The sequence below is a fragment of the Chenopodium quinoa genome, unplaced genomic scaffold (genome assembly GCF_001683475.1).
Source record: "Chenopodium quinoa cultivar QQ74 unplaced genomic scaffold, ASM168347v1, whole genome shotgun sequence".
NCBI lineage: Eukaryota > Viridiplantae > Streptophyta > Magnoliopsida > Caryophyllales > Amaranthaceae > Chenopodium > Chenopodium quinoa.
The window spans coordinates 2,916,479-2,988,567 of record NW_018743252.1 but is presented as its reverse complement, the minus strand read 5'-3'; the positions used below and the strand labels follow the sequence as shown (position 1 = coordinate 2,988,567).

General features: G+C 39.7%; 2 protein-coding genes and 1 long non-coding RNA gene across 3 annotated transcripts; all 3 read right to left on the bottom strand.

Annotated features, from left to right (window-relative positions):
* Positions 1–23,142: 23,142 nt before the first annotated feature.
* LOC110735021 lies at positions 23,143–27,145 on the bottom strand. Its single transcript, XR_002513973.1, has 3 exons — positions 26,713–27,145; positions 25,494–26,290; positions 23,143–23,604 (listed from the first exon to the last, which is right to left on the bottom strand). It is a non-coding gene; the product is annotated as an uncharacterized LOC110735021 (long non-coding RNA).
* A 584-nt stretch (positions 27,146–27,729) lies between these two features.
* On the bottom strand, positions 27,730–38,951 carry LOC110735020 (peroxisomal fatty acid beta-oxidation multifunctional protein MFP2-like). Its single transcript, XM_021915142.1, has 18 exons — positions 38,683–38,951; positions 34,995–35,066; positions 34,839–34,904; positions 34,687–34,743; positions 34,520–34,587; positions 34,331–34,412; positions 33,435–33,490; positions 33,014–33,316; positions 32,837–32,923; positions 31,390–31,564; positions 31,179–31,300; positions 30,926–31,089; positions 30,522–30,776; positions 30,295–30,416; positions 30,084–30,205; positions 29,046–29,194; positions 28,723–28,861; positions 27,730–28,168 (listed from the first exon to the last, which is right to left on the bottom strand). Exons 1-18 carry the CDS (start codon positions 38,774–38,776, stop codon positions 28,130–28,132), a joined length of 2,172 nt encoding a protein of 723 aa, XP_021770834.1. The 5' UTR covers positions 38,777–38,951; the 3' UTR covers positions 27,730–28,129.
* Positions 38,952–57,535: 18,584 nt separating this feature from the next.
* LOC110734868 (protein FAR-RED ELONGATED HYPOCOTYL 3-like) lies at positions 57,536–58,129 on the bottom strand. Its single transcript, XM_021915000.1, has one exon. The coding sequence runs from the start codon at positions 58,127–58,129 to the stop codon at positions 57,536–57,538; it is 594 nt and encodes a 197-aa protein (XP_021770692.1).
* Between the last annotated feature and the right edge of the window lie 13,960 nt (positions 58,130–72,089).

Sequence of the window (72,089 nt, the reverse complement as noted above, 5' to 3'; positions counted from 1 at the left end):
TTTTTAATATTTTTGTCTTCCTGTTTTCAGTTCGTGCACAATCAGACTCTCACTGTAGAGCTGATAGATACCCTACAAGATAGGGTAGACGCTGCTGTGCACGAGAAGAAGGTAGCTGAAGAGGAATTAAAGCTTGCTAAGCTGAAGCAAGCAGCAGCTGAAGAGAAGCAGCAGAAGGGTGAGGAGTATGAGAAAAGAGCTGCTGAAGCCCTCAAAACCTTCTGCGACGCTATGGAGAAGGAAGTTTTTCCCCCACTGATGGAAGGGGAAAAATTCCTCCAGGAGCATATGGGAGTGGACGTCTCCAAATTCAAGGCTGCTGTTGAGAGCCGTATTCAGGAAGGAGCTGTTGCACAAGCTGAAGTGCAGCAACGTCTAGAGGCTCTTGAAGCCAGCCGAATGGCTGCTGAAGAGCTGCTCCAGGCCAAAGATGTCCAACTCTCAGAGGCTGCTGCTGCTGCCGAAGCTCAGAGAGTTAAACTCCATGAGGCTGAGGATCAACTGATGACCCAAAAAGTTGAAGTGGCCCAAGCTCAGACAAAGGCTTCCCAAATTCAGCAGGAGCTGAATGAGCTGAAAGGTTCCTCCTCCAAGCTCGCTGATGAGCTGATGAAATCCAAGGAAGACTTGGAGGAGACCCAGAAGAAGCTGGTTGATGCTGAGGCTCTACTCAAAGTCCGTGTCTATACCCAAGAGGAATATGAGATGGTTTTCAGAAACGGGTTCCGAGTATGCCGAAGAGTCTGCCTTCATGCTGAACCGAAGCTGGACTGGTCTAAATGTGCTGAATGGGTCCAGAATCCCGAAGACCCTCATATGAAGTATGCAACTCCAGCCGAAGCTGAAATCCTTAAGGCTGAGGAAGCCGAAGAGGAAGCTGAGAGAATGGAGTTGGAAGCTGAACAGAGGGAAAGGGAGGCTCGGCAGAGTGCAAAGCCCGCTTCTTCTGCTGCTGGGGCTGAGGCCACCATGGGGCTCAACGCTGATCAGTCTGATCCTCAGGCTGAAGCATAGGAACTCGGCCAGTCGTCTTCAGAATCTTGCGGTTCATCATGTGCTTAACTTTAGACTTGCCGCTTTCTGAATTTTTTGCCTTGTTTTTTGCTTCAGCTTGCCTTGTCGTACAGCAGTTTATTTTTTTTTTGCTTATGTACGTATTTCGGCAGCTGTTATTTTCCGCTTGTGGGCGGCTGCCGATACAGTTTAATTGAACTTGTAGCTCAATTTCTGAGCATGAATTATATATCTGATGCTCTTTTCTTCAGTTGCTTTGTTTTTTAATGCTTTACTGTTTCTGCTTTCTGTTTCTTCAATTCTGTCGTACATACTTGCACTGAGAGTGCTTCTTGCCCCCCAGAAGTTGAAGTATGACTTCAGCGGAATAAGCAATTTCTTCACTTCTTCAAAATGGGTATCCGAAGCACAGGGCCAACTGAAGGCAATGCTTCTGGGATACAAGTCTTACTGAAGATTGACTTCATTTGAAAGTTGGATATCCGAAACACAGGGCCAACTGAAGGCAATGCTTTGGATAATGGCTCTCTGGGATACAAGGCTCAGTTAAGGCAATATCCCAGAATTGTCCATGGACTAATGTCTTTGGAGAACAAGTCTTACTGAAGTTTGACTTCTGCTGAAAGACCAGTGTTCTTTAAAAAGACGCATATCCGAAACACAGGGCCAACTTAAGGCAATGTTTCGGATAATGGCTCTCTGGGATACAAGGCTCAGTTAAGGCAATATCCCAGAATTGTCCATGGACTAATGTCTTTGGAGAACAAGTCTTACTGAAGTTTGACTTCAGCTGAAAGACCAATGTTCTTTAAAAAGACGAGTTTTGTCAGCAATCTGAAACCCAATTACCCGAAGGCGAAGGTTTCAGACGAGGCTGATATAAAAATTTTCAACTGTTGCTGTTATCCTTGATTTTCTGTCTATCTTTGAAAAATGGATACCCGAAACACAGGGCCAACTTAAGCAATGTTTCGGATAATGGCTCTCTGGGATACAAGGCTCAGTTAAGGCAATATCCCAGAATTGTCCATGGACTCATGTCTTTGGAGAACAAGTCTTACTGAAGTTTGACTTCAGCTGAAAGACCAGTGTTCTTTAAAAAGACGAGTTTTGTCAGCAATCTGAAACCCAGTTACCCGAAGGCGAAGGTTTCAGACGAGGCTGAATAAAAAACCCTTAAAGAGTAGATAGAACAAAGAAAATTTTGAAAGGATAAAAAGTTGCAAACATTTATATAAATGGCGGCTCCAAGGCCTTTCACTAGTTCAAAATGTACTTACAAAGATTGTTCTGCCCCGAAGGGTTTACACATGGTATTTTTTCAGTACATCAGCGTTCCAGTGATTTTTCAACTCAGTTCCATCCAACTGCCGAAGTCGGTATGTCCCTGGCTGAAGCTCATCATAAATTTCATAAGGTCCTTCCCATGCAGCTGAGAGTTTCCCATGGATTCGGCCTTTCTGAACTGCAGCAGCATTCCGAAGGACAAGGTCTCCAATTTTGAGAGGCCTTGCATGGACCCTCCGGTTATAAAATTTGTTGATTCTCTGCTTATAGGCGGCCATTCTATCTCGGGCTGAGTCTCTTACTTCGTCGAGGAAATCGAGAGATTCCCTCATCAGTCGCTCATTCTCAACCGAGAAGTGATGCACTCGAAGGCTCTCAGAGCCAATTTCCACTGGAAGGACGGCTTCGGCACCATACACCAGTTCAAAAGGTGAGTGGCCCGTTGCCTCTTTTTCAGTTGTCCGAAGGGACCAAAGGGTTCCAGGGAGCTCCTCTAGCCATTTGGACTTTTGATCTTCCACCCTCTTCTTGAGGGCATTTAAGATCTGTTTATTTGCAGCTTCGGCTTGTTCGTTACTTTGCGGGTGGCATACCGCTGAATATGCCAGTCTGATGCCGAACTGATCTGTATACCGCTTCAGCGGTAAGTTATCAAATTGCCTCCCATGATCGAAGACAAATACTCTCGGGATGCCAAAGCGAGTGATGATATTCTGCCAGATAAATTTTCTGACAGTTTGCTCTGTAATGTTCGAGGCTGCTTCGGCCTCGATCCATTTACTGAAGTAGTCGACACCAACTATCAGCCATTTTTTCTGGTACACAGCCTCTGGAAATGGTCCCAGTATATCCAGTCCCCATTGGGCAAACGGGAGTGGATTAAGGATCGGCTGAAGATCCCTTGCTGGCTGATGGATAACTGGAGCGTATTTTTGACATTTTTCGCATTTCCGAACCAGCTCCTTAGCATCTGCGATCATGGTGGGCCAGTAATATCCAGCCCTCAATGCCTTGTGGGCTAAGGTTCTTCCCCCAATGTGGTTCCCACAGATGCCGAGGTGAATCTCCCGTAGGATATAATCTGCATCTGTTGGTCCCACGCATTTCAGCAATGGGGCTGAGAAGGACTTTTTCAGAAGTTCCCCCCTGAAGACAATGAACCTAGAGCTGGTTCTCTTCATCTTGGAGGCCAAAGCTTTATCCTCAGGAGTTTCTCCCCGAAGCTTGAAAGCTAGGATGGGGTCCATCCAGCTAGGCTCTGGGTCAGCGCAGCACACTTCAGGTGCTTCGTCGACACTTCTCTCTCGACGCACTTCTACATATACAGATCTGTTCAGCTCGGTAAAAGATGAACTAGCAAGTTTGGAGAGTGCATCGGCTTGAGTATTCTGACCCCTTGGGATCAGCTGAACCTCAAAAGTTTTCAGCTCTGCAATGACTGATTTGATCTTGGCAAGATAAGCTATCATGGAGGGCTCTTTGGCCTCGTAGCTGCCACTGATCTGATATGCAACTAGCTGAGAGTCTGTTTTTAAGCAGACATGATCGGCTTCCAAGGAGATGCACAATTTTAGGCCGGCGATTGCTGCCTCATACTCGGCTTCATTGTTCGAGGCCTTAAAAGAAAACTTTAGTGCATACTCAAAGGATTTGCCTTCGGGAGAAGTTATCACTACTCCTGCCCCCGAACCGTTCTCGGTGGAAGACCCATCCGTAAACACGGTCCAGACTTTCTTTTCACTGTCTAGCGCTTCTTGGTATGAGCATTCGGCCAAGAAATCCGCTAGAGCTTGAGCCTTAATGGAAGCCCTCGGACGGTAGCTGATGCTGAATTCGGTGAGCTCAAAAGCCCACTTGGCTAGCCTACCAGATTTTTCAACCTTGCCGAGAACTTTTTCCAACGGCTGATCAGTTAAGACCACTATCTGATGGCAATCAAAATAGGGCCTCAGCTTCCGAGCAGCTACTACTACCGCGAAAGCAACTTTCTCGAGTAGAGGATAGCGAGTCTCGGCATCCGTCAGTGTATGACTGACGAAGTAGATCGGTTGCTGACCCTTACTCTCTTCCTTCAGCAATACTGCGCTGATGGTGGCTGGGCTAACGGCCACATATAGGTATAAAGTTTCTCCTTCAGCTGGGCTAGCCAACGTTGGGAGTTGAGCCAGATGCTCCCGAAGCTGTTTAAAGGCGTCTTTTTGCTCTTCCTCCCAGACGAGCTCTTTTGTTTTCGGGAGTTTCAGGGCTTTGAAGAATGGTAACCCCTTATCCGAAGCTCTGGAAATGAACCTCGAGAGGGCTGCCATTCTTCCGGTGAGCCGCTGAACATCCCGCTTCGTTTTCGGCTCAGGAAGGTCGAGCGCCGCTTTGACTTTAGAGGGATTGGCACAATCCCCCTTTTGCTGACCATGAACCCCAGGAATTTCCCTGACTTCACGCCGAAGACACACTTCTTCGGATTCAGCTTCATTTGATGCTTTCTCAAGGTGGCGAAAGTTTCAGCCAGGTCCTTTACATGGTCCTCTAGTTTTTTGCTTTTGACGATCGAATCGTCAACATAGACTTCCATGTTTCGGCCCTTTTGATCGGTGAAAACTTGATCCACCAGCCTTTGATAGGTTGCCCCCGCATTTTTCAATCCGAAGGGCATCATTTTGTAATTGTACACCCCAGCGTTCGTGACGAATGCTGTCTTTGCTCGATCGTCGGGGTGCATAAAGATCTGATGATACCCCGAGAATGCGTCCATGAAACTAAGCAAGGCATGGCCGCTCGTCGAATCGACTAGCTGATCGATCCTCGGCAAGGGATAGAAATCCTTTGGACAAGCCTTATTTAGGTCCGTGAAGTCAACGCACATCCTCCAGGTACCATTGGGCTTCTGAACCATCACCACATTTGCCAGCCATTCTGGATATTGGCAAGGTTCGATGAATCCTGCCTCCAATAATTTTTTGACCTCGGCTGCGATGTCTCGGTTCTTATTGGCGGAGTAATTCCGCTTCTTTTGCTTAACTGGTCGACACGTCGGGTCAACATTAAGCTTATGGGAGATGAGGTCTGAACTTATCCCGGGCATATCAGCTGCCGAGAAAGCAAACACATCTCTGTTGTCCCGAAGGAGCTGAATAAGTTCACAACGGGTGTTCGGATCAAGGTCCATCCCAATTGCTACACATTTCTCACCGTCTCCTTCGGCCAACTCAACTGTTTCAGTCTGTTGGTCCATGTCCATTGCCGATGGACTGGACTCTTCAGAATCTGGCCTGCTGCCAATGTCAGCAGGTGTCCCAGTCTTTTTGTTCTTCGGCTGGCTCTCTGAGTCTTGTGGCTCAGCTGAAGAGCTAGCCTTTTCCCTTTCGGGCCCTTTTTCTCTGGGCACAGATCCTTGGGCCGAAGCACTTAGGCCTTTCGGCTTTTTTGTGCTTGGCTCTCTTTCTTTCTCCTCCTCATCCTTGTCGTCATCTGGGCGACTACTGGATGGCTTGAGGTAGTTGCACCTTCGGGCGTCCTTTTGGTTGCCCTGTATCCTTTCGGGGAAGCCGGCGTCTGAGACGTAAATCATCAGCTGATGATAAGTTGAGACGACCCCTTGGATCTCGTGAATTATGGGTCTCCCCAAAATCACGTTGTACACTGAAGGAGCGTCGATGACCAAAAATTCAATCATGACGTTCTGGGCTGCCTCATCGCAACCGATGGTGACAGGAAGTGTCACCTTCCCATCTGGATAGGTTGAAGCCCCATTGAACCCAGATACCGGGTAGGGTACCGGCGTAAGGTGCTTGGGCTTCAGCTTAATTTGATTGTAGGCCTTTCGGAACAGAATGTTTGCTCCACTGCCACCGTCAACAAGGACCTTACTGACGTCGTGGTTGGCCACCGTGGCGATGATCACCAACGGATCCTCATGAGGGAATGTAATCCCCCGGCAGTCGGCGGCTGTGAACGTCATGTTCGGCACCGGCGACTGGGGAGATTGAATGTCAGCGTTGTTCACCTGGTGAGTCAAAGCTCTAAGGTGGCGCTTGTGCTCCCTCCGAGAGTATATTCCTCCCGAGATAACATTGATCGGAGGGAATTTCCCCTCCGTCTTTTTACTGTTTTTCCGGGGGAAATCGAGGTCCTGCCGAGGGTCCTTTGCTGACCTCTCGGATTCTTTTTTCTCGCGGTGATCCGCGATGTATTTTTTCAAGTATCCCTTCCGGACCATGTCCTCTATCTGGTCCTTCAGTTGGATACACTCCTCAGTGTTGTGGCCCGAAGACTCGTGGAACTCACACCACTGATTTTTATTTTTTCGCTGATACCACTCTGGGAGTGGTCTCGGCTTTCGGTAACTCTGCTCCTCCTTCGTCACACTGTAAATTTTGGCGCGTGGAAGAGAGAGCGGAGTGTAGGACTCGTATCTGCCTGTGTATGAGGCAAATCTTTCCTTCTTTGGGTCGTTGGCCAAAGATTGCTCCGGGGCCTTTGACTTTCCCTTTGCCTTATGGCCTTGGCCTTCAGACAAGGGTATTTGCCTCTGTTTCCCTCCCCCGGATTGAGGTTGGGTTTTCGCTTTGTTCCATTCTTCGGCTCGGATGAACTTATCCGAAGCACTAAGAGCTTCCTCCAAGGTCTGCGGGGTATGCATGACCATGAAGTCTAGGAACTTTCCTGGCTGAAGGCCATTCTGCATTGCGAAAACGGCTAGCCCCTGGTCCAGCTGGGAGACGCTTGATGACTCGTTACTGAAACGGGTCAAGTAGTCTCGGAGGCTTTCGGTTTCCCCCTGTTGCAGACTCATGAGCTCTGCGGTAGTCTTCTCTCGGCGGTTTGCCGTGGAAAACTTGCTCCTGAACTTGGAGGACAGATCATCCCACCCTGTTACGGAGCCTTGCCTTACTCCCTTGGAGATCCACGCTTGCGCGACCCCCTTGAGAGTGGTTGGGAAATATTTGCACCAAGTCGCCTCAGATCTGGGGCAAAGATGCATATGAGTCTCATACGAGGCCACGTGATCCTTCGGATCCGTGGTCCCGTCATATGTGATGTGCGACGGTATTTTAACCGTGGGTACGCGCTCTTCCAGTATCCATTGCTCGAATGGTGAACTAGCGGGTAGCATAACGGCCTTGCCCTTATTCCTGGCCGAAGGGACCGCGCTCCGCCCTCTTAGAGAGGTAGGAGTGGTTTTCGTCCCTGGCTGGGAAGTCTGGGCCTCGGCTGCAGGGAACGAGAGGCGACTACGCACGCTCGGTTCCTGGCCGCCGAGTCGGTCAAGGACGCTTCTGCGAACAGTCTCAGGTTCTCGGTGAGTAGATTCTGGCCGAGAAGCTGAGCTGCTGCTCTTATGCGCTTCTGGTCTTGAGGATGAGGATCCTTTTAAAAATTGAGGGTTCTTTTTCCTCTGTTTTCATTTTTCCAAGAATCCTCCTCCCACTCTTCCAGTTCCCGGAAGGAAGGAAGCTTCCCACCATCATGGTCTAACTTCCTCCGCTGATGCCGGGTATGCGGAGGAGTTCGATCACGAGGTGGTGGCATATTTTGTGCCCTCATCGCCTCCATGAGTACTGCCAGCGCTCTTGCCACCTCTTCCGAGCTGGGCCCCGTCAAAGGGGTCCTCGGCCGAGTGTGGGAATGAGGGCGCGCAGCCGATGGTTGGCTTTGGGACACTGAATATGTCCTATGATCGGACTCACCCCTGCTAGACCGAGAGTGGCCCGGCCTATATTGAGAGTCATGAATTACGGGAGATAGGGAATCCTCCTTGTATGATCCTCCCCCCGAGCCGGCACCCTTGGGAGAGTTCCGGTCCGGCGAGGGCGATGGTGTAGGGGTTTTAGGCTTTTCGCCCGCTCCTTGACGGAGGCTTTTGCTCTTGCGGTTCTTAGCCATTGCTGCTAAGATAATTGCAAGATGATCTTGGTTAGGAATTTGGCTTAAAGATTTTTGAAAGTCGTCCCCACAGACGGCGCCAAATTGTTTCGGGTGAAAACAATGGGACCTTGCCGAAGGTCCGCTGAAATGGAGAAGGCTGGATTCGGTCCAAGTTATGTTGGGCCGAAGGTTTCCTGCACAGTAAACACACGTAAACTAGCCTCGGGGGTGTTGCCGAGGAAGGCCCCTCCGATGCTAAAGTCAGTACAATGTGTAAGAAGAAGACACTATGCAAGAGAGTTTGTTGCTTGAGGCTTTTATGGAATATATCAGAATATATGAATGAACATATGAATCTATGAATGAATCAGAATGAATCTCTCCTTGAATGTATCAATATGATGGCTTTTATACCTCATCATACATGGAGAGGTTGGGCCTTAGCCCAATTGGCTTGCTTTGTGGGCTGACCTTTGACTTTAGCACAATTGGAGAGTTGAACCTTGACCTTGGGCTTTTAATTGGATCATTTAGTGCTTAGGCCCAATTGGACTAAATTGGACCCAAACAAACGCTATATGCTGGTCCTCACGCAAGCAACGCACTAGGGCTCGGTCCTCTACCGAGGTAGAATACAGAGCCGTAGCAAGTGCCACCGCTGAATTATTATGGGTTCAAAATCTGTTCAAGGAAATTGGTATCACTACTTCAGCTACACCGGTTATTTATTGTGACAATGTTGGAGCAACGTATGTTAGTGCGAATCCGGTATTTCACTCTCATCATGGCCGTCCGTTTTGCGGGGGCGTATTACGGAATAGCATCTTTGTCAATACCTATGAATGTGCCTATGATCATGGTATTATAATCAATCATATCAATTCCTATAAGCATGCCCATGATCATGAACAGTACAATAATTCTTTCCCTAATTTCAGCTTGTATTTATTTACTTTTCCTTTCTTACGTTACACAGCTTGTATATAAATAGCATTGTAATCTTCTGTACAAATCAACACAATCAATATACAACTTTATACACTCTATACTACCTTCATGAGTTTAACACTTATCAGCGGTAATATTTTCTTTTAAGAGTTACATTTTACTTTTGGCAAAAAACAACATTTTACTACATCTGTTTTGAAATAACCGCAACACTTTTCTTTTTTGTCTGTTTTATAATAATTGCAACACTTTCTTATTTGATAAAAACCCCCGATTATTTTATTAATTTTCTTTTCTACTAACCATACTTTCACAAATATTTTATTATTTCTCTCTGTTATTGAGTCTTATAACCCCACTTATACTAATTTTGTTATTATAAAATTACTTTTGTTTCATATACTAACTATACTTTACATTGTAAAAAAATTACCTACTTGCATTATTTATCAAAGCCTACAAGCTTACTCTATCTTGTTCTTAAACTATATGCTCTCCCTACCGTTGCAATTATTACGATACGGAGGGAGTAATATTATATCTCTTTCCTCTCATGTTCCACCTAAACTCATTTTTTTTTTTATTTCTTTCCTCTCACATTGATTATCTTTCAATAAATATTAACTCAATTATCTTTCTTTTACAATTTTTTACTGCTCCAATTACCCCACTTACCTCTTCTTATATTTTATTAATTAAGTTGCCTAAAATTAGGTGACGGTTAAAACGTAACAATCAAACAAGGAGGAAGCATAATAATCACTGTTTTTTAATAACATGAACCAAAACTTATATATGAAGTATACAAAATATTCTATAATAATGAATACTAAAATAACAACCTCTGACGTCATCCTTCTTTTTAAAATGTACACGTGTCAGCTTCTCCTTCAATTTATTCCCGCTTAATTTTTTTTTTCTCTTCCAATTTTCTTTACTTTTTTAGTTTTTTATTGAAAAAAACACTTTAATAATCCTAACTATTGCCGATTTACATCTAATAATTCCAATTAAGGTTTATTATTTAATAATCCTAACTATGCCCAGACTTTGCCTCTAATGATCCCAACCAGTTAACACCAAGTCAATAACTTGTAGTAACAGGCAAACAATACACGTGTCAGCACGTGATTGGTCAAAAATTAAAAAAAAAAAAGATAAAAAGAAAACAAACTAAAAACCCTAACAGCAACCACTCCCTCCCTTTATGCCACCACAACACGCCAAGGTTAACCTCCAACTCGTCGAAAAACAATCGGTCGTCTCCCCTAACCTCCGAAAACGGTTGGCCGGCCCTTCCCAACCCCAAAAACAACCCTAGCCGGCCAACTCCCACCCCCCAAACCACAACCCACAAAACAGAGCAATCCTCGCAACTCCACCTCTCAGCCCTCACACTCCACGCTGCCGCACCAACCACCATTGCCGCACAACAATTAGCATCACATTGCAGCAACCGTATACCACCATCGCCACCAATTCGTGCAACAACTCCAATCGCCTCCATTCGGCCCCTAAAAAGCCCCATTGCACCTTGATACCGTCGCGGGCTCGATGAGCTTATGTGTGTTTTAGGAGGTTGGGAGGGTCGCCCACGAACCAACTCTTACTGCTGCTCCTTCTCCACTAATCAACAACAACAACTGCCACGAACCAACAATGACAACAATTGCCTCAATTTTGCAGTAATGTCGCACTAACTCGCACAACAACCACCATAAATTGAAACCCAGATTTGGTTCGACCTTTTTCGGGGGGTTACAGAGGTGGTCAGTCGGTTTTCGGTTGGCTGGGATTTCACGGTGGGGGTTGGTAGAGATTGGTTTCTTTTTTTTTTTAATTATTTTTATTATTTTTAATATTAGGTCATTTATGTGCTAACAATAGGGCTGTTCAAAAATACCCGACCCGATTGACCCGACCCGTTGACGCGCCGACTCAGTAAAATGATGTGTGTCGGGTCTGGTCATGGGCCGCCCTGTGTGCTAGTAGGGTACCCGCTGACCATAGATCGTTTTTTTTTGTTAATTATTTTGTTTAAATTGATTCTAATTAGTATGTATAATGACTTTTTATTAAGCAATAAAACTATGTACTGTAAAACTCACATGAAATTGATGAAACTATAAAAACAGTAAGTTTTTGTAGAAAGAAAAGTTAGGGAGTTAATAAATCCGGGTACCCTATGACCCGACTCGGGAATTTCGGGTACCCCATTTTCTCGGGTCAGGTCATGGGCCGACTTACAAACTACCCGAAGATTCGGGTACCCGCTTTTTCGGGTACTCGAAAACCCGAGTACCTGGATTTGAACACCCTTAGCTAACATGTGGCGATTAAAAAACAAAAAAAAAAAAATAAATAAATATATTACCCTTTCAGGAGGTAACCGATTTTTGAGACCATTGTCGGCAAAGTCAGGGCAAAGTTAGGATTATTAAAAAATAAACCTTTGTTAGGATTATTAAAAGTAAATCGGTAATAGTTGGGATTATTAAAGTGTTTTTTTCCTTTTTTATTTTGGAAAAGCTAAATATTAACTACAAATACTTTTATACAGTGCATACATTATCTTAAGTTACATTCCCTAAAAAAAAAAGTTATATATAGCTAATCTTAAGGAAAGAAAATATTAACCTTGTATATATTTGGTTACTCTGTCTAATTACAAAGTCCACTAAATTTTTGTTCAAGACATAAATTTTCTTTTGATTATAATGTTTAAATTTTTGTAGTTTTGTTTAGGTTATTACAAAGATTTTACATATTTCCAGTGATAATATAACTTGAAAATATACACAATTATAAATTCTTTTTACGGCTATTTCACCAAATGCCACTGAGTAATTTCGAAATTCACCAAATGCCATCGAACTTTTCCAAATTCACCAAATGCCATCGAACTTTTCCAAATTCACCAAATGCCACCGAGTTTTAACAAAATTCACAAAATGCCATTTCCGTTAGTTGACCGTCAATGTCCGTTAGTTGACCGTTAGTTATACCCCACCACTTGCCACGTGTCACCTTCTGATTGGTCCGTTTTAAAAAATATATATATATATATTTATAATAAAATTAAAAAAAATAACAAAAATAAAAATTAAATACTTTTAAAAATAGTAAAAAAAAATTAAAATAAATAAAAATTACAAAAAAAAAAAAAAAAAAATTAAGAGGTGGCAGCCACCACCTCCTCCGTGACTGCCCACCCCAAAACCCTAGCCACCACCACCTCCTCCATGACTACCCACCCCAAAACCCTAGCCACCACCACCCCTGCCGCCAGGGCTAGCACCGGAAGGCGCGCTGGCCTCCGGCGACCCCTCCCCTACCCCGTTGCAACCCCTTAACCCGCAAAACCTGACAAGCGCACTTTAGGGCGCACTTTAGAGCATATTTTAGGATGATTTTGGATGTATTTGGGGCCGCTTTGGCCGATTATTACCTTGTTATGCTTACGTTCCCCATATTACGTGCTTCACGGGTTTTCGGTTTGTTTTTGATGTGTTTTCAGGTAATATCAACCGAGTTTAATCGGATCCCGAGCCCTTGATGCGTAACCGAGCTAGCCTTGGCCGAAGTCCGAGGAGTTAAGGAAGTTCAAGTGTCGTGCATTGATTACATAGCACAGGCAGCACGGTCGTGTTACCATAGGCACACCCGTGCTGGCCTATAAGCAAGCAACCCCAGGCAAGGCAGCACGGTCGTGCAAGCCAATAGCACGGCCGTGTCAGTATCCACGCACCCGCACGGCCGTGCAGGCCATTAGCACGGCCGTGCCAGATGTTGCCCGTGCCCGTGTCAGCTTCAATATGAGCCCCGTGCTAGAGCATATTCAGCACGGCCGTGTCATATTTAGCACGGCCGTGCCAGGAAGCTGCACGACCGTGCCATATATAGCACGGTCGTGCCAATTTGAAGAAGAAATCCGGTTTACTTACTGACAAGCTAGCACGGCCGTGCCAAATACAGCACGGCCGTGCTGATCCAGGGTTAACTGCGCGCTTGACTTCTCCGCATTAGAAGACGTATATAAGGCCCAACTTTAAGAGGATTCCTCAGACAGTTTTTTAGATATAGTTTTGAGAGCCTTTGTAGAGAGTTATTGGAGAACGTTCTTAGTATTAGAGATTCATTAGTTTTCTTAGAGATATTTCTAGAGATTTTAGTTTTCTTGGATTGATTTGAAGCAAGATTTGCGAAGATTCTTTGTATTATTCATTGACGACGGATATCAAAGTTCTGAACTTTTCCATTGATTCGCATCAATACAATTGGTATTATTCATTCTTGTTTATTAATCAAGCTTTATTATTCCTTAATCAGAATTCATGTTTATATCTATTATGCTTTTGGAATTCATTATTGCTTTGATTATGAATATGTGTGAGTAGTCTCCTAGCTAGGGTTTCGGGATGAAACCCGGCCTAGGTAATCTATGTAATTGAGGATTGATTTTGATAAACGGATTGTGATTAAATTGATTATATGCGATTGCATGTTAATTCATTATAATAGGAGTAGCTAACCTAGAATCTTGAATTTGATTGCATGATATTGTTGATTTGAACAAGAGATTGTGAATTGAGTATTTCATTATTGAATGTGGTTTGATTATGTATCGAGTAATGTTAAGTGCATGAGAAATCCAAGCTTAGTATTGCCCGTTGTCTTCCTATCACATGATATTGATTAGACTTATAGTCTTTGCATATCCCGTTTGTCTCTGTGATTCCTTGTTGCTTAGTTACCAATGGTTAGGCGGATACCCGTTCTCCCTAGTGTCTTAGTTTATTGATTTATTCCATCTTATTAGTAGTATTTTAGAACACCATTTTCCATTGATTTCGAACTAGCTTAGGTTTAAGATTGATTTGCAATTACTCTCGTTCCTCGTGGACCGAACCTTTATTTTCCATTGTACTTGGTTATAGGGTGTTCGTATAAGTATTGTTTGATTGAGAGTTAGATTGTAGCGACCGATTTAACCCTCGTCAAAATGGCGCCGTTGCCGGGGAACGGTGTTTGTTAATTGCTTTTTGATTTCTTGAGTCTAGTTCATCATAAAAAAGCACAAAAAGATTTTTCCCTTTTGGCTACACTTGTAGCCCTGCTATTTAATTGGTTTGGTTAGTGTGTATGCGCAGGTCTAAACAGAGAGAATTAATACCCTTCGATCCAGAAATCGAAAGAACTTTGAAGAGCAATCGTAAATCTCAATTGACGTCATCAAACTCTCAAGGAAAGGAACACAACACACAACAGGTTCCAATGGAAGACATACCGCGCCAACCCAATCGGCCAGCATCACAACCCCTTAAGGAGTTGGGAACTCCTGGGGCGTATAGAGCTTCAAGTGGGATTGCTCCACCCACTACTGAGGCCAATGATTTCGAGATCCGGCCGGCTATGATCACCCTCATCGAGAGAAGGCAGTTTAGTGGTGCCAAGCATGAGAGTCCTTTGGCTCATTTGAACGAATTTGAGAAGTACTGCAATACCATCAAGGTTAATGGGGTGAATCAAGAGTTCGTGAGATTGAAGCTTTTCCCCTTTTCACTTATTGGGAGAGCTCTCGAATGGTTAGAGAAGGAGGTGAAGCCGAACTCTCTACACACTTGGGATGATGTCACGACAACATTCTTGGGAAGATTTTATTCCCAAAAGAAGACGGTCGATGCTAGAGCTTTGATCCAGGGATTTCGGCAAAGGAGTGGGGAGTCAATCTACGAAGCATGGGAAAGGTACAAGGAGTATCAAAGAGAGTGCCCACACCACGGAATCCCAACATATCAAGTTTTACAGATTTTCTATGGAGGATTGAGTCCTCAAGGGAAGACCAGTTTGGATGCGGGAGCAGGTGGCCCCATTATGAACAAAATCAAAGAAGAAGTCATTGATATCATAGAAGATGTGGTACGACACCACATGGATTGGCAAGATGGAGAGCGAGAGGCCACGAGCAAGAGTGGAGGAGCGGTCTATTCGGTAGACCATCTTAATGCAATCGGGAATTTTACATCGCAAATTGTAAATCTAGGCAAGGAAATGTCAATTATCAAAGAGAAGATCAACGCTCCACCGCATCAAAATCTTCCATCCTATTCTAAGGGAGCAGGTATGCACTCTAACTCTAATAATATGCCTGCTGGATGTATATTCTGTGAAAACTGTGGGTCTTATGACCATGATACCTCTGCCTGTAACGTAGATTCCCAATTTCAATCCAACTATAATGATGGTAATGAGTGTGATAATGAACAAGTCAATGCCTTGTCTTATGATAATAGACCTAGGAATGACAATAACAGATATTTACCACCTAATCAAAGAGGGAACAATTATAATCAACAGGGTAATAATTCTGACTACCAACAGCAAAACCAGTGGGGAAACAGGAACCAAAGGGACCAAAATCCCCAAGGGTCTTATAATCAACATGGTAATTTTGGTAATCAGAATAACTACCAACAAAATGCAGGTAATCAAGGGCAATACAATCAGAACATGAATGCCAATAACAGGGGAAATTGGAATAACAATGGTAACAGGAACAACTTCCAAAATCAAAATCCCCAACAGTCTAATGCGCGTGGCTCCCGAGCCTCTAATGACAACTACAATGCCCAAGGACCATCGCAAAGGACTAGTTTGGAGGAGATGATGGAAGCACAGACCAAAATGTTCAACACTTTCATGGCCACCAGTGACAAAAAGTTTAATGAAGTGATGACACATAATAAAATGCTTGAAACCCAGATTTCTCAGTTGGCTAGTGCTATAAAGGATGGGGTTGGAGTGTCAAAACTCCCACCTCAAGGTATTGACCCTAAAAACTTTGTAAATGCTATCACCACTAGGAGTGGAAAGAAATTGAGGGGGAGCGATGAAGTAGTACCCCCTAGGATTCAATCTGTGACTACACCTACCACTGATACTGTTATAGAGAGTGAAGAGGAGAGGACCGGAGAGAATGATAAAACTGTAGAGGTCCTAAATGAAAAGGAAGTAACACAAGTCAAAGAACCCAATCTATTGCAAAAACTTCCTTACCCCCATAAGTTTGTGAGACATAAGTTGGATGTTCAATTCGGTAAGTTTTTAGATACTTTGAAGCAAATTCACCTTTCCATACCATTCACCGACGCTATAAAACAAATGCCTAACTATGCTAGGTTTTTGAAAGATATTTTGAGTGGCAGGAGGAATTGTGATGGGGTGGAAACTGTTAACCTCACCGCGAATTGTAGTGCAATCATCATGAACAAGATGCCTCCCAAATTGGGAGACCCAGGTAATTTCTCAATCCCTTGTGCTATTAATAAAATGAAAATTGATAATGCATTATGTGATCTTGGGGCTAGTGTTAGTCTTATGCCATATTCTGTATATCGAAGATTAGGGGTAGGAGAACTTCTTCCTACCAACATTACCCTACAGTTAGCTGATCGTTCGATCAAATTTCCTAAGGGTAAGGTAGAAGATGTTCCCCTACGAGTTGGGAAATTTGTGATACCTGTGGATTTTGTAGTTTTGGAAATGGATGAAGATAATCATATACCTATTATTCTTGGGCGACCTTTCCTAGCTACCTCTGGTGCTCTCATTGATGTGAAGAGTGCCAAGATTTCTTTAAAGGTAGGAGAGGAGGTCCTTGAATTTGATCTGAACAAAAGCATGCAATATCCTTTGTCTACTTCCGAAAACTGCATGATGATTGACACTATTGATTCGATTGTCTCTAGTATGCATACATTATTGCTTTCTACTAACCATGATCTTGAGCCAAGTGATATCGATGAGAGCAGGTACATAGAGGAGCAAATGCTAGAGGAAGATGATGGTGATAACGGTTTCAAGGAAATTACACCCATGTATGCACTTGCTAAGGCCACCACAAAAGAGGTAAACGAGGCCCCTAAGGTAGAATTGAAACCTCTACCATCACATCTAAGGTACGAATTTCTTGGCCCTGATTCAACTTATCCTGTCATTGTGAATTCTTTTTTAGATGCGGATCAAACTCGGAAGTTGTGTGATGTATTGAGAGAGCATCAAAGTGCCATAGGCTATACCATTGATAACCTCAAGGGTATTAGCCCCGCTATATGTATGCATCACATAACTCTCGAGGATGGTGCGAGGCCTTCTATTGAGAGGCAGAGGAAACTCAATCCTCAAATGGGGGAGGTGGTGAAAAAGAGATCACCAAACTTCTTGATGCAGGTATCATCTTCCCCATTTCAAGCTCTAGATGGGTTTCCCCTGTGCATGTTGTCCCTAAGAAGGGGGGAATGACTGTAGTTGAGAATGAGAATGGTGAGCTCATCTCAACTAGAACGGTGACCGGTTGGCGGATGTGCATAGACTATAGACGTCTAAACGCATCTACCAAAAAGGACCATTTTCCCCTCCCTTTTATTGATCAAATGCTCGAAAGACTAACTAGGCACAAGTATTATTGCTTTCTTGACGGTTATTCGGGGTTTTCCAAATACCTATAAACCCGGATGACCAAGAGAAGACGACTTTTACTTGTCCATATGGTACTTTTGCCTACAGGAGAATGCCTTTTGGACTTTGCAATGCACCAGGCACCTTTCAACGGTGTATGATGAGCATTTTTGGGGACATGTTGGAGGCCGAGATGGAGGTTTTCATGGACGATTTTTCTGTTGGAGAAGCCTCCTTTGATGATTGCCTAGTGAACTTGGGGAAGTGCCTACAACGGTGTGAGAGAGTGAATTTAGTCCTGAACTGGGAGAAGTGTCACTTCATGGTTGAAGAAGGTATTGTCCTCGGTCACAAGATCTCAAATGCAGGAATAGAGGTGGACAAAGCAAAGGTTGAAGTTATAGCAAAGCTACCACCACCGGTCAATGCAAAAGGGGTAAGACAATTCCTAGGGCATGCGGGGTTCTACCGGCGATTCATAAAAGATTTCTCTCTTATAGCCAAGCCTTTGACTGCCTTATTGCAAAAGGAAGTCGACTTCAAGTTCGACAAAGAGTGCCTACAAGCTTTTAACACACTTAAGAAAGCTTTGATTTCGGCACCGATTGTGCAAGGACCACGGTGGGATCTACCTTTTGAGTTGATGTGCGATGCTAGTGATACGGCTATTGGAGGTGTTCTTGGGCAACGAGTTGAGAAGAGGGTTCATGTGATCTATTACATGTCCAAGACCTTAAATGAAGCACAAAGGAACTACACCACTACAGAGAAAGAGTTCCTAGCCATTGTTCATGCATTTGAGAAATTTTGGGACTACCTCATTGGTTCCAAAACGATTGTTTATACCAACCATGCTGCCAATCAAGTACCTAATTTCGAAGAAGGAATCCAAACCACGCCTCCTCCGATGGGTCCTCTCTTTACAACAATTTCATGTGGAGATCCGGGACAAGAAGGGAGCCGAGAATGTGGTTGCGGATCACCTTTCGTGCATGGAGAGGGAGCAACAAGAAGATGATGGGCTGCCCATTTGTGATGAGTTGAAGGATGATGTTTTATACCTCCGCAAGGAGAAGATTCTACCATGGTTTGCGGATTTGGTAAACTACTTGGCTTGTGAGGAGTTTCCCCCCGATTACTCCAAGAACCAACGGAAGAAGATTAGGAGAGATGCAAGGCATTACATATGGGATGATCCAATTTTGTTCAAGAGAGGTGTAGATGGTCTCCTAAGAAGGTGCGTTCAGGAGGAAGAAGTTCATAGTGTGCTGAAAATGTGCCACTCCGACCCTTGCGGAGGTCACATGGGGGCTAATAAGACAGCCCAAAAGGTTTTGCAATGTGGGCTATGGTGGCCCCATATCTTTAGGGACGCGTGGGCATTTGTGAAGACTTGCGATGCTTGCCAACGGAGTGGAAACATTTCCAAGAAGAATGAAATGCCTCAATAAACCCATACTTGAACTTGAGATCTTTGATGTGTGGGGCATTGACTTCATGGGACCCTTCCCTTCCTCCCGTGGGAACCAATACATACTTGTGGTTGTGGATTACGTGTCTAAGTGGGTGGAAGCAATTGCCTCCCCTACAAATGATCACAAGGTGGTGGTGAAACTCTTCAAGAAGATTATATTTCCAAGGTTCGGGGTTCCTAGGGCGGTTATAAGTGACAACGGGTCACACGTTGTGCATGGGGCCTTTCAAAGGATGCTTCGAAAGAATGGAGTACATCAAAGGTTCGGGACAACCTATCACCCTCAATCTAGTGGGCAAGTGGAAGTCTCCAATCGACAGATAAAGTCCATCCTTGAGAAGGCAGTGGCGAAGAATAGGAAAGATTGGTCCGATAAGCTTGATGATGCACTTTGGGCATACCGAACTGCTTTCAAGACCCCAATAGGCACCACCCCATACCGCTTGGTCTACGGGAAAGCATGTCACCTCCCGGTCGAACTAGAGCACCGCGCTCAATGGGCTATCAAGAAGATAAATTTTGATCTAGCAAGCGCGGGAGAGCAACGGATGTTGGACCTTCATGAATTGGAGGAGCTTCGGATGGACGCATATGACAATGCGAACCTATACAAGTCCCGTTCTAAGGAGTTCCATGACCGGAAGATAGAGCGGAAGGTGTTCAATGTTGGTGACAAAGCCCTCTTATATAACTCTAGGATGAAGCTCTTCCCCGGTAAGTTGATGTCAAGATGGAGGGGTCCATTCACTGTCAAAGATGTTTTCCCTTCCGGTGCGGTTGAGCTTTATGATTCTAGTGGGTTGCAATCCTTCGTGGTTAATGGGCAAAGGTTGAAGACATACTATGAGGGAGCCCATGTTGGTGTGATAGATGTGTTCGAATGCGGTCACAAGAGTTGAATGTGACCACGTCAAGCTATCGACGTTAAACTTAGCGCTTCCGGGAGACAACCCGATTTTCTTGCTTTTACTAGAGTAGTTTCTTTTGTTTTGTAGTTGGTTTAGCTCCTAATTTGTGTGAGTTTTGTGTGCTCTTGTGTGTTTTTGTGCAGGTAGAAGATTGGTTAGAAGTCGGAATGAAGAGAGTGATGCGTGCCTTGAAGGAAAAGAAAACCTGCAGACTGCAGCAGACAGCATGGCCGTGCCATCAGACAGCACGGCCGTGCCAGAATCTAGCACGGCTGTGCCAAAATCTGCACGGCCGTGCCAAACCTCAAAAGCCCACTGCCATTCTAGCACGGCCGTGCCATTTTCAGCACGGCCGTGTCAAGTAATAGCACGGCCGTGCTAATTCTAGCACGGCCGTGCCATCTGAAATTCAATTTCGCAAAAAGCCTGCCAAGCCAACACGGCCGTGCCAAATTTGGCACGGCCGTGCCAAACCTAAGCACGACCGTGCCAGTTATAGCACGGCCGTGCAGCGCGGGTTCCGGATAGTTTTTCGTGTTTTTTTAAACACGATTTCACTCAAACTCTCTCATTATTCCCCAACTCTCTAACACTCTTTCCTACCCTTTTTCTCTCTAAACTAACCCAAACCCCCAACCTCCTCCCTCAATTCCTCAAATCAAACCCTAATTCCCCATATTCTTCTTTCAAGATCTCGGCACCCTCCTTGCATTGGAGCATTTTTCAAGTGATTGGACGCAAAATTCGGCCCTCTTTGAGCTCGCCACAACTCCACTTCGTGGAGTCCTCGGTGAATTCGTTCTTAAACTCATTGAATTTCGCAATTTTTGTCCAATTTCATTAGTTTTATTGAATATTTGTTGTTGAATTGTGCTTTATTGTTGCAAGTTTGGGTGAACTAGTAGTGTTAGGGCAGTACATTGCATGCTAGGATAGTTTCTTGCTTGTTAATTGGTATATTGTGCTTAATTTCTTGAATCAAACATGCCTAGAACAAAGACATCGACTAGGAGACCGGGTCGGGACGATGCATCCTCATCCATGGTTCCACCCACGGTGGACACCATGGGTATTGTTTTTAATAACCCGTCCTTTTTGGACAAATTTGTAGGATTATCCCACCGACCGATCCGGCCTACCAAGTTCTACGACCCTTTAGCCGCTAGGGCTCTAGGGATCGAAAGCGACATGGTTCAACTATTTTCATTTACCAACTTTGATTCTTTCCTTACCATGCATGCTCTCACTTACAAGAGGCTTACCCTCGAATTTTTGTCTTCTTTGTACGTGCATCGGGATGAGAATAACTCCCTTCGTATTATTATTATTATTATTATTATTATTATTATTATTATTATTATTATTATTATTAAAGCTTACCGTTCTGTTCTTTGCTACTGATTGGGTTTTCAATTGTTCTCGGTTTCGGCATCGTGTTCCGCTTACTCAAGGGTTTTCGATGGGGATATATTTGGAGATCATGTAATGTCTTGTGCTAGGATGGTGGGTATTAAACACCGGCATAATGTCGTTCGCAACACCCTTGTAGATATTTGTTTTCGGTCTGGGATTTCTGCAAGAAAAGAGGTTAACGTTGGTTTGACTGGAGGAAACGATGGGGCTCTTTGACCTGCAGATGTATAACTTTATTCTTGGGATAGAGGCCTTAATGTGTGTGTTGATTTGACGGGGTCTTCTCCTTTAACACAATCAGGGTTGTCTGACTTTGTTCCTGGTCGTGTTGTGTGGGTTGCTGCTCAGCGGAAACGGGACAAGTATGGGGCGCGTTGTAGGGCTATTGACTATGGTTTTCTTCCCTTCTCCTTTTCTTCATTTGGGGAATTAGAGAAGGATGTTGTTGTGTTGCTGAAGCGGGTTCAGGCGTCCGCAAGGACTCAGGATATAGGTGTTCATGCAGCTGCTCGCATCTTCAGCAGTATTGGATTCGCTATAGCTAGAGAAGTGGGGGCCCACATTGTGGCTCAGCTTCCCACTAATTTCTTGTAAATTGATTGACTTTGTTTTGTTAACAATAATAATAATAATAATAATAATAATAATTCTTTTGTTTTTTAATAACAACAACAACAACAACGACAACAACACCACATTAGTAGGTTAGAGTGCAGACCATTACAAGAGAGATAATTATTCTGTAATATTTAATTGGAGTAGGTTGCTAAAAAAGGAAGTGTAACAATTTAAAAAACTAGTCGTAAAAGAATAGTGTAAGGCCGACTCATTTTATCTTATATTTGTTGAATAGAATTTATTTTTACTAAACTGAGATTATTTTTGCCGAACATAAAATTTTTTACTGATAAGAAACTAATTTTATTGAATTGGCATTATTTTTACTAAACTAAAATCATGTTTACTAATCCTCTATTATTTGTTCTTCTTTAGAGTTAATGATTTTTACGAAACTAAACTAATTTTTACTAAGAGCAAGATTAGCGCAATCTTATCTTAAGACTTTAATCCATTGCCAGATCAGTCATTATTAAATTTAATTTTTTTAAAAAATTTATAATTATGTTAAGACTCCTTAAGACTCAACTAGATTTATCTCTTCATCCATCGGACTCAGTTTTTTTCATATAAATCGAATTATTAATATTTTTTTAAATTGAAAAAAAAAAGAAGTTAATTAAGTGTTTAGTTGAGTCTTGAATTTTCAAGACTCCACTTCAAATTTTGTTAAGACCAAACTTCATAAATCCATAAAATAAATAAAGTCTTATCTTAAGACCACAAAATTAAAAATTGATGATGTTACCTTTAGTCTTAAGACCTAGTGCTAATTAAACTTATTTTTATTAAGGTGAAATTAAATTTAATAAACTTAAATTATCTTTACTAAACAATTTTATAAAAGTAAAGTGAATAGGGCCTAGCACTTAAAAATTAGAAGGAATAGTAATGAATGTATAAATTTCTTTCATTCATATATACGATCATAAAATTTATATGTTTTTAATCAGCATGACGAAATTAAACATTTTCCTTCTTTTAGTTTACTAACACAAAATCAAAGCTTATCTATAAGAGTACTGATAGTCTGTCTGATACATCATACGTTCATACACAAAATCAAAGCTTATCCTTCCAATATGGAGTACATTGATTGGCATATCAACTCTTTAATATTATATACAATTATTATTAGTTAAACAATTTGTTGTAATTGGCTAGCAATAAAATAATGTACCATTGATTTCCATGGAAACATCGTGAAAAGAGATTCATGTACAACTAAAGATTTCCAAGTCAAAAAGTCTAGTTTAATTTTCAAAAAATGATGTTCAATTATATCGATCAGTATAAATAATGGCCTTCTTCTAGTTAACTTGTATACTATAAATACCAACAGTCCAACAATGCATGGTTTCATTTAGTACCCATACATTTCAAGTATCTCACATATAACTTCACTCTATATATATACAAAATGAAAATAATTCCACTCATTTCTTCTTCTTGGCCTTTTCCCTTGATCTTAATTGTATGGCTATGCACTTGCTGCTGTACACCTTTTATTTCTTGCCAATGTCTAGATGATCAAAAGTCTTTACTTCTTGAGTTGAAGCACAATCTTACATTTGCTCCCGATGCTTTAGACAAGCTAGTGGCTTGGAATCAAAGCACAGATTGCTGCCAGTGGAATGGTGTCACATGCAACATTTCAAATAAAGCTTGCAAACCAACTTAAATATAAAATAACACGAGAAACAACAATTTGTTGGATATAATTTATACATTCTTATTTAAGTACTACCTCCGTTTCTTCTTATAAATAATACCCTCTTATTGCAAATAATAAAAAACGGAGGTGGTAAGAAAATATAAAGTACATGTTCACAAAGAAAGAATTGAACTTTCTTATAACTAACAAACTTGAAGTGTCAACTTATCTTAACATGACTTTTATAAATGACACCCCTCCTAGACATGCAAGTTAAGGAAATACAAGTTATCATCTTGATTAACAAAATATGTTAATCAAGTGGTAAACCTGTAATTATATTAACAACTTATTATTATAAATGGGTTTCACAAGTATTGTTATAATTACGAGAATGTCATACTAAATGAGCAAATAAGTTTATTAATGTGATAAAGTGGGGCTTCCTCGGACAAGTTAAGCCCCATGGTAAAATTGTCTGAAATAGTTTATTTGCACAAGTAGACAAGTTGGCAATCATTTTTCTTTATTAAGCAAGTTGATGCATGCTTTAAATTCTTACATCCATTTTTCTATGATATTGATGTGTCAACTTGACTCTAACCCTAAAAACGTACAAGAAGAACAACGTAAGTGGCTAAGGGGTAAAAAGATGGAGACCTATCTAATCTAATCCCATTCATATTCCAGTCACTACATCTTGTCATTATTAGTAAGTTGCAAGCAATTTGCCAATAATCGATTGATTACATTGATATCCCCCATTCAATAATTGCAACCTTATTAATCTAACCTCAATTATTGGTGTTTTATGTCGTCAATATCATTTCATAATCATGATTCGACGTAGAATAGATATTGACGTAGAGCGGTAGAGCCCAGACTTCCCACACAACGTACGTATCAGGAGGTATATATTGGACCATTTGGCCATGCATAATTCCATTTAAACCCAAATCCAAGTTTAAACTTTAAAGCACTACTCTATTATCTAACACTACGTAAATTGGTAAAATTAAGCAATGATTAATGTGGGAACAAAAAAGTGGGAAAAATATATATATGCTCGTGGATTTTATATCTTTTTTTTTTTGTTTTGTTTTTTTTTTTGGACAACTAGGTGTAGTTAGTGTTTTACCAAATTAGATATTGAACATGCATGTTAATTAGGTTGTTAGCTATTTAGCTTGCCTTTACAGTTAAAAAAAAAATTAAAAAAAAAACGAATTTGTCCTTTATTCATTGAGTACGAAATTTAAAGTTGAGACTATTTAGAAACTGATAAGTCTAATCTCAACAAGTTGAAGGACAGTTTGGACCATTTACCACCCAAAAAAAGGTTTGGTCCTTAGTAATGAATAATTAACGACTTTGGCTTCAAACTTTGTAAGTATAATTATTATAAGTCTCCATCACCAATATTAAACAACTCACATATGTGATTATATAATAACATAAGGTTTAATGTGTCAATCACAAATTTATTTTTATTACTACGTATTAGCTATTTAGTGTCAATGATAGAAAAAATTTAAATATAACGTTAGTATGGAGTATAAAAATTATTTCACCAAATAACCAATTGATCAATAAATTAGAGGGTATATACTATTACTCATGATTTAAAACATGATGTGCCTATTAGTTGGTGGGAGTTGAAATTTTTTGCAAATTAGTTGCGCATGGCATAGTAATATGCATCAATTAAGGTCCATGAAATTCGGACCAACTAATGATAGCAGCTAGGAATAGAATGGCCTACATATGATCAAGTGGAGGATAAAATTATCGAGAGAGTGAAAGATGGAAAATGAATGTGCTAAAAAGAGTCAACATATATGTTTTGTCATAAACTCACCAAAACAGCAAGAAGAGAAGCATACATAGCAACCATTGGGGTTAAACACAACATCTCTACTACTTGTGCACGAAATCGGTCGTTCACTCCTTAATATGTTGCCAGCACCGCCCCACCGAATATGCCTACGTTTAGTATGATAGCAATAATGGCTGTTCTTGCCTGCAACAGTCGACGTTATAAGTTCAATGCTGTTTGGAATTTGTAACGTAGGGAGATATATAATGCTCTATTTTACGTACACATACACTTCGTAGGGGAACAAAAAATGGAAACATCTTCATATATATATGACGTACGAAATATGATCAAAGTGAGTAATATAAATAACATAAATGCGATGGAGGAAGTAATGATAGAAAACAATTCACCATGCATAAAGGCGATAAGCCTAGCTAGCTAACTCCCAAGACTATCTAACCAACTTCTAAAAAAAATGAGCTCATTTAATTTATTTCAAAAATGTAAATAAGAAAAGGAAATTACATATTCCTAGAAACACTCATGACTTATGTGAAAATTGTAACGATAAGAAAATCAATTTTCTTTTTAAACCAAAAAAAAAAAATTATTCGCAAAGATTTAAGAAATTAAAATAGTACATAACTTCTTTTTAGGTGGTGCATAATGGATGAAAAGGAGCACATAAATAGCTTCGAGGGCAGCTCCAAATCCATTGGCAATGTGAACAAACGAATCCGGCTTAATGATGCCGTAGTAAGTCCATAAGCACGAGTTTAAGACTGCATATGTATGGTAGGCTTTCAAATTCTTCTGTCGATTTGTTCTTCACTATTCTATAAAACGTTGGTTTGCACAAATTAAATACACAAAACATTGTTAATGAAATCTACCAATGATTAAATCTACTATGTATTAAACATATATATATATATATATATATATAAGAATTAATGCATTATTAAGAGCTTACACAGGAGAGACGTACTGCAACACTGACAAAATAGATGCTAAAACAAAACAAAATTAAGAGAATAATCATGTTGAATGATTCATCGCTCTACACAAGTTTTTTGCAAATAAGAGAAAATGTTGCTTAGAGACATATCAATGTACAACCCCCAACCATTCGTTTGATTCGAATGAGTTATTACATGCACTGATAGAAATTAAAGATGGCGTAATTTAAACTGGTAATGTGGCAAATAAATTAAGAGCGAGGAGGTAATAGAGTTTGTAGATCGAGTTATGTTCTTACCTAGGCTCCCAAAGAGTGAAACTACCCAGAATCCATTATTTGGGAGGAAATTTATTTGGGTTTAAGTTGAATGCTTGAAGGAGAAAAAAACACACTTAAAAAAGTTGGTTGTTTTAAAGGAGAAATTTGGATGAGGAAAAAGATGGTAGCCGCAAAATTAAAAAAAAAAAAAAAAAAAAAAAAAAAAAAAAAAAAGAACTTGAATATAGGATTAGTATGATAAAAAATAAATTTCAAGTAAAAAGTGAGGTTTTAAGATATTTAACAGAAATGAATATTGCTGGAAATTTACAGAAATTTACGGATCACCTTTTGTCTTGCTATTATAATTGCTTGTTTCAAGTAGACGGATGTCTTTTTTTAGTTTTTGTAATTTTTATCTAATGGCAAACATATTCAAGTTTATTTGTTATTTTTTTTTTTTAATATACGACTCCGTATTGTAAATTATATGGATAAGTTAAAAATTAAGCCCTATTCACTTCACCTTAAAAAAAATCTTTATTAAAAATAATTTCAGTTCAGTTTGGCAAAAAAACCTTTCAATTCAGTTAAAATAATTTCTGTTTTATAAAAATCAGTAACTTTAATGTAAAAATATATTGGAGAATCGGTTAAATAATTTCAATTCAGTAAAAACAATTGCAATTAATTGAAATTAGTTTCAATTCAATAAAAATAATTTAAGCTCAGCAATAATAAGTTTAATTTAGTAAAAATAATTTCAGTTTAGCAAAAATGAGGTAAAGTGAACTAAACCTAATAGTGACCAAATTAATAATGAAATATGATAGAATTAAACATGAATTTTGAAATAGAAGGAGTAGCATTTAATATTACATGATTCCGTAATTGAAATCTAGTTTTGCTTAACAATTTCATTAGTGTACTTAAATATGCAAATCTAGTTTCTAGGCATTTATCTTTTCCATTTTCTAATTTGATTTGTAATTCAAAATTAAGTGGATATCGCTTCAAAAAAAAAAAAAAAAAAAAATTAAGTGGATATGTTTATCATATTTACAACCACTTATTATAATTTTCATCTTAAGCATACCGACACAAGAATTGAGCACAAAGAGTCCAACTTCATGACTTCTATCTGAAACTACAATCTTTGAAATGCATTGTTAACCAAGTCACATATGCTTCTTACAAAGTTACAATATAATGACTTAATTAGCTATCGAATATATTATGTTTTATAAGGCATATAATAACAGCTTTGTATCATAAAGGACTCTTTAGCCTCACAAATCTTGATTAATATGCATCTCTACCTAATTCTTATTCCAGAGAACCTCCCAAGAGATTATTTTCTTGTTGCATATGGTCCAAACAACCTTATGTATGGATGCTGAAGTGTGGTATGATAAACAGAGAGAATCCAATCAGCCACGTCCAAATCTGTTCTGCTTTACATCCGCGATTTAGCTTGTTCCATTGGTCCAGAACTCTACAAAAAACCAACAAGAGCAGAATATGTTATTACCATTAATCACAAACTAGTGCCTTAAAAAAGATAAAGCTCCATAAATTATTCACAGCAGCAGGACTGCATCAGTATATAGCACTATAGCAGTATAACGAATTAAAAGATATAACCAAAAATGGAAAGTGTGTAATGTCTCAGCTCAATTGAAAAAGAACAATACATGTCACAACTAAAATCAAAAGAAAGGTAGTAAAAATATTACTTCCTCTTTTTTTTTAGATGCATTACTCTCTATAAATGGAAGTTTGAATTTAGATGCATCACTTTCCTTTTTAGTTAATCAATTATCTCTATCTTTCTTATACCACATGGGCCCTTTATATTTTTTTCTCTCTCTCTCTTCTTAAAAATGCCTAGGAGACCCTAAGTTTAAAAGTGATGCATCTAAAAAAACAGAGGAAGAAGTACTTCGAACAATTGATACATGCAAACCACCATCAAACTGTTACAAAACAGCACATCACCAATTTGCAGTTAAAGGAGGAATTCCTTGGTACAGATGAGAAATTTCTTACCAGTGGAGCCCCCTTGGCAGCCTTCTCAGCCATGTATGTACAAGGCTTGAAGAACCCTCCGTATTGTTTAGACCATTCCTCCAGCCTAGAATAAATGTACTTAGATCCCAGCATGTCGGCCCAGAACAAGATTCCGCCTCTGAAGTCAGATTGAACATGATATTAGTTTCCATTTTCCCAAGTCTCTCAAAACTTTGTACAGAATCAAACTTCAACACTTAAAAACATTTCATTTTAGTATTTTATAGATAAACTCAAAATGCATACAGAATCAAACTTAGAACTTAAAAACATTTCATTTTCATGAAACCAAAAGACAAGACCTGTATGGGGGAAACCCCATGCCCATGACACCAGCAATATCCAAATCTGATGCTTTCACTGCAATTCCTTCTGCCAGGACTCGGCAAGCTTCATTGACAACAGGGAAAAATATCATCTCTGTTATGTCCTTCTCAGGTAAGTTTGCTATCTGTAAACAGAGTTCAATGAGAGAGGGTATATAAATTGGCTTAATAATTTGTAACTCAGCGAGGGACAGAAATAAACAGCATTCAATATTAACAGGGATAGCATCAAATAGTCAACAGCAAAAAGTAAGTAGCTATTTTTTTTAACAAAACATGCCAATGACGAAAGATATCCAAAAGCCCAGGAGCCTGCTCAGATCTCCAGGTTGTGGCATCAAGAATATCAAACAATGTGCCATCTCTTGGCACATTCCTGGCCCAGTATAGCAGCTAAATGAATTTACTCTGTCAACAAAGTTGTTTGTTTACATAACAATCAATGATTCTTGCTCTTCTGAATAGGTTGCCAGTGTCGCTTAATAAATCAATCAATCAAAGCCCTAATCCCATAAATGGGGTCAGCTACATGAACCAAAAGTAATACACTTGTGAAATTCAAAGTTGACACCGATAAATATTGGCTTAAATTGTCAGTCAATCAAACAAAGCCTTAATCCCATAAATTGTCAATCATCAAAGCCTTAAATTGGCTTAAATTGTCAATCACTTAAAGCCTTCATACCATAAGTGTCAGTCAATAAATATAAGCTTTAAATTTCATACACTTGTGAAATTGAAAGTTGATACTGATTGACTGACAGTAGCTACCTATTCGGACGAGCATGCAGTCATGCATAGAGAAGATTCACAGAAAATAATGGAAAGCATAACATACAAGTCACTTACATTACATGCATTACTTTTTTGTAATTCAATATACATCTAAGTACAAGTTTACTTTAATATTCCTACGAAAAAAGTGGATCTGCAAAAATAGGGAACCACACTAGAAATATACCAAACATTCATAGTTAGTAATCCAGATGGTAATAAAAATCACAAAATTCAAACCTTAGGATCAACACTAATCCCAGAAATTTCCCTTGCTTTCTCAATATATTTCTTTAATTCAGGATCTGGGCTAGCCTTGCGCTTATCATCGTACAGATAGAACCCTTTACGAGTTGATTCACCTGAGAGAGAGGTAACAAAAGAATCCAAGCCATTCAGCACATGAGATCAATATCCAATAATGAAAATTTTCTATATTGAAGACTGCTACCTGCTCTTTTATCTTCTTGCATAAGAGGGATAATCATAGATTTGTAGGTTCTGTCAGGGAAATGCTCAATGTATTGCATGGCAGTTGCAATGCCTACTCCAAACCCAACAAGGTCAACCAATCTGTAATAAAGTGTAAAAGATCAATTTTTTGAAATGACATAAATCATATAATGATGGCCAGTTGAGAAAACAGAAAAGAGTGCAAAAGGTTTCACGATGTTTTACCTAAATGGACCCATTGGCATTCCAAACTTTGTAATTGCTCTGTCAATCTTATATAAATCTGTGCCATGCTCAACAAGTAGCATAGCTGCTTGTGTATAAGGGAAGAACATTCTATTGACAGCAAACCCCGTACAGTTTCCAACAATGACCGGTGTCTTCTTTATCTTTTTTCCAAGATCTAGCACATCAACTATTACTTGGGGAGAAGTCTTTTGAGTACGGACAATCTCCAATAGGGGCATGATATGAGCAGGACTGCAATTCAAGCAATTATCAAAATAATCATGTATTTAAATTAAAAATGAAGGTACAGATGAGGGGTAAAAGGCACATCAAGAGTGTCCACCAAGTACAGCCAAGGATGGTCTTATAAGAGATAGAGGGCAAGAATGCATAATAATCACCTAAAGAAATGAGCTCCAACAATTCGATCTTGAGACCGAGTCTTTTCACCAATAAGGTTAAGATCAATAGTAGAGGTATTACTTGCAAGTATGCAATGCGGAGGACAAAACTTCTCTAGATCAGCAAAAATTTGTTGCTTCAAGGAAACATTCTCAATGACAGCCTGCAAGAAGATGAATTTGGTTCCAAACATTTAAATAATATTTAATTCAACCAAGAATTATCAGCAGAACAGCGAAAAGCACACGCAACCTCTATGACAATATCCACATCTCTAAAGTTGTCATAGTCCAGAGATCCTTGAATAAGCGACATGGTCTTTCCAAACTTCTCCTCGGTCATTTTCCCTTTCTTGACCCGGCTTTGCAAGTTAGCTAAATAAAAAAGTTTGTGTTATTCCAAGAAAAAATCAAGCCTCAGAACAAATCAAACTCAATATGTAATTCCAGGATCCATGGTATACCTTTCACTCTGCCAATACCCGCTTCTAAAAGCTTATTGTTCACTTCTTTTAATACAACAGGATAGCTACTAAGAATCAATGCTGTAGCTATTCCAGAACCCATCAGACCACCACCAATAACAGCAACCTTTTTTATCCGTCTTGGTGAAAGACCCAAGTCAGTCACACCAGGGACCTGGGATTCAGAGATACTTGGTAAACTCAATCACAGGCAAGGAAGATGCATAATCAGATAGGGAACTAAGGGAAACACCAGCACAGCATTTCTTAAGCAGATATTACAACTCACTTATAGTACCCGAAAATCCGAAACCTTCCCCCCTCTCCCGGGATTTTGCATGCACAAACATAAAGACGTAGATTATTTATTTCCAACTTAGATTTCAAGTGAATCACGCCATAGTGAGATTTGAGAAGATAAATACTCCAACATAAGAATTGGAACCAGTTACATGAATATATTGTGTAGCTAGCTAGCTGTTTAAAAATGATTTTCTAACTGTCAGTCTCACTCTCCAGCAACTTAAGTAACACACTACTCTACGCATTATATATGATTGATGACAAATAATTCAAACCTTTATTGGTGGATGAACATGATATTCTTATAAATTATAATTGTTGTTTTCTATGTCAGTTTACTAAATGTGTGAGAAACTTCACTCAACCAAAACTACCTGACTGATGACAAATAATTCAAACCATTATTGGTGGATGAGCATGATATTCTTATTAATTATAATTGTTGTTTTCTATGAAAGTTTACTAAATGTGTGAGAAACTTCACTCAACCAAAACTACCTACATTCTACTCTTGACACCTAGTTAGGCTAATTTTTTACACTTACTAAATGTGTGAGAAACTTCACTCAATCAAAACTACCTACATTCTACTCTTGACACCCTAGTCAGGCTAACTTTTTATACCCCATAAAATAAGTAAAGTTACCACAAGCCAACATAATAACTTCCATTTGAAGGCTAAGGTCTCCTCCTAATGTTTGTCTTTAGTCCCAAAAAGGTAGAAATTATGAGTAGTTACTCATCAACTCCAATCACAGTTCACATAAATACATGAAACTCAAATGCTTTGTATATCTCGTAAGTGTAGGTCTGTAGGGTGGGCCATATGGCCCTTATGACATTCAACCTGACGGTTTTGTTACTTATGGCCATGCTGGATGATATGAAAGATTATATAAAATTCTGTTTGTTTAATGTGTGTTTAGCTGGAGTTGAAGACCTTGATTTAAATTCAGGGATGGTTTTGACTGAAGCATCAGACTGGAATGCATACAGATATTTGGAAAATAAAAAAATATCACATCTTCCATGTTTGTGAGGCCAATTTATCCTCCCCGTAATATTTTTTGTTATAAAGTCTCAAGTTTTAAAAGGAACAAAAGCAAACTCTTGGTCAGCAGTGAGAAAAAAAGAAAAGATGAACCTTTGATGTTCCTCGTTGAGCAAAAAAAATGTGGACCAAACTCTTGCAAGTGTCGGAACGGAGAAGTTCTTCAAAAGCATCAGCCTCCTGCCAGAGATTAAAGTTAAAAATATTGTCTCAGTACAACAAATGTGCATAGAAAACCTGGAGGAATGATCAAAATGAGGAAATACAAACCTTCCACAAGCCAGCACGAGGTCCAGAAGCTATGCCTTCTTCAATAACATCTATACAAACCTGAGGGTGCCTGAGATTTGGAGCTTGCTTTCGGGCCTGTGCCCTAGCAAATTTTAAAATCTCTCTTGCCTCTCCAAGTGGCTCTAACTTGTCTGTCTTATAAAGACTTGAAACCCAAGGCTTTCTACGCTCTACAATTTCAAGGGCCCAGCGACGAGCAGTACTAAGCAATTCGTTGGCTGGGACTACTGCATCGACAAGTCCTAAATCATGGGCTTCTGAACCTCTGACTGCCTTAGAAGTCTGCAGAGGATACAATGAATTTTGACTTAAGAAGTTGAATGTCTGGTATATTACAAGTAAAACACATACCAAAATCTTTTTGACAAAATTAAATAATATAATAAAATAAATAAATTACCAGCATCATTTCAAGAGCTTTAGAGAGTCCGACTAGCCGAGGAAGACGCTGGGTTCCTGAGATCATTGAGATAATATAAAGTAGCACAAATCATCACAATCTAAAGCATAAATTTTTGGACCAATTTTCCCATCATTCAGTAATACTAGAGCCAGATATATTGTTACATTGAACTAATATCACATGCAGCATGCACAAACAGATAGCAGTAATAAAACAAGAATTTGCATTTGCAAGTTTAAATGACGTAAATATAAACATGCCATCATATTGTTTTTGACATAGTTACTTTAAAGACCATTTCAATATTTCATTTTAATTCCAATTATTGTTTTGGGCACACTCATTAATTGAAAAAAAAATCAGAAATTCCCCAAATATTGTACAAAGTTTGAGAAAAAATAGAGAAAGACAAAACCAACAGGTGGCTCCATATTGCACCAAATATGTTGCCCAAATCCCTATCAGCCTCCACCCTGCATTCCCCTGTTGCCACCACTGACAATTCACAGGTTGTCAGTAGACCCCAAGTTAAACTCATCAGGGTCCACTTGCTAGTGAAGAGCACCTATGTTACATTGACTCTTCCCCCCTGCATCACAGGCCCATACATTTGCTGGTGCGTTCAAATATGGAGAATATTAAATGCTTTATCTAGTTGTATCTATATCTGTAGATATGTATGTACAGTGCAATCTTTTTCGAGATGCTAAAAGTTAAATGCACAAAATAATTAGTCATGAACATTTAATTATTTCAGCAACGGATAGATATGAGGACATTGTGGCATTCTATTGTTTACAAAATGGAAGGGGCAGTGATTTCAGCTTGGTCTTCAAGTACAAGTATCTAGAACAAAACATACCATTTCGCAAGCAATAATGAAGATAATTTACCTCCAAATCCAGGAATTATTCCAAGCTGAAGTTCAGGCAAACCCAGTTGTGCATTAGAGGTGGATATCCGAGCATGGCAAGCCTGTTAAAGAAGTAAAACTAGTGAGCTCTCGCAAGGCAACATAACAAACATGTGCACAATAGTATTTCTAATAATCATCTTAGAAGAGGTAAAATTGTGTCTCATACCATAGCAACCTCTAGACCTCCACCTAAGGCTAAGCCGTCAATAGCAGCAACTGAAGGTTTTCTTGCAGCTGTTCACCACCAAAAATTATTCAATACATAAATTAAAATTTACCCCAGATTGTTTCAAACTGAATTTGCTCCTAAAAAATTAAAAACTATGAGTGCACCTTCGACTATGTCAGTGAGAACCTCCACTGCCACATAACCACGCTTAGGTGATTCAGCTGCCAACGTTTACAAATTAAGTTAAAAAGGCTAATTATTAATGTAGGAAACAAATCTCAAATCCTTCAATATGAGCATGAAAAATATGACATACTCTTTCCCTTTTGGATTCCACCAAAAGCAGTGATATCAAAACCACCAGAAAATTTTCCCTTAGCACCTGCCACAGAAAAGAAATTAATTTTTTTGTACATTGTGTCAGAGCTCCAACAACTAATTCGTGAAACGAAGAGTGACACTATGACTCTACCTGTAACTACAATTGCCTTGACATCATTTCTTCTTAATGCCTCATCAAAGCTCGCTCTCAAGCTTTGTAACACTGTCAAAATAGTGATGATATATCACAATAAGAAGAAAATATGTAAGTTCTTAAATCAAACAATTGATAAGTTCTTTAGAGAGCTCAACCACAAAATTACTACCTCAGAAACAGCAATTCAACAAGACCAATCTGGATGCCAGAATAACAAATAGTTGAGTCTTAAGCATATTACTACAGATAAACATGTAGGAAAAATTTATCAAAATGCACCCTCTATGTGGAACAGTCTGTTCTGGAAACCACTCCAATTTTAAAAAAACAATTATATCACCCCCTACTTTTACTTTGTTTTCACACAACCACCCAAGACTTCAACCTTAAATAACGCTTTCTTTAATCAAACAACCCTTGAACAGAATTTTCTCTCAAACAACCACCCCTAAGGTATCATCGTAGGTTGATTAACAAATTGTTAATGTTGGTTGTTAAATAATAAATTTCTCCCTGTCCTTTTTTGTTCTTACCATTTGAAATCTTTTGTATTATTCAAAAAATGAGAGAATCTTCTAAACAACTCCCAATATATAAAACATAACGTAGTCATGTTGGGTTATATTTGATTCGTCTCGATGAATAATTTATTGTTATATTCTAAACTAATGAGTAACTAAAGATATTAATGATCAGCAACTAGCAAACCATCTCGCGTCTAATCTCAAAGAAGAGTTTATAATCAATACATTTTATGTGTGAAACCAAAGAATATATGTATGTTGCAGAAGTCACAATCATTGTCAATAACCTAACTAACGGAAATGAGATCAACATATTTACTCACTTTGTAATTTATTAGTTATTCTAATTTAACTTTGACACTATTCACAACACTATCATATAATTTTTTTATTTGTCTCAATGTAAATTTCACAATAGTATATATACATTAAAAATTGATTAATTATATTAATATTCAAAGTTGTGTGTTAGCAAACGTACAAGTCAATGTAAATAACTTTATAAAAAATAAATTAATAACTAAAAAGTGCAGAGAGAGAGAGAGAGATTACCTATTAAGTAATACGTATTAATAAATCAAGTTCCCTTAATATTTCCTAATATTTTTTAACCAAAATTAATTTCTTCTTCTCAATATATTGAGCTCTATACAATTATATGCTTCGCTATTGTTGAAATCAAACTAATATTGAGCTTGATTCTAACAGAAAACACTTAGTCTCGAAATATTGTGACTCGTGCATGCTAAACAACAACATACCAATGCAAAGCTGTTAGACTCATTTTTATATTTGGGACTTACGGGCACAACTAGAGGTTAATACCCTTAAATCTAAAGGAAAGGCCCACCAACCAGAATGGTCCAAAGGTAGCATACTCATAGTTATAAGAGTAAAGAGTCAAGATGATGATTGATAATAACCTTTCTCCAACACTAACACCATATGAAGTGGTTGAAAGAGGTTTAAAAACTTGATCGAAGCAGTTAGACAATGGAAGTTGTCAGAACCAGGGAAAATCAAACACAGGTTGTGATAATGATAAACAAAAGCCTCTTCATATTCTTTATTAAGTACATAAAGATTAGGCAAAAGAGTAAAGACTACAAACTCCACTCTCATCTCTGTCTTCTACAGGAGTGGAGGGAAGGGAATCAAACTAATTGGTGCTAATTTGGCTCTCTATATTTCCTTCAAGGTGAAGATACTCTATCGAATATTTATCCTTAGCGTTGTGGAGGACATTTTAACTAAAGACCATGTTAATCAAATTCTGCACAATGCTTTATTGAAGTGAGGTCATCAAAGATATTTGGTTGGTGAAAACAAAGCTATAGGAACAGGACCATGTTATCCATTCTCACAGCATTTCAAGTAGCGCTATGGACATCCACATAATCCCTATCTACTTAATGCCTTGAGTTGAAGTTCATGCATATCATTACTTTGTCGTACTAACCAACATCAATGTCCATATTATGCATTGCTTCAGTGTTAATGGCATATTACAATTAACATCAATATAGCATGTCGAAATCTTGTGTCAATGCTATCATATAACATTACAAACCTAGCATTAAAAGTTGGAAATAAGCCAGTCACCCAAATCATTCCATATTCAATAGCAATAAGCCAGTCACCCACATCATCCCAAGCTAACTTCACCAAATAAAAAACCATTAGCTCAGCCCTCCAGCTGTTTTCTAAGCTGCTACAGTACAAACCTAATAACACATCAACAAGTCACAGAGTAAACGATAACAGCAAGTGTTAGAACACATGCACATATAACAATTTCTTTCATTCTCAATGGATAATACTAAGTTGCTTATTCTTTGATCATTGTCCTAAGCCCACAGAATCCTAACCGATCTTCAGTTTATTTATGTCGCCCCCAAATATGCACGAGAAATTTTTCATTAAAGCTTCGTTTGTTTTGATACAAAACATTTTCAAGGAAAACAATTTTCTCATTTTGCATTGTTTGGTTAGTAAAGGGTAAAACAAATTTCCCAAAGAAGGAAACTAGTTCTCCCAAGAATCGAAAACATTTATCACTTAAAATGAAGCTATGCCACATTTTCCTCCATACTATTTACATCCATTTCCTCTCCTCTGATACATCTTCTTTATACACTCATTTTCCTCTTCCTTTATAAGTATTATTGTAAGGAAACAAATAACAGAGAACCATTTTCAAATTGGTGTTTTCCCTTGAAAAATTATTTTCAATGGAGAATCATTTCCCTATCAAAACAAACAAAACCTAAAGATCTTTATTTGGTACCCAGCAAAAACATGACAATGTTGAAAACAGTTCAAGGTCTCAGACTCTCAGCCATGTTTTCCACCATTATATAGTAGGAACAATCATTTTAGTCAGCTGGCCAGTATAATACTTGGCCTCATACTTCTCTAAAATTTCCAAATTTTCCAACCGCTAAATGCCGTACCAAAAATTACAATGGGAAACTTAGGAATTAAATCTGATCAACGGATATACTCGGTTATGACAACAATTAGCTAACCTACTTAGCCTTATAATGGCCAAGTTTGAAATTAAAAATAATTTAGATTCACTACGAATTGAATGCCTATAATTTTCAACAAATGTATACACTCTTTATGCTACTTCTTCTATTCTTTTCCGCTTTGCAATATTCACTTGACACATTTGTCTAACGCATCTCTATAATTGAACCAATAACTTTCGCTACGTATATTCATAGAATTTTTAAATAATTGATATCTAGAAAATTTATAATAAAACAAATCTAACAAGATTCCATACGCCTATATTATTTCATGTTTATAATTAATCAAGCTAAACGGATTATGTAAATAGTACGGAGTACCAAAAATCAATACAATACTATTTTAAAAAACGAAGAAAAATCATATAAGACCACTTCATTAATTCCCTTTAAAACACACTCCAATTCAATCACTTAAACCCTAACAATCACAAAAAATTAATTTTTAAAAAAAAAATAAATAAAAATAAAAATAAAAAAATAAAAAATACATATATGAACATAAAATAAATCAGGCGATCAAAAGCGAAGCAAAATCAATCAAATTTCACAACATCGACACACCCCAAAAGCTTAAAAAATCAAATTACAACGAAGATCCGAGGAGAAAGAAAGAAAGAATACCATCAAGAGAAAGAGAATTAACAGGAGGATTGATAATGGTGATTACAGCAACACCATCAGCTCCGACTTCCATTGTTGTTCTACCCTTCATCATTTTCGTTCACACAATTTTCTCTCTCCTCAAAAAGCTTAATTGAAGAGTGTAATGAGATTAATGGAGTTAGTTGAGAATTCAGATGTGTGTTTTAATGGAGGTGTCGTGTGCGGAAATGCAAAAATAACGCTGCGCTTTGTATGATAAAATATCTTTATTTGGTAAAATTATTACGGGAAATTGATTTTAAATTAAAAAAAAATTTAAAATTAGTATTATCTGATTTGATTTGATGGTGAATTCGGTTGTAATATATTGGTGATAATTTATTAGCAAGCCACGTAAGTTAGGAAATAGTAGTACATGTATATCTGATGATTTCATTATTACGCTTTTCAAAGCAGTTTGGTGATAAGCTTGATCCAAGGCAGTAGCCAGCGATGTTAATTTACACAATTTCTACAGGACTCCTAGCATGGTACTCCAGGGGTCAAAACGCTAGCGTTTTAATTAAAAAAAAAAAAAAAAAAAAAAACCTTCCACTATTTTTGTTCTCTTGCTCTTCCTTTGTCTTACTTTATTTTTCAAAATTGTTCAAATAATCTCATAATTCATCTGCAACATTCAAGATCTATTTTCTTCAATCAGTCTATTATTAAGAAATTTTGTTGAATTGAAGAGCTAATTGTTCAAATTACCAAAATTAGAAAAATTAAAACCCTAAAAATCTAATTGAGTGTTTTATATTTGTGAGAATTTGATGAAATTTGAACGGCAATTTAAATGAAGATGATTTTATTTTAAGAAGAGAAAAAGAATTGAACAAATTTATGAGAATTTTCAGACAAAATTTGACGTAGAAATTGATTTACTGAAAATTAATTGAGCTCTTTTTTTCGAAGAGGGATATTAACATATTGTTGTGTTAAAATAACATACCTTTGAAAAAAAAAAACACAAAAAGTTGAAGCAAAATAACACAAAGTTAATGTAAAGGTAACATAATAATCTTTTAGCAAAATAACAAATGATTTCAGCAAAATAGTACAAGAGAACGTTATTTTAGTGCCCTTGCTCCCGAACTCATTTCTGGTACAAGTAGACCAATTTGGGCATGGGTAAACTTATAATTCATGCTAAATATCCCTTGAACTCTACTTGGGAGAAAGGCATGAACGAGGTTTATGAGTTTTCCTAAAACTCATTGACGACTCCCTATTAGTTTTTTACAAAAAAGCGTAATAATAGAATCAATTCTAATTTAAGGTCCCCTAAACAGTTAGGAATTCGAATCCTAACACACTTTCAAAAGTGTAAAATCCTAGGCTTTTAAAGGGCTATGGGCATAGAGGAAGTGGGATCCCCAACGACGGGCTACCCTCCTCACACATAGGAGGGTTGGTTTTAAACTTTGTTGAAGTACCTCCCTCTCATAATGGAATTGTTGTTTCGGATACCCTTTATAAATGATAAGAGGATAGGGGTTTAGAATAAAAATAAGCAAGTGTTACAGTGGATAATGCTACTTAAAATGATGTAGTGGTAAAGATAATAAAAAGAATCTTTCATACTTGGGAAAATTGCCTTCTGATGGTAAATTATTTCATGTTCATTATTGTGCATTTATTTTGAATATATTAATCCAAGATGGGTTGTATGAAATTGAGAATTTAATTCATTATGTGGCAGAATCCACATAGAATCCAAATGTTTAGTGAGAAGGCTAAACAAATGTTCCTTCCTTGTAAAAATTTAGTATTGGATTATGGTAAGAGATGAAACTCTACTTATGAGATGACGTGCTGTGGTTTGGAGCATAAAGATGCTTTTCCTTGTTAACAAGAGAAAGATTCATCTTACAAGAATCATCCTTCTAGTAATTATTGGAAGATGGTTTAAAAGGCGTTCGCTTATCTTGAGATATTCAATGAGATCGCTCATATAAAATCAAGTATGTTCATATTATCCTTTTGTATTTTTAGCTTTCGTTGCTCCTTTTGTATGTTTTCTATTAATTTAATTTTCTTGCATTGTTAACTATAATTTATTCTATTATTTATAAATGACACTTCTATTCTAATTTAGGTAGTGAGTATCCTACGTCTAATTTATTTATTCCCGAGCTCACAATGATCAAGAAGACATTGGATGAAAAATACTAATTTTGATGATGTTGATATGAAGAGAATGGCACTCAAAATAATAAAGAAATTTGACAAGTATTGAGGTGACCTTAATTTGTTGATAGATCTGGTTGCGGTAATGGATCCTAGGAACAAAATAAAGTTGATTGAGTTCACTTTTCATGCTCTTTATAAGGGAGCAGCTAGTGGATGAAAGAAATTTCAATTTTCGATGTTTTTCCCGATTTTTCGTACCTTCTTTTCGATTCTAGTTGTGAAAAATATTTCCGGCCTTTTCTACATGTATGTCCTATGTTTTGAAGCATTACGGATTGTCTTTCCAATGCGAACCTTTTTATACTTATGCCACAATGTTAATAAAAATTACGCACATGAATATCTATAATCTTTCAAGTCTCATCCACTCATTCTAAATCAATTGCTAAAACAAATTTAGAAATCAATTTAGAAATCCTCCCTAGTGGAGTTGCCAAAAACTGTAGGGAATTTTTTAACTCATCATTGAGCACTACTGTGGTTCATGCTTTTAGGCATGATGGCGTCCAAAGGGAAGGAAGCTAGAGATAAAAGAGTCGCCAACAAGTTATAGGAACTTGTAAACCGTTCACGGGTGTGAAGGTTACACCCCATTCACGATCACAGAGATCGCTAACTCCATAGTGGTCCGGAACCATGACTGGATATTCGGGGATGATGGTACGGATCCAACCTAAAAGAGAATAAACCCGCATTAAATAGGCCTCTACTTAATTTTTATGATATTCATGTGCGCTTTTTGATCAACATACATACATCTAGTTAATCCTAAACCTGTTTAATCTATGTTGGGTGATTAATAATGCACAATCAAATCTATTATTGGTGATCACTTGAATTAAAATCATATTATCTTAAATCAAATTATTAATTATCTTATTAGGCGTGATTTCAAGTACAAATTCCCTTTAAACCTGCAGAGAGGGGCATGATCAAGCAATAACAATAAATCATGAATAATCAAGAAACATATGATTAATACAATAATTATCATCATAAAAACATCAAAAGTAAGATCCTAGGCATGATACTAAAAAGATTAATAACAAACCCTAGCATGTCACTAATAATCACATCAAAGAATTATCCTAAACATGATATTAGAAATCATAAAAACATCTTAACATGATACTAGGAATTAAAACAATATTTTAAGCATGATTTCTACTCCAAAATCAAAGAATAATTAAAGAGATAATTGAATTACTCACTATTTCGGGGTTTTTTTGATGTCCTTCGGGAGATTTACAATTCCAAGACTGACTTCTGGACGCCTATACCTGCAAAACAACGGAGACTTCGGTGGGTGGGAGCTTCGCCTCCGACGATCAAGTTAGAACGTGTATGAGGAGTAAAGTGCGAAAAGTAAAGTCTCTCTCGGATTCCAAGAGAGTATCTGCAATTTGTAAGTTCGAGGTGTCAGGTGTCTGACTTTCTCTGATGGAGAGTTAATGTGAATTAAATATTTCTGAATAGATGTTCCTCAGAGGGAAACATCTCCCTTGTATAGGGTGTTGGAAAAACGTGCCCAGTACTAGGTTTTAGTAAACCTAGGTCTGACTAGGCCTTGCCTAGGAATTTGGGCCATAGAAGGCCACTTTCCTAGTTGGCAATTCTGCCTGCCACGTGTCGTGACCTGATTGGTCCACCTTGGACCTCTCACGAGGTGACACGTGGCGGGGAAAAATTCCCTAATCATTTACCTCTCACAGGGGTGACGTGGCATGCCACGTGGCGCCTGTGACAGGTGTCACGCCATGACTGGCTAACGATTTTTATCTTTTTTTTTTATTTTTTTTTACTGTCTCTTGGAATTCACCCTCCTATAAATAGGGGATGTGTCCAAATCATTTGTTTGGACATTTCAAAAAATTTCCAGGGAACTTTGTCTTTTTCTGAGAGAGAACTACCGACTGCACCAGACCGCCTGCTTTACAGACCACCTGCTCCTACAGCCGTTGTTGACTTTCGAGTACCTTCATCTTCATCAAGTAAAGGTAACCGTCTATTCCTTTTTATTTTTTCATACTTTGTTTTTCTTTTTGAAAATGGTTTCCCAAAAGCACACGGCACGGAATAGGTTAGTGATCAGCCGGTCACCGGGGACGGCTGAATCTAGAACTAGGAGTGCCGAATGCCCCTTGCTGGATCACCCTTTGCGAACTGCATGCCCCAAGTTCGACTGTTTATGTGCCTGTGCAGGATACCATGGCCAGAACTAAAAGAATAACAAGGGTGACCAATTCAGACGGCTCTTATTTCCATGCGCCTGTCAGCGAGTTGTCTGACGTGCCGCCTGCCCCAAGTACCCCTAGTGATTCCATTTTAAACGAATCAAGGGAAGAGGTTGAAAATGCTATGCCAGTGCTTGTTGATCTTGCCAGACAGGCAAACCCTTCATCTGAGAGCTCAGATAGCGATTCTGAGCCAAGTACTTCAAACAGAGTTTCGAATGAATCTGAAGAGAGGCACTCTCGGCTAGAGACTGCGCGAGAGTCCCTTTCAGTAGACTTGGGACCAAGCTGGGTGGAGCCATCTGCTTCTAACCGAGAGCAATACACCGCCTACTATCATCATGTTCCAAAGGGCAAGCGGAAGGTGATGGCTGAAAAAATGGAGAGCTTCAGAATTGAACATGTCATGGGACATGGGTATGTAATCTGCACGCCGGATGCCGAGGACACGGTAGTCTGCTTTGGCTGCTATGGGGACGCCTGTTTTGGCTGCTATGAGGCGGCAATTAAGGCTGGCCTGAGATTTCCTCTACATCCGACTGTAGAGAGGATTTTGGATGGATACCAGCTAGGTGTCTGGCAACTAGCTCCTAACTCTTGGTTCAACATCTTGTGCTATGTTGCCGGCTGTGAGATGCATGAGGTAGAACCAAGCTTTGAGGCATTCGCCCATATGAACTACCTCAGCCGGACCCCAAAGACAAGCGGGACCGGCTGGTATCAGCTGTCTAGCCACAAAGGCTATCTAATGACTGTGGGGAAGGAGAATAAATGGAAAGATTGGAGTAACACTTTCTACATCATCTCCAGCCCTAACACAGTTAAGAACAAAAAATTTAACAGGTGGAATAGGAACCCACCTTTCCTAACAGGCAGCTCTGAGCTGCCGCCTGTTTCCCGTAAAGCTAAAGAAGAGATCCTTGACAGAGGACTCTTCAAAGTAGTCATACAGGCGAACCCCGAGACTAGGGCGAGGGAATTCATTCCTCAAAACTATGTTCCCAAGTATAAGTGGTTATACGATGGGACATACCTTGCCACCTGTGGCCTAAGCAATGAGATGCCGAGAAGTAGCTGACCGCCTGTTTAAATGTCTTGTGAAACTTGTTTTGTTTTGTATCAAACTAACTCCTTGATTCATCTTTTGCAGACAAAGCCATGGAGAAACTCTCGGCCTCCAAAAAAGTCGCTGCTTAGTATTGCTCGGCCATCCTTGGCAAGCGGCCCGCTAAAGAGTCGCCTGTTGTACAGGCGTCAAAGGTGAACTTTGAACTTTGAACTGAACAGCTTCATTTAGTTTTTCTACCGCCTGTTTTTTTACTTATTGTTATTTTGCAGGGAACTCCAGCAAAGCCTTCCTCCTCCACCTAGCCGGATCCTAAGGTTAGGAAACAGACGGCAGGTGACGTGACGACTCCTGGGAGAACCAGGAAGCACGTGGCCTCAGGCCAGGAGGCCATGTACCCCCAAAATCTCTAGCCGTCCCAGGTGGCAGTCGGCAAGGGAAGGAGAAGGAGAAAGAGGCGACCACTGAAGGTATCAAGGACTTGTGTCCTTTCCCTTACCCTTTGAGGGTAAAATTCAATCGGCAGTCGCCTAGCACCTTTAAGAGCAGTCGGTCTATTGGCCGCATTTACACCAAGTACTTACAGGGTATTGATTGTGCAGATGTCCCTCAAAGGCCAGACCTGGCTCAGATGGCTAGGTCCATGCTGAAGGCCATCCCTGTCGAGGACAGGAAGTCTGTTAAGGGAGTCGGCACCCTTAACCTTGAGGCCATCCTGGTCAAGGTATACTTAGTAATTTTTCCTGTTTTTTTTACTGACGACTGTTTTTTGGTCGAGTGCAGTCAATGCTTCGAGTGTATGGTCTCCCCAAGCCCTTGAACGAAAAGAACAAAGAGGTGAAGGCTGCGAAGGCCCGGGCCGCCTCTGATTATGACAAAGCTATGTTCCAGATTGCTTAAAACAAAATTCTGACCACTGACATACTGTATTATCAGGCGTCTGCCAATTTACAGGTCAAGAGGGACTTGGAGACGGCCCAAAAGAGGATCTCTGAGCAAGAGAAGTCCGTATTGGACCTCAAGGCTGAGCTCAGGCCTCTAAGGGAGGCGGACCATGAAGCAGCTGGCCTCCGCTGCCGGGTAGACAAGCTGAAGCAGAAGCTGGCCAACCAGGAGACCCAACTTGCCCAAAAATACACTTCCCAGGCCGACGAGGAGAAACAAGCGCTGGTCAAGGACATGATGGAGGACAACAACTTTATCATGGAGATGACCTGGGTGGCTCCCTTCTTAGGGACCAGCTATGACAGCTGGAGGAATAAATTCGCCACCAGTACCCGAGAGTACAATAACAACATCATGGGGCACGACCATGATGAAGAAAAGGAGGGTGGCTAGTCGTCTGATTCCACCTCTGGGGAGTCGGACCAGGAGGAGGAGGAGGCGGATGGCGAGAACAAGGAGGAGCCGGCCGCTGATCAGAAGGATGCGGCTCCTGAATCTGAGAAGCCTCCTCTAGAAGCTTAAAGTCTTTGGCCTGCGTGCCACTTTGTATCATTACCCAACCAAGGGGTCGGGGTTTATATACAATTTTAAATTTCAACATTTCCAGTCGGTCATCTGGCCGACTGTTTATATTAATTATCTGGCTGTTTTTGCCGGTATTCTTAAAATTTTGAAGTTTTTGAATTTTTGCTTTTCATGAATTTTGCTAAGTGTATGTAACTTGCTCATTGTTTTCATGAATGCTTTTTATACCGACTGATCTTGCCCCGGGCGACTGGCACCTGGTTTTCAAAGGTGAGTTGATTGACTTGGAATTTTTGATACTTTTGAGTATTACTAATTTTAGGTCAATCAATCACTATGGTGATTTCCCCAAACCAGGCGATCAGTCGACCATTGCCCAGGCGAACACTTAGCATAACTCGGCTCTTGGCCTTAATATAGTTCTTGATGAACCTTAGTTTTGTCAATAAGTTTCGTACTTAGGTTATTTAATTGATTGTAAATAGTCCGTCTGCTTGGTGCTGGTGTAGAACAGGCGCCAATCTGGACGTTTTTAATCAAGGTAGCTTTCACGGTGTGCTAACAATATTAGGAACAATGGCCGTAGGCCGCCTGTTTGCCAAAAAACAGGCGGTTTTATTCTTACCTTTTATATCCCAAATGTAGATTGTTGAGTGACTATGAACTTTTTAGGTTGATCAATATCCGTCACTTGTACTTGAGTGATCAAAAGAAATAGTCGGTTGTGGCCGTCTGTTGTGTTTGCAACTTAGAGGAATAGTGGCCGAATACCGTCTATTTGTCAGAAATCAGGCGGCTTGGTTCGCACTGTTTAGGTTCCATCTCAAGTTTGCTAGAGTGACTATGAGAACCCTTGGGGTTAATCAATCTCTGTCACTGATTTGAGTGAGTAGAAGAATCAGGCGGCTTTGGCCGCATGGTACCCCTTTATTCGCCAAGTTTTGCTTAGCTATTTACTTAAATTACGCCGACTGTATTGTCCCAAGCAATAACAGGCGGTTTTTGACTTAGATTTTAATTGTCTACCGCGTGTTTACAGTATAGCGGTACGTTTATCTTTGTCTCAGGTCAAACGACTGCGAGGTTTTGTTATGAAACACTCGGCAGGGCCGTTTGTTTTTGGTTTATAGAGCAATGTGCCACCCAAATGGGAGATGCTCTCTGCGACGAAGTCACCCGGATGGATGTCACCGGACGCCTGCTCAAGTTTTGGGACAGACTTATTAGTTTTAATTTTAAAAAGATCATCCGGCCATGGGCCTTAGGTTGATCATCCGGCCCGTGGCCTCATTAGATTGTTCAGAAAAGAACAGATTGCTAAGTTGTCTAGACTTTACGTTTTTACTCAAGTACTTAAAAGAAATAAGGCCAACTGTGTTCTGCACAGGCGGCTTGCCCCACTGAGGAAACTTGCACAATAATTGAAATAAATTGTAAACTTTATTGATATGTTTACAAATAATTTACAAATCTCAGAAGTAGTACTTTTTTATGTTGTCTACATTCCAAGTTCTGGCTAGCTGCCTGCCGTCTGGTGTTTCTAGGCGGTAGGTGCCGCCTCTAACTTCTTCATGGATTCGGTAGGGGCCATCCCAGTTAGGAGTCGGCTTTCCCTGCTCGTTGGCCCTATCGACTGCTTCCATATTTCGTAACACAAAGTCCCCTACTTTTAGGGGCCGCTTGTGCACTCTTTTATTGTAAGCTCTCGTCATTCTCAGACGATAGATCTCATGGCGCAGGGCTGCATTGCCCCTACGTTCTGGAAGTGAATCTAATGCTAGCCGCATAGCTTCCCAGTTGACCTCTTTATCATAAAGCATGACTCGAAGAGTCGGCTCATAGTGCTCAATAGGCAGAACAGCCTCTGCCCCATAAACCATGAGAAATGGAGTTTTACCAGTCGCCCCTTTTTCAGTCGTCCTGATGGCCCACAGAACATGCAGTAGCTCGTCAACCCATAGGCCGCCGGCTCTTTCAATTTTCTTTTTGATGCCATCAGAGATTAACTTGTTGAATGCTTCAACCTGGCCATTTGCTTGGGGGCGGCCGACTGATGCAAAACAATGAGAGATCCCTTGGTCTCCCAACCAGTTCTGAAGAGCAGGCGTCTCGAATTGAGGTCCATTGTTAAAAACCATAGACATGGATACCCCATACCGAGTGATGACATTTCTCCAAATGAAGGAGATGACATCTTTGGTTTTGATGCCTTTGACTGCCTCCGCTTCTACCCACTTGGTGAAGTAGTCGATTGCTACCAAAATATATCTCCGTCTGCTTGTAGCAGGCGTATAGGGACCCAGAATTTCCATGCCCCATTTGGCGAATGGTACTGGGCTATGGATAGCCGTCAGGTCAGTGGTCGGGCGATGGATGAGCTTGCCAAACCTTTGACACTTGTCACATTTTTTAACCATCTCCATGGCGTTTGCTTTTAGGGTAGGCTAGATGCCGCCAGGCTCTCTTTGCTAGTGTCCTGCTGTTTATATGGGAGGCACAGAACCCTGAATGCAAATCTTCGAGGACCTCTCAGCCCTTCTCTAGGGTAACACACTTCAAAAGCGGTTGTAGATAACCTTTCTTGAAAAGTTCCTCTTTGTGAATCTCAAAGTTAGACGCACGCTTTTTCATTACAATCATCACTGGGTAAGTATCCGGCAGGGTGCCGTCTGTTAAGTATGCCCGGATGCCATCATCTCCAATAGGTTCCTCCTCAATGCTCCTTTTTTCCATCATCTCCCAGAAAACAGACCTTGGTGTGTCACAGGAGGCGGATGACGCCAATTTGGAGAGGCATCCGCCTGGTAATTCTCGGACCTGGGCACTTGACTTGGTGGAATTCTTTAAGTGTTCCGGCCTCTTCTTTTACTGCCTGTAAATACTTGATCATAGCCGGATGTGTGGCTTCATAGTCACCATGGTCTTGGCTAACAATCAGTTCTGAATCAAAACAGGCGTCCACTTTCTTTGCCCCGGCCGCCTTGCACATGCGGATGCCGGCTAGTAGGGCTTCATATTCTGCCTCATTGTTTGAGGCTTGGAACTTGAAACATAGTGCATACTTATACTTGTCTCCCTCAGGAGACTGACATATGACGCCTGCTCCACAGCCATTCATTGTGGAGCTCCCGTTCACATATACCTTCAAGACTTGGTCAATATTTTCTGGATCAGCTGGCCTAGTCATTTCAACAATGAAGTTGGTAAGTGTCTGCCCCTTCACTGCTTACCTTGGCTCAAAAGTAATTTCCAGGCTTTGCATTTCAATTGCCCATTTAATCATTCGGCTAGATGATTCCATGGTTGTCAGTGGCCGCTTGATTGGTTGGTCAGTGTAGACCACGACCGGATGTGCCAAGAAGTAAGGCTTCAGCTTCTTAACTTCCATGAAGAGGGCCAAGCCAAAATTTTCAACCATGGGGTACCGTAACTCAACATTCTTCAGAGGTCCTACGGTAGGTAACAGCAGGCACAAGCAACTTGACCGAAGGGGACCAGTATTTTTGAACTCCTACGAAAAGAAGGGTGGTAATTGACATGGTTGATGAAATAGACGGGGAGCTGGCAGCCGTCTCTTTCAGCAAGGAGAACGGCACTGAGAGCATGATCAGAGACGGCCAAGTACATGTATAACACTTCCTTTGACAGAGGGCTGACGAGCCTTAGCAAAGAGTGCAAGTGTTCCTTCAACTTTTGGAAGGCCGCCTCTGCATCCGTCCCCCATTCAAATAGTCTTCTTCTTGATTGCTTGGAAGAAATAGAGGCACATGTCGCCTGACCGACTGAGGAATCTCCCTAATGCCACCAAACAACCTGTTAATTTTTGAACTTCCTTTACAATGCGGGGCGACTGCATGTCTATGACCGCCTGTATTTTCTCTGGATTGGCCTCTATCCCCCTTTGATCAATCAGAAATCCGAGGACCTTCCGAGACTCAACACCAATAACACATTTCTTGGGATTTAGCATGACCTGTTGCCGCCTGAGTGTGGCGAAAGTTTCTCTGAGATCTGTAAGATGATCCGTCTGGAGTTTGGATTTAACAATCATATCATCAATATATGCCTCCACATTCCTTCCTATTTGATTAATGAAGACTGTATTTATCATTCTCTGAAAGGTAGTAGGCGCGTTTTTCAAACAAAACGACATCACAGTGTAGCAGAATAACCCCTGATCAGTGACAAAAACCGTATTTTCTTGATCTTTCTTCCACAAGGGTATTTGGTGAAAGCCTGAACAGGCGTCCATGAAGCTCATCAAGGCATGGCCGGCTGTAGAGTCGACCAGATTATCGATCTTTGGGAGAGGATAGCTATCCTTCGGATATGCCTTGTTCAAGTCTGTGTAGTCTACACACATGCGCCAGGTTCCATTCGGCTTTTTAACTAATACAACATTGGCAACCCAGCCAGGGAAGTAGCATAGCCGAATGAAACCAGCATCTAACATTTTGTTCTCCTCGACGGCTGCCGCCTGGCTTCTTTCTTCACCATGGTTCCTTTTCTTTTGCCTTACCGGCTTCTTTTTAGGATCCACAACAATTTTGTGGACAACTAGATCCGGGCTGATGCTTGGCATCTCGTCCACTTCAAAGGCAAAGGTGTCTTTGAATTCTTTCAACAAGTGGTGCAAGTCTGCACCGAGTTCAGCAAAAGCAATCGTCCCAACCTTAACAGTCCGGTCAGGACGAGAGTTTTCTAGAACAATGTCTATGTGTTCACCAGCCAGCTGGGGACGGAGTTCATCCGGCCTTTGACCGGTCAGTGATTGCTATTGCCTGTCTTTTTTCTCGGCCATCATTTGGTTGGCCTTTCTCTTCTTGCCGGCTGCTGTTGTAGCAGGCGCGACTTCCTTGACTTGGTCAAGGTCAGTAGTTTCTCCACTAGGGCCGGCTGCGACCACAGTGGGCTTGACTTCAGAGAGGTAGAACTCCCTGGCCATCTTCTGGTCTCCCCGTAGGGAGCCGACTGTTCCATCATCCCTCTCAAACTTGAGAAGCATAAGAGAAGGGATGATAACAGCTTTGGATTCATTCAGGGTGGGGCGCCCTAAAATCATGTTGTAGGCTGTTAGTTCTTCAACAACTAAGAACCGGACCACCATGTGGCGTCCCTCCCCTTTTTCGCCCAGATGAATGGGTAAGTTTATTCGACCAACCGGATGTACCACACCACCCCCAAATCCCACTAAGGGATGAGAGACCTGGTGCATACTTTCGGGCTTGTACCTGAGCTTGGTCAGGCACTTGTGACTGATGAGATCAGATGAGCTCCCAGTGTCAATGAGGATCCGACCAACTCTTTGGTTGGCCAATTTGCATTAGATGACAATAGGGTCATCATGCGGCCTCCTAATTTTGCCCTTGTCATCCTCAGTAATAACGACTTCGGGAAAGTAGTCCTTGGACGCCTGTCCCTCGTCGACTAAGTTAACATCGAGGCGCCTTACATAGTCTTTATTGCCCCGGATGGTAGGGCCGCCTCCAGCATAGCCGCCTGCTATTGTATAGATCGGAGTTTCATCATTATCCGAACTATTAGCAGAGTGGGGCTTCTTTTTGGACGACTGTCCAGGGTTAGTCTGCAAGGTAACCTTGGACCTTAAGATATAAGACTTGAAGACTCCTTTGTCAGCCAGACGGTCCAACATCCGCTTGAGGCTATAACATTCGTTGGTGTCATGGTCAATATCCTCATTGTAGTGGCAGTATTTGTTTTTGTTCCGATTCTTAGTGGAACCTTTCATGGGAGCCGGCTTATCAATAGAGACCCGGTCCTTGATCTCCATGAGGATGGAGTAACAGTCCTTATTGAATTCGCACTTTGGGGAGTACGTCTTCGCTTCTCTCTTTATCTTCTAAGACGGTTGTTCAGAGGATTCAGTCACCTAGACTTGTTTTCTTTTCTTTTCTTCTTTCTTAGCCAACTGTGATGGCCGACTCTCTTTTTTGTCAGACCTCTTTGAGTCCGACTGCTTACTGATGTTGTAGAGCTCGGTCGCCTGTATATAGGCGTCCGCCTCCATCAGTGCCTCTTGGAGGATAACCACCCTCTTTCTTACGAGGTCGAACTTGAAGGCCGACCCGTCCTTCAGACCTTTTAAAAAGTCTGTGTAGGCTACCTCATCAAACAACCCTTGAATCTGAATTTTCATCAGATTGAAGCGCCTGATATATGAGCGCACCCCCTCTTTCTCTCCCTGCTGTATGGCTCCCAAGTCAAGACTTCTCTTCTTCGCAGGGATATTCATTGAGAAGTTTGACGCGAACAAGTATGCAAGCGTCTTAAAGTTACTGATGCATCCGGCTGGCAGGTTGCCGAACCATTGCTGGGAGACGCCCTTCAACGTGGCCGGGAAACATCTACACCAAGTAGCATCATCCAATCCTTGTAGATACATAAGGTTGGTGTATGCCATCAGGTGGTCTTCTAGGTTGGAGGTACCATCATAAGTGTCTACCAACACATTCTTCACCTTGGCCGGCTGTGCGACCTCAGTTATTTCCTTGGATAAAACTAAGGGCTGCTCCCCAAGTCTTAGCAGTCGGAGCTGCCAGTCCAAGGGCTGGACATTAGGTGTCGCCTGCCCTCCAAAGAGAGCAGGCTGCATATAGGGTTGTCCATACGGCAGGTATGGCTGTTGAGGCGCATACGGGGCCGCCTGAAACATCTGAGGACTGGAGTGAGCGGACATGCCGCCTGTTTGTTCCTCTTGGTTTGATTGAGAATACCTCATTGAGGTATTCTGGAAGCTGTCATTGAAGTTCGATGTTGAGGTCGACTCTGACAGTTGCATATTCTTCTTTTGCTGGATTATCATCCGAGCATCGGAATATGTTTTCTAGGAACCATCCGGTTGTATATGCCGGATGGCCTTCCTCTGCCCTGGCTCAGGGAACCGAAGTCCAGCCAAGTTTATCAAAGGCTTCCGTCCCTCCCTTGGTTTAGGGTAAGGAGTGGCCTCTCGGTCCTTGACCGGTTTTCCTCCCAGAATGAGAGGGTTTCTTGGCCGACTGTTCCTTAGCAGGGACAGCCGTACGCTTATCAATCAGATCCTTTATCTCCCCTTTGAAACTGTTCATGAGAGTCATGAGCTCGTTTATAGTGATGGGGGTGGATCCTTCAGCCACCTGGAGATGACCAGTCGACTGGCCGGCTGTTTCACTGGGCCCTGCCTGGTTGGTGTTCCGTTCCCTCCTTTCGGTGGGACGGACACGCCGTGTCGTGAGGGACCCGTGAGGGGCCGTGTGGGTGGCGACTTCATAGTCGTCATCGGTATCCTAGTCTGAGTAGACCTGGACTTCGGCCATAGGTCGTTTCTCATTAAGAGGTGGTACAGGTTCTTGTGAAGTCATCTTTGAAGTACTCTCCTCACAGACGACGCCAAATGTTTCGGGGTTTTTTTTATGTCCTTCGGGAGAGTTACAATTCCAAGACTGACTTCTGGACGCATGTACCTGCAAAATAACAGAGACTCCGGTGGGTGGGAGTTCCGCCTCCGACGATCAAGTTAGAACGTGTATGAGGAGTAAAGTGCGGAAAGTAAAGTCTCTCTCGGATTCCAAGAGAGTATCTGCAATGTGTAATTGCTCTGTTCGAGGTGTCAGGTGTCTGACTTTCTCTGATGGAGAGTTAATGTGAATTAAATATTTCTGAATAGATGTTCCTCAGAGCGAAACATCTCCCTTTTATAGGGTGCTGAAAAAACGTGCTCAGTACTAGGTTTTAGTAAACCTAGGGCTGACTGGGCCTTGCCTAGGAATTTGGGCCATAGAAGGCCACTTTCCTAGGTGGCAATCTGCCTGCCACGTGTCGTGACCTGATTGGTCCACCTTGGACCTCTCACGAGGTGACACGTGGCAGGCTCCGGTTGGTTTACGTGGATGACATGTGGCAGGGCTTCATTAGTCCACGTGGCGGGGAAAAATTCTCTAATCACTCACTTTGATGCCGCAACCTTCTTTCTATCAAAACAATACACATGTTAGTAAACTTCAAGAAAGTTAAGTCAAAGTAAATAAATCAAATATGAATTAAAATATAGATTTGGGACCAAATCCTCAGAACTATCAACCTTTCACGTCGAGGTCGAAGGCAACGTCGAGGATGGCTAGGAGTATTCAAGTCTCGTGAAGGAGGTATATATTGTGATTGATTTGGAGAGTATCAAGGATGTGTTTAGGCTAAGGTTAAGAACATGGGATCAAAAGAGAATAAGAAGAACTAACGATGATTGTTGGTTATTCTGAAATGGTGGAAAACGACCTCTATTTATAAGGAAAAAAGAGAGTCAAAATGATCAGAAAATATCAGAATTTGAATCGGAATAGAACAACTTTCATCGCGGGGCGATAGGCTTATTGCAGCGCGACAGCGTCCATCGTGACGCGATGGTTCTATTGTCCTGCGATGGATTCCTAAAGATAAACAGCCATACAGAGTTTGATTTCCAATAGAATTGGGTTAACGAAATATCCGTACGTCTTCTATTTTGAACGGGATTATGATTATCAGAAAAAGAGAAGTTTTATTTAATATCAAACTCTTTGATCTTTATCTTTTCGGAAAGGATAAATTATAACCTTCTAGAGACTTCTAGAAGCTTGTAATGAATCCTAATTGGTTTAGGATTGAAAATAAGGTATTTGGATCATCACATGATTATTGGGTCGTAGGTAAGATGGACCTAGGTCCGATTTAGGCTCGGTTTAGTATTTTGGCCATAACTTATTTGTTTTATGTCGGATTTGGGCTTATAATATATCATTAGAAAGATCTTTTCAAGCCCCATCCAACTACATAATAATTGGACTAGGATTATGGACCATAATAATCTAGGTTGGACGTTTTTATGGATTGGACACGAAATGAATGATTTTAAGGACACGAAATGAATGATTTTAAGGACACGAAATGAATGATTTTGGAAATAAATGATTTTAGATTAAAATATTTTAGGAAAGGTTAGGGGTATGGTCAAGGCTTAAGGAAACTTCCAGAGACTCCTCAACTCCTTACCGAACTCGTTAATCAAAGACGTGAAAGGTACTCATCAATGGGTTTGGTTTTTGGGGAGACACAATCAGGTGTCTACTATAACGATAAACTTTTATATTCCCATTTCATATTCTAAATTTTATTTTTCCATTTCCATTATCTTCATTTTTCAGTTTGAACAAATTTAAACGCATTCTCTTTCATTATTTATAAAATATTCACTTTACCTTCATATATAACGGTAAAATTTTATTTTCCCATTTCATATGCTAATTTTTTCCCTTTCTATTAGTTTCATCTTTCTGTTTGAACAAATTTAAATGCATTCTCTTTCATTATTTATAAAATAATCACTTTACCTTAATATATAACGATAAAATTTTAGTTTCCCATTTCTTATGCTAATTTTTTTTGAACGATCTTCTTATGCTAATATTTTGTAGTTAGTTTTATTTCCTATATAAAAAAACCTTTTTTAAAACAAATCCTTTAATTTATGTCGAAACTATATAATCCTTCAATATAGAAGATATGTTATCCCTGTATAATTTTGAAAAAATTAATTTGAACGACCTTCATACACTATTGTTTTTAGAGTAAACGGTTATATCCCATTTTCTCAAACAAAAAATAAAAAATTAAAACTGAAATAAACAAAATAAAAACAAACAAACAAACAAACAATTACATCCCTTCCCAAGGTCCAAGCAATAATGGAGTTTTTTGGAACATATGAAAAAACTCTTTGGTTTCTACCTCTGTACAATTCCCAAATGAAATCAAATATTGAAACAAGAGGATACACTTCGTATTCCATCCATTCCTACGTTGAATCTAGTCTTTGATAATTTCCTATAAATTACACAACCTTCTAATAAGTTTCATAACAATACAAACCTTACATACAAAATCATTCTTTTACTCATAAGGCTTTGGTGAGATATGGAGAATTCAAAATCCATTTCACTTTTGCCAATTACTTTGAAGTCTTTGTATGATGGATCCATTGCTAGCCTTACCCAACAAACATGAAATTAAAAACTTTTCAAGCACATCACTAAGTTCATGGGTCCTCAATTTCTAGAAGATATGTTATCCATGGAGGATGAACCACTTGGTATGCTACTTGAAATTTTTCTGGAAAATGAATGTGTTTACTCCTAAGTGTGGTGTCAAAAATGATTCTAAAACCTCTACCAAACTGAGGAAGAAGTTTTTTTTCAAAGACCCCTCCCTCTGCCAAAAAATCTAAACAAATTGGAGAATTTGTTACCGGAGTGATGGTGTCGCTGGGAAGGAGACTACAACGGCTAATGCGGAAGTTACATAGCCCACCAAAATTCATGAGATTGTCTATCTAGACTAATTTGGTTTTTAGCCCTGTTTTGGATGACTATGGTGAATTATGCTTTTATTTAAGATGGTTTTTATTTCTATTTATGTTTTTATTTTTCTGTTTTATTTCAATGTCATTTCGTACTAAGTCTTTTACTACCTATGGTCATCTGTTTTGAGGTTAATGAATTTCAATTATGTTATAAATTGCAATTTTATTCTTTTGTTTTCTTTTCATTGTCTTGAGGTTGAGGATCTATTGTGCTGGCTTAGCCCCTATATTTTCATAATGACATGTTATTTATATTTTGTTCCCTTAAAGCTAAAAGAGTTCATAAAATATTATATATTATTTCACACCACTTGTCCACTTATATGCAAAATCGTTCCACTTGCCCTATAATGAAGAGTTTACCCAATATTACTTTACGAGTTTATTCTATGAAGTTATGTAAAAAAAAAAAAAAAACACTCGTACAAAGACTCTGGGTTTAGTCTCAAACAATAAGAAGGAGAGTTATATACAAGATATGCAAATTAGTGAATTACAATTAGAATTGTAAAAAGTGTTCTCTAAATAAGTTATTTTTTCTATATTTAAATTTAAATTTGCATGTTGAATTGGATGTTTAGGGATTAAAAATTATAAATTGATTAATTTGAAAACTTTATTTGTTCAATTTGTTTCAAACTTGATTTTTCAAAATCAAAATTCTTTTTTTAATCTTGATTATTTTATTTGAAGAAAAAACTCTTTGATAGTCTACAGTTATAAAATATAAGTACGCATAATTATCTATAAAGATGTACGTCTCTCAAAAAAAAAAAAAAAAAAAACTACAAATATGTACATATAGAAAGATATTTACTTCTTAAATTAAGATGCTATTAAAAAAAAAAGATTGTAAGTTGCTGTAAACTCTTTGGTTGCACAATTGATAGTTTACAGTTATAGTGCTAGGCTACTAGAATCATATTAGCCATATTTCTAGGAATATACTTAAGTAAAAAATATTCTAGTTAGTTAAGGTTATTTTGAAATTAAAAACACTTTTTAACCGCTAATTTAGATAAGTATGCATAATTATCTACAAAGATGTACATATAAAAAGATTGCACAATTGATCTTCTACAGTTAAAGCATCATATTAGCCATAATTCTAGGAATATATTTAGGCATAAAATATTCTATCTAATTAAGCTTTCTTTTAAAAAGGATATGCTTAACCGCTAATTAAGATAAGTAAGCATAGGCAAGCATAATTATATCGGATGTCTAATGATATACATATAATAGGATATGCTTCATAAAATTAGTCAAAGTTTTTGTATTTAGATAAAACGTTCACGACAAAGGATTATAAGATGAATGACATCATAAATTGTACTTTATCCAAAAAACCAATTGTAAAATTGTACTTTTCTTCTCAAATATACCTGTTCATTTGTTTGTTGACTCGCATTCTTCTTGTATTTCGTAGTTTGTTTGTCATTTTCATACCCTATTCTATGACTTGGTTGTTTTCCCTTTTCCTCAAGGATCTTCTGAATTTTTGACATTTTGTGGATTTTCAACATTCTCGTTGTGGTTATCTCCATCAACTTCACTTCTAAGTGAGAGGCATATTCCATAAACTTTACCAAGTGTACTCACAATCCGGGGTAGTTCTTGACATTCTTCAAGCAATGCATTCACTTGTGGTCTCAATTTAACCGAATTCTCCATAAGAAAAGAGTATGGTTTATCATCAATTGTTGCCATAGAGGCAATATCCTCAAATTCCTTATGCAATGCTAAATATCTCGTTGCTTGTGGTTTTTTGTCCGGTGTAAAATATGGCACTACAAATTTTGTGTACTCCCTAACCAAGTCTTTTCTCCATCGATTTAAGATATACTTTTCAGGAACACATAATATATCCTCCTCATGATATACACTAACCACATGACTACACATGATCCCTCTAAATTCAAAGTTTCTACAATCACACTTCACATCATATGAATCATGGTCAAAGGTCACTTTAAATTTTTGCATGCATGGCCATTTAGCCTTCTTGGTCACTACATCATAAACACAAACACTTCCATTATCCTGGGATTTTGTCGCATTTGTATATGTAACCATACGCACTTGTTCTTGAAACTCTTCAAATTACATTGAGGTATAAAGAAGTAGAAATGCACTCTCACTCACAAATTCGGTGAAGCATAGGGTTAGCTTATTCATTGATCGAAATGTTTCATTTTCCTCCTCATTGGCTTGTTTGCCTAACGTAAGAAATATTGCTCAAAAAATTCTTTGAAGGTAGTATTAAGGTTTACAAATGCTTTGAAAAAAAAAATCATGTTCTAACTATGTTATGTACTAGACATTCCAACCCAAAAGTCATTTTTGAAATATATGGGAACCCACCGATGCCTTAGATTAAACTGTTGAGTTTTACGGTGTGCAAACACCGTGCGGAACCAAAACCCGCCCAAGGACCTCATGCACAAATTAAAGCGACTAAAGCAAAACATGCATATAACTAATAAAGAAATAAACACATAAAGGAGGGGGAGAGAGAGAGAGAGAGAGAGAGAGAGAGAAAGGAAAAGACGTTCATACCCTTGAAGCATGTTTTCCACTTAGCACAAACACGAACTCACCAATGGAGCTAGAGCCTCAAACGCGACTCCTCCAACGTAGTTCACCCACATGCCCAAACTTCGTCAATATTAGCGGTTAGGGTAATATTAACACCACTAACAAGAGGATCTCTTTTTAATGTTTTATTAAAGGAGATGCCTTTTATAGAGTTTAACACTCTTGCAATCAATTCCTAAGGCAAGCCTTGAGTATTTATAGGAAAAGCATCCCATCCCTTTTGATATTCCATTAATGTGAGTCTTTGCAAAGTTGAGAAATAAATGAATTTAATTTAATTCTAAAATAAATTAAAAATGCACAAAACAAATAATCAAACAAGTGGCAATCACATGGGAAGGTTAATTAGGTGAGGACTACAAGGCTCTCCTTGCTCCCAAAGCCAAACTGACCAATGAGAACAGTCAGCTGGCAGCTATCTAGAGCAGCAATGGCTTGCCTTCGTTGGGAAACCTTGCACTCTCGGCTAGCCCAGCCACCCTAGGCCCATCGCTGCCAGCAGGGGTCGCTAGCTTGCGGGCCGCTGCGCTGCTGGGCACTGTTGCTGCTGTCGCAAGCCCGCACGCTCTTGCGGGCTGCTGGTGCTTGCTAGTCGTAGCAGCTGCTAGCTAGGCCCAGGTTTCTAGCTTGCGATGGTGCAGCCCACACTCGACTAGTGCTTGGCTTTCAGCATATGCTGGCTAGCAAGCCTAGCTAGTGTGAATGCGCACCATGCTAGGCTTGCGGCTGGTGCTTGCCTTGCGGCAGCCATTCTAGCCTAGCCCTCGCATGGCTAGGCCAATGTGAGGCTAGGGCTATGCACTTCGACCTATTTATTGTTGTTTGACTTATTTGTACGTCTCGTTAATTCCTAGAATTTAACACGACGTTCGACGTTTGGCTTCGGCTCTAAGCTCGGAATCCAACGTCGGAGTACGTATCCTCTTGTTTGACACATTAAGGCCTTCGGCTAAATTCATCGTCTTAGTTTGGTTGCGCGCTTGGGTGTGACCCGTTGGGTTCAGTTAAAGGAAAGATGTAAGATTAATATAATTAATCTCACTGATCGGAGATGGCCTCTAGCCCGACTTTCCGATCACTTAACTTCACTAAATAATTAGCTCCGTAATTAATTCTGAACCCTCTATCGGAATAGTACACTTGTTCAAAGGACACCATTCTTTTCAATCTCTTGGTGTTGAACCCACCGTAAGCACCATTTGAAGCTACCATACTTGGTGACTATCATGAAGATATTGCGTGCGCACACAAGAATACATTTGCGAGCGCACGGAGCTACGAAGCTCGGAAAATCCAGAAGAGCGTGGGCTCGCAAACCTAGCGCGTGGGAGCGCCAATCTGTTTTCTGGGTTGTTTCAACTTTATTTTCCCGCCTCTTATAGATACTCTTTTAAACCCGATTTTTGTATGAAGTTTTACATATTATTTTCCTAATAATTTTAGCTTAGTGAGAGTTTTTCTCTCTAGATTAGGCTTAGTTTTAGGAGAAGTTTTAGAGAAAGTGAGAGATTTCAATGGTGATTTGATAGATTGAAGAAGCAAGGGTGACAATTGTATTGAAGATCTTTTCAATTATCAATGAGCATCTCTTACTCTATCTCATCTTATTGCTTTCTTTAATTTCATGTTTGTTTGATTTAGTTTTGATGATTGATTCTTGATTAGTGTAGTTGTTCTTCAATATTTGTTGATTCTTGATTTCATTTACTTGCCTTGATTTGATGATGATTGTTAGTGAGTAGTTGCTTTGCTAGGGTTTGGGTAAAACTTGTATGATTGATTGATTGTGATTAATTTGGGAATTATGTTGATTGATTGTAGAGATTAAATTGATTAATGGAAGTTTGCATGTGCTTAGTTTGATTAGGCCTTGAGAACTATGCTAGATTTTCATTGTAGATCCTAATGACATGACCAGTTGATTTAGGATTTGCAATTGTTGATTAATTTGAATTGTGATTCTCCTAGTTTGTTATTCATAGAGGAAACCTAGCTTAATGGTTAGGATATAACTCTTTTATTCTAATTGATAGCTCTTATAATTAGTCTTCACAACCATTGATTGATTGGCTTAACCTTCCCAAGTTGTTGCAATTGTCATGATTACATGTTGATCCCATACCCTAGTGTTTAATTTCTTTGATTCTTGTTTGTTTTAGTAGTTGTATAGTCTTTCTTTACTCTTGACTTCGACCTAGATTAGGCATTGATTAAAAATACTTGAACATAACCGTTCCTAGTGGTTCGACCCTTTACTTACCTCTATACTTGTTTTTAAGTTTGTTAAGTAATTATAAATTTTGTTTGGCATTAGGGAGGATTAATCAACGACCTAGTTTTCCTTACGTCAATCCTCGGAGAATTGGTGAAGGTTACTATAGTTTCGTGTCAAGCTACCTCGAAGCAATGATAGGGAGTGTAGTGTGAACTAAGCTAATCAAACAATCTAGAAATCAAGAAAGAATCAAACACAAAGATTCTAGGGATTATGTTGCACATATAATCATGATAGAGGTGCCAAATTGGGGGTAAATTGAAGCAATGAGTGTTGCAAGGACTAATGGTATTTGCAATCAAGGAGTTCAAAAGGTTATCTAGACTAATTTTCAAGCTAGGTTTCCCCTATGAATGACAAACTAGTAGAATCACAATTCAAACAAATTGAAAATTGACAATCTCAAATCAAGTGGTCATGTCATCGAGATTAACAATGCATTCAAGTTTAGCAATCTAGGTTGATCAATCCTATCAAACTAAACATATGCACAAATCCATCAATCAATTTAATCACAACAATTAAATGATCAAAATCCCTAATAGAACAACCTATCAATCATACATGCTTCCCCAACACCCTAGCTAAGAAATCTACTCATTAATCATTATAAATTGAAGAAACAAAACAAAGCTAATCATCATTATCATCATAATTGCAAATGTAATCAAAATTCTAATCAATTAAGCTAATCAAGTTTAAACAAGCAAAATCAAATTGAAATTTCATCAACAACAAAATTTAAATGCAAAGATTGAAAGCAAGAAGAATAAGAAATCTTTCAAACTTGAAGATGAAAAGAAGAATTAGCTTGAATTGAATTGAATTGAAGAATAAAATGTTGAAATCTACACTTTCTCTCTAATTAGCCTCTCTAATCTCTTTCTAAAAATGCTAAAAATGAAGTCTACCCGAAAATAGAAGGTTCGTACATATTTATAGTTATAAGAGAAAAAGAAGAAAAATAAGAAAAACCGCAAAACAGGGCTGCTCAGGCTTCCTCCTCGACATTTAAACCTCGGAAAATCCTGACACACTTACAAAACAAGTCAAACCACATGGAAAGCGAGAGAATAGCAAAGAAATGCATAAAATGGATAATAAAACCGATAAACACATGCATTTCTCTAGACTAACGCACAAACACGCAAAACAAGCATTACTACCTAAAAACACGACATAGAAAGCTACAAACGAGCATAAAACTACGAAGAAAACTACCCTATGAGTGCCATAAGAAAGACCAAACCTTTGATGCGCTTTATGTTATCTCAACATATTTTGAAAAACCTTGTGTACAAAATGTGAACCATTATCATTAATCACTACCCTACGAACTCCAAACCTCGAAAATATGATCTTTTTGAACAATTTCAATACCACTTTATGATCATTGGTTGGGAGGCAATGGATTACACCCATTTTGAAACATAATCAACCGCCACAAGTATGTATTAATTTCCATAATAAGAAAGGAATGGTCTCATGAAATCGATGCCCCACACATCAAACACCTCTAGCTCAAGAATAGGTTGTTGAGGCATTTCATTCCTCTTTGAGATGTTTCCGGTTCGTTGGCATCGATCACAAGTCTTTACAAAGCCCCAAGTATACTTGAAGAGATGGGGCCACCACAAGCCACATTGAAGGATCTTAGAGGCGATCTTTGAAACTCCCATATGGCCACCACTAGGGTCGGTGTGGCACATCTTCAAGACACTTGAAACCTCCTCATTTGGGACACAACGTCATAACAAACCATCAACTCCACGCTTGTACAAAATAGGATCATCCCACAAATATTGCCTAGACTCTCTCTTGAGCTTCTTTCTTTGATTCTTGGAAAACAAAGGTGGAAACTCTCCACATGCAAGATAGTTCACCAAATCGGCAAACTAAGGAAGTTCCTTCACCTTTATAGCATAAAAAGAGTCATCAAGCATCCTATCATCAATAGGTGAACCATCATCATGGATTTGAAAGTCTTCAAGCCTAGAAAGATGATCCGCTACCACAACTTCCACACCCTCTTTGTCTCTAATCTCGATGTCAAAAGTTTGTAGCTCAAGTACCCAACGAATAAGCCTTGGCTTTGATTCCTTCTTGGCCATAAGATACTTGAGAGCCGCATGATCCGTGAAGACTATGGTTTTGGAACCAATCAAGTATTTCAGAACTTTTCAAAGGCATGCACAATAGATGACATGAAGTTTCTTGTCAACCCTTTAACCTAAAACACCTCCAATTGCCGAGTCACTTACATCACACATGTGTTCGAATGGTAACCCCCATCTTGGAGCTTGGACAATGGGGGTAGAGATCAAAGCACTCTTCAACTTATTTAAGGCTTCCAAACATCTATCATCAAAATTGAATTCGGCATCTTTTTGGAGAAGATTGTTGAGGGGCTTTTCAATGAGAGAAAAATCCTTAATGAACCTCCTATAAAACCTTGCATGCCCTAAGAAAGATCTCACACTCTTCACATTAACCGAAGGTGGTAGCTTTTCAATGACTTCAATATTTGCTTTGTCCACCTCAATACCCCTATATGAGATCTTATGGCCAAGGACTATCCTTCCTCAACCATGTGGCACTTCTCCTAATTCAAGACCAAGTTCAACTTTTCACAATGAGCCAAACATCTACCAAGATTTGCAAGACAATGTTCAAAGGAAGTACCACCCACCGAGAAGTCATCCATAAAGACCTCTATCTCTTCCTCCAACATATCTCCAAAAATGCTCATCATACAACGTTGAAAGGTGGCGGGAGCATTGCAAAGCTCAAAAGGCATCCTCCTATCAGAAAAAGTTCCATATGGGCAAGTAAAAGTTGTTTTCTCTTAGTCATCCGGGTGAATGGAAATTTGGAAGAACCCAGAGTAACCGTCAAGAAAGCAATAATACTTATGCCTAGTTAGTCGCTTAAGCATTTGGTCTATAAAGGGAAGGGGAAAATGGTCCTTCTTGGTGGATGTGTTTAGACGTCTATAGTCTATGCACATTTGCCATCCCCTGATCGTTCTAGTAGGGATTAGCTCACCTCCCTCATTCTTTACTACGGTCATAACTCCCTTCTTTGGGACAACGCGCACCGGCGAAACCCACCTTGAGCTCGAGATGGGGAATTAGATTCCCACATCAAGGAGCTTGGTGATTTCCTTCTTCACTACCTCCCCCATTTGAGGGTGTAGCTTTCGTTGCCATTTGATGCACGTTGAAGCACCATCCTTAAGAGTATTATGGTGCATGAATAAGGTGGGGCTTATACCCTTGAGGTCATCAATGGTATAGCCTAATATGCCTTAGTGTTTTCTCAGCATACCACATAACTCTTAAGCTTGACTCTCACTCAAGGAGGAGCTAACAATCACGGGAAAAGTCGAGTTAGGGCCTAAGAATTCATACCTGAAGTGTGATGGTAGAGGTTTGAGCTCTACCATTGGAGCACCTTTACCTTCCTTTATTGTGGCCACTTGCATTGCATCTTGGCTTGTGATTCCTATGTAAATTTTCTCATCAACTTCCTTTATGCTTCCATCTATTATGTCTTCATACAATGTTATCTCCTTGCTTGGGATACCTATCTTTTCCTTATTCAACAAGATATTCTCAAGGGCATCATTAGAAGTGAGCAAGTGCTCATACGTAGAAGTCACAACTTGATATGGAGAATCAATCATCATGCAATTTTCCAAAGATGAACATGGATATTTCATGCTTATTCAAATCAAATTCAATGACCTCATCTCCTATATTAAGTGTTATCTTAGCACTCTTCACATCAATTAAAGCACCTGAAGTAGCAAGAAAAGGTCTACCAAGTATTATAGGAATGTTAGCATCTTCATCCATTTCAAGAATCAAGAAATCTATCAGGATTAGAAACTTTCCTACCCTCAAAGGAACATCCTCTACCTTACCCTTTCGAAACTTAATCGAACGATCGGCCAATTGTAAGGTAATGTTGGTAGGCAAAAGTTCCCCTAAGTCAAGTCTTTGATAAACCGATTTTGGCATAAGGCTAACACTAGCTCCCAAGTCACACAAGAAATTATCATTTTGCATCTTATAAATGGCACAAGGGATAGAAAAGTTGTCTGGATCTTTCAACTTAGGTGGCATTTTGTTCGTGATGATTGCACTACAATTCTCGGTGAGGTTCACCATTTCAACCACATCACAAGTTCTTCTCCTACTCAAACGGTCCTTGAGAAACTTAGCATAGTTTGGCATTTGGCTGATAACATCGGTGAACGGAAGGAAAAGATGAAGTTGAAAGGAATGGTGTCCTTCCAACAAGTGTATTATTCTGATAGAGGGTTCAGAATTATTACAGAGCTAATTCTTCAGTAAAGTCAAGTGATCGGAATGCCTAGGTGGAGGCCGCTTCCGATCAGTAATATTAAGGTATAATTAATATTACAACTTAATCTTAACTGAACCCTTCGGGTTGAACCCAATCAAACAACCGATACGAGACGACGAATCAATCCGAAGGATTTAATGAGTCGTCGGAGTTTTATGAATACAGACGTCGGATATCGAGCCTAGGGCGTCGGGACCGAGCGTCGCAAAATCACAAGCAACAAGTACGAGCATAGCCGTAGGATCATATTGGCCTAGCCATGTGAAGTGCTAGGCTAGGCTAGCTCATCGCAAGCCTAGGCGCACCATGTGTGTGCTAAGCGCACCATGTGTGTGTTAGGCGCGCCCTAGGTGCTATCGCAGCCCATCGCACAAGCACAACACCATCGCAGTGCTAGGCACTTGCGTGTGTGCATGTGTGTATGCCTAGGGCTATCGCACCATCGCAGCCTTCGCACAGCTCACTATCGCACCATCGCAGCCTTCGCACAGCTCACCATCGCACCTTCGCAGCACAACACTATCGCATGGCTAGGCCTATGCGTGTGTGCGTGTGCATGTGCCTAGGGATGTCGCACCATCGCAGCACACAACACAACACTATTGCATGGCTCGGCCTATGCGTGTGTGCGTGCGCATGCATTCCATCGCAACATCGTTAGCACAACACCAAGCATCGCATGCTTGTGCGTGTGGCTGGCGAGGCAATGCCCAGCATGCGTGGCTCGCTAGCAGCACGCCTGCTGGCTGTGCGTGTGCGTGCGAGTGCGAGTGTCAGGCAGTCAGCAGCTAGCACCGTGGGCCTCGCCTAGCGTCCAGCACCTAGCATCATGCGTGGCTCGCTAGCAGCACGCATGTGCTAGGCAGGCTGGCTAGTGCGCATTGCGTGCTGGGCAGTGATGCGGTGCAGGCTAGCTGTGCTGGCTGGTGCATGCTAGCTGGCAGCTAGCCCAGCAGCCTTTCTTGGTGCCGGTTTGTGAGAGGTGGGGACCAATGCATGGGCAAAGCCTTAGGGAGCAAGGCAATGGTCCACCCTTGTTTTTGGTTCTCACCTAACTCTCTCTCTCCCCTTGACACTTGTTGCATAGTGATTGCCTTGATTAGTTATTTAATTTAGAATTAAATAAATTATCAATTTTACTCATTCTCCCACATTGGTTGGGGAATGAAATCCAAGGGTTCATTTCCCTATAAATACCAAGGCTTTGGCATTTGGGAAAGAACACACTTGACTGGAACTATATAGGCATCTCCATTGTTGAGAATACCTTAAGTTCGTAAAACTCCAAAGTTTATATTTTGTCCGGGTCCCGACTAACCTTCGGGGCTTAGGACGATCGGGTCGGGTTCGAGGGTACGAACCGTCGGAGGCCTTGCATTTGCGAGGTTGAAGTAAGAGCTCTATTAGAGAGCGAAGCACGCGTCTAGGGTATAATTATTTATCCCTTATTCTTTTAATTATGTATTAATTATGTTTTGCATGCTTTAATTTCTTTAGTTATCGGGGCAGGTCTTGGGGGGTTTCTTTCCGCGTAGTGAGGGTCACTACGAAACCCTACAAAAGTTGCTTAAGCATCTCAATGAACTTCCCAAATTGCTTATCCATTTTATGACCTAAAAACTTTTGAGGGTAGGGAAGCTTAGGTTTCACAACTTCATTCTCTTCCTTCTTCTCACAAGGTTTCTCAACCACTATCTCACTCAAGGATTCACCTTCTCCCTCATCTTTAACCAAAATCTCATAGGAGCTCTCCTTAGCCTTACTCTTCCTAGGAAAACTATCCTCAAGAACCTTACCACTCCTTGTGACAATAGCATTGACGGGTCTTTTAGGGTCTAGGAATTGGGGAGGTAAAGAAGTGGGGCTTGCATGGTCTTTCAAAGCATTGGCTAGTTGGGAGATTTGGTTCTCAAGCATTTTTTTGTGGGTCATCATTTCATTGAACTTCTTATCGCTAACCACCATGTAAGTGTTCAACAACTTGGTTTGATTTTCAATGATCTTTTCCAATTTAGACCTAGAAGAAGAGGGTGGTGCATAGGAATTATCACCTTGAGCTTGGGTCTTTGGAACAAAACCAGGATGAAGGCCTCTTTGTGAACTGATTTGAAAATTGCCCCTATTTTGGTTGTTCCAATAACCTCTAGTTTGGTTTAGATTACCGTAACCTTAGTTTTGATTTCAAAAATTTTTGTTATGATTACCAAAGCCTTGGTTTTGATTTTGGCCATTATAACCTTGGTTGTTATAGTTACCTGGGAAACCTTGGTTTCCTTGATTCCTGTAATCACCTATATTTTTATTAGACACATAATTCACATGCTCATTCTCATTACCATCAAAGTCATCACATACATCCGAAAAAGAGTAAGGGCAATTAGATGTATCATGATCATATGAACCACACACATCACAAAACAAGCATCCACTAGGAATGTTATTAGAAGAGGAAGGAGGGGTAGGGTTAGAAGATGTACCTCTCCCCTTAAATTAGGAGGGAAGAATTGGAGCTTGGGATGTAAAAATCTCCAATTTGGCCTTGATCGAAGACATCTCTTTCCCTAAGGTTGAAACTTGAGAAGTGAGGTTGTTGATGGCATTAAGGTGGTCAATGGAATACACCGCACTTCCTTTGTTTGGAGATTCTCTCTCCCCATCTTGCCAATCCATGTAATGCCTAACCACATCCTCAATAATGTCCACCACCTCTTCTTCCATGCAATTCATGATAGGGCCACCGACCCTCGCATCCAAGCACTACTTGCCTTGTGGACTCAAACCTCCATAGAAGATTTGGAAGATTTGATAGGTAAGGATTCCATGACGAGGGCATTCTCTTTAGTACTCTTTATACCTTTACCAAGCCTCATAAAGACTCTCATCAAGTTTTTGCTTGAAGCTTTGGATAAGAGCTCTAGCTTCCGCCGTCTTCTTTTGTTAATTAAACTGAGACAAGAATTCCTTGGTGACCTCGTCCCATGTCTTCAATGAATTTGGCTTCACTTCCTTATCCTACCACTCCAAGGACCTTCCAATGAGTGAAAAGGGAAAGAGCTTCAAGCGAATGAACTCTTGGCTCACAACATTGACTTTTATTATGTCGCAATATTTCTTAAATTCTTTGAGATGATTTAGGGGGCTCTCATGCTTAGCTTTGCTAAATTTCCTCCACTCTATCAAAGTGATCATATCCAGTCGAATTTCAAAATCATTGGTGGGTGTTTTAGGTGGTGCGATCCCACTCTCGAACCTATAAGCACCCGGAATCCCTAATTCTTTCAAAGCAACCCTTAGATTGTCTCCCATGCTTGCTTGTTCAAATTCTTGTTGTCCCTCTTGTCTTGATGAATTAGGGCTCAAAGATCTTGAAGTAACTCGACTTCTAGAGATTGTTCTTTCAATTTCCAGACCAAAAGAAACAAGTGAACGAGTACGAGTACTATGCATGCAAAACTTCAATGAAAAGATTAGTAACACGGCTACAATTGTAGCCTAATAAAGAGAAAAATATTTTTGTATTTTCAAATAGAGTGAAGTAGACTCAACAAACTAAAGTAATCAAACTACGTCCATTCCTTGGCAACGACGCCATTTGACAAGGGTTGGAACTAGGTCATTAACTAGCTTACCTATGTCAACTAAATTTATGATCAAACCTACACCTAGTATAGGGGTAAGTCCAAGTCGATCCTCGGAGAATGGCTGAAGGTTACTATAGTTTCGTGTCAAGTTACCTCGAAGCAATGATAGGGAGTGTAGTGTGAGCTAAGCTAATAAAAAAATCTAGAAATCAAGAAAGAATCAAACACAAAGATGATAGGGATTAGGTTGCACATATAATCATGATAGAGGTGCCAAATTGGGAGTAAATTGAAGCAATGAGTGTTGCAAGGACTAATGGTATTTGCAATCAAGGAGTTCAAAAGGTTATCTAGACTAATTGTCAAGCTAGGTTTCCCCTATGAATGACAAATTAGTAGAATCACAATTCAAACAAATTGAAAATTGACAATCTCAAATCAAGTGGTCATGTCATCGAGATTAACAATGCATTCAAGTTTAGCAATCTAGGTTGATCAATATTATCAAACTAAACACATGCACAAATCCATCAATTAATTTAAACACAACAATTTATTGATCAAAATCCCTAAATTAGCAACAATTTATCAATCGTACATGCTTCCTCAACACCCTAGCTAAGAAATCTACTCACTAATCATTATGAATAATTGAAGAAACAAAACAAAGCTAATCATTATCATCATTATTGCAAATGTAATCCAAAGTCTAATCAATTAAGTTAATCAAGTTAAATAAGCAAAATCAAATTGAAATTTCATATACAACAAAATTTAAATGCAAAGATTGAAAGCAAGAAGAAAAGGAAATCTTACAAACTTGAATATCAAAAGAAGAATTAGCTTGAATTGAATTGAACTGAAGAATCAAATGTTAAAATCTACACTTTCTCTCTCTAGTTTTTCTCTCTTATTAGCATCTCTAATCTCTTTCTAAAAAATGCTAAAAATGAAGTCTACCCAAAAATAGAAGGTCCGTACATATTTATAGTTATAAGAGAAAAATAAGAAAAATCGCAAAACAAGGCTGCTCGGGCATACTGATCTGCTCGACCGAGCAAATAAGTATTCCCAAGAATACCCTCTTTTGGCTCAAGTAATCCTTGGCCGAGCAGATGCTTTTGTGCCCGAGGTTTTGCTTGCTTAGGGGATTGCTTGGTAGGGCTACTCGGGCATGACGATCCACTCGACCGAGCACCTTTTGTATGCTCAGTATAGAAGCAAATCCATTTTCTCCAATGCTTGGGCATGCATTCTTGCCCAAGAAACCTTACATTGACTTCTAACTTGGTTTACTTGCTCTATAACTTTTAGGACTCAGATTTTTTGACTTTCAAAGCTCGTGTTGGGCTTCCTCCTAACCATTTGAACCTCAGAAAATCGTAACACACCTACAATATAAGTAAAACCAAACAGAAAGCGAGAGAATAGCAAAGAAATGCATAAAAAGGATAATAAAACCGATAAAAACATGCATTTATCTAGACTAACACACAAGAACTTAAAGCAAGCATTATTGTTTTACCTAAAAACACGACATAGACAGCTAAAAATGAGCAGAAAACTATGAAGAAAACTACCCTATGAGTGCCATAAATAACGCTCATCATAGGGAAAACTTGATGTTGAACTGAGGAGAGGAGCTTGATTTATGAGGCATTGGGCGACCACAGAGAGGGCGCGCAATGGTATGGTGCACGGGCACGCAGCTCTGTACGTGAGTGTTTACAGAGAAGAAAATAAGAGCACAAGGCAGAAGTTGTGCGCGCCTGCGCGCAGCCACGGAGAGAGCACACATCACAATTACGCGGGTGCGCATCACTTGGTTTCAGTTTTCATACCCAGATTATTGCGGGCGCGCAAGTAATTTACGAGGGCGTGCGCCCGAGTCAGTTACTCTCATATCAAGCTTTTGTATAAATAGTTTATAGTCTCTTCCGTAAAAATTAATTAGGGTATTAGCTTAGCATAATCTAGGGTTTTTTTAGCTTAATCTTAGAGAGAGAAACACTAATCTTCGAGACTTTAGATGATTGTAATTAACCATTTTCTAAGATTAATGAAGCTCCATTAATAACTTCTTTCCTTTAATCTCTTATTTACTTGTTTTATCTCTTTCTTTTTCTTATAATCATGTTGATGCTTGTTGATTTGATGATTAATATTGTCATTAACATGATTTGTGAGTAGTTCCCCCTACTAAGGGGATGGTGATGGTGTAGTTGGCTTGAAATAGTTTGCTTGTGATTGAAATGATTTGTATTCCATGTCTTACCAATTGCTTCTCTTGAGTGGCCAATCAATAGTTGTAGTTAGGTGGATTGAACTAGGTTATGACAATAGTGTGATCTAGGAACGTCCATTAAATGATCTGTTTGAATTGCACCTTGATTTACATGGCTTATGACGATAGTGTAGGCTAGTTGTTGAATTGGGAAAGCAATTGACCTTAACAGGTGGTTAGATTGTGCCTTAAAATCATTGACATGAGTTGCTTAGTTTACATTCAAATTCGATTTCATGCTTAATCATGCTTGAGTGAATGCTTGCCTAATCCATTCCCTTAGTGTTTTAATTACTTCTAGTTCATTTTATTCTTTGCTTTAGTACCTTTAGATAACTTGTTTCTCATCCCGAGTTAGATTAATTGTTGGTAGTGATCGTGGTGCCTTAGCTTTTTTCTTAGGATCGACCCTTGACTTGCCACTAGACTTGTGTTTAGCGTTTAGGTTTAGGCTTATAAATTTGTGTTTGATTAGGGGTGCTTTAGTTTTTAATGACCTAAAGTATCCCTTGTCACTTTGTTGTTTGTGTTTGGATTTTTTTTGTATTGGCCCTACTATGACCCATTTTATATGGCGAGTAGTGAGGTTGAAATAAAGAGAAGTACAGGTAGAAGGAGCATATCAAGCATGACGGGATCGAGTGAAGAGGGTTATATGTTTCTTTATTTATTATTTATTTTATTGTTGACACTAACATGTAATTACTGTTTTAATAATATAGTTTGGTTTTAAAAGAGGCTTTAATGGTTCCAAGTCATTTGTTTAATGTAAGTTGGTTTCAAAGTTTGAGTTGTTTTAGGAAAAATTATCAAGAATAATACTATCTTTCAGCGGTCGTCCATCAATAAAACGACATTTTGATTATTCCGTAATAAAACGACCTTTGACATGCATCTGTTATAAATAGGATAAAAAACTGATAACCT

Bases quoted from the DNA above. Each gene is read 5' to 3' on its own strand.
- LOC110735020 (XM_021915142.1), bottom strand. From the start codon at position 38,776: ATGATGAAGGGTAGAACAACAATGGAAGTCGGAGCTGATGGTGTTGCT. The intron at 33,317-33,434 runs GTAATTTATTTA...TATCCTCTGCAG, and splicing joins AAGCTCTTGAAATGATGCTG to ACTTCTAAGGCAGTCAGAGG. The intron at 31,301-31,389 runs GTATACCATGGA...TTTTTTATTTAG, and splicing joins GGGTATTGGCAGAGTGAAAG to CTAACTTGCAAAGCCGGGTC.
- LOC110734868 (XM_021915000.1), bottom strand. From the start codon at position 58,129: ATGGTTACATATACAAATGCGACAAAATCCCAGGATAATGGAAGTGTT.